We start from the raw sequence: 70,979 nt of genomic DNA on the forward strand, positions 1-70,979 counted from the left end.
GGTTCTGTTTGGTGCCATCGGATGACATCACCTAGTTGTCATGGAGACAAACACTTAGATCTGCTTTATGGAATCTGCTGGACCTTGGTCTGTCCAGCATAGCATTTCTTACCTGGGTTCCAAGCATGAATCTGTGTGAACCTAAGGAAGAGAAAAGTGAAGATTTAGGGGTGCAGTCAGATGGTCACAAAGGGGAAAGGAGGATTCTGATATTTTTTTTCCCTGTGCAGTATGAGAAAATGTAGCCCTTAGCTTCCGGGCCAAATCCAGCCCCAACCAAAGTATATATTTGAACCCTCAGAGGCTGGCGCCAAGCCCACAAAAACACCCAACATGAGACCCTCGTTTGTTTTAGGCGCCCCGTCTGGAAATCACAAAAATCAAAGCAAGCTTAAGTATCATTCTCGCGTGCAAAGCAATAGGGCAAACTCCAGAGCTCTACAGCCTGGCCACATTCTGTGCAGTCCGGTCAAGCTGTAGGAGGGGGGGGGGGGGTCACGTGACTGGATCAGCTGATCGGGTGGGGGAGGGGTGGAATCCCTCAGCCCCAGCACAAGCCGGAAGTGCAAGACGCAAGGAGAAGCCCAGGCCCAGGTAGGGCGGGGCTTGGTTTCCCGTCGAAACACCAGAGGTCCGGGGGTGACGGGAGCTGCTTGCTTGTTTAAATGCCGGAGCAGGGGAGGGATGTTTGCGCATGCGCTGCACACTGGCAGTTCGGCTTTCTCTTCCTTTTAGGGGCTGCAAAGAGCAGGAAAGCTTCAGAAATAAAGCAGAAACCCCGCTCTGTCAGCTCCAGATCTGCCCCTTTCGCTCTGCAGAAGGAAAGGGAGGGGGAGACTTCATCCGGGACCCGGCAGGATTCAGCCCTGCCTTATTCCTCTTTCTCAGCATCTGCCCAAGAAAAGGGGTAGCTCCGGGGTGAATCCCTCCCCGCAGCTTCACCATCCGGGAGGGAAATGTCCGCGCTGGTTTCTGATCCAGTAAGAAAGTCTTTCCTAACCTCTTTTTTTTAATCAGAGCACTGGGGATTAAAGGTGAATATTTTCCTGTGCAGCTCTTCCAAGCTTCCTCCTCACAGCACAGTGAGAGAACAGAGTCCCTTTCATGCAATAAGCTACTGGAGAGCTGATCTCCCTGATAGATGTCATATATCAAAGATACATGAGAGAACAGAGCTCCCTTCCTGCTATAATCTACTGGAGAGCTGATCTCCCTGATAGATGTCATATATCAAAGATACATGAGAGAACAGAGTCCCTTTCATGCAATAAGCTACTGGAGAGCTGATCTCCCTGATAGATGTCATATATCAAAGATACATGAGAGAACAGAGCTCCCTTCCTGCTATAATCTACTGGAGAGCTGATCTCCCTGATAGATGTCATATATCAAACATACATGAGAGAACAGAGCTCCCTTCATTTCATTTGCATTTCTTATTTTATTTATTTATTTATTTATTGTTTTTGTTATACCGAGTTTCATGATAGGCATCACATCAACCCGGTTTACAAATAACAAGGAGTGTAAAGCATAACGTAACGTAAAAAACAATATTTTCAATAAGAACCTTGAACTTTAAATACAGTGAATCAGAAAAAGGGAGAGGGAAAGTTACAAAAAACAAGGAAAATAAACTTGGGATGGAAGGGGAGAAATTGAACAGCACAATATTTACATTTCAGCCTATTGATACATTAGAATAGCAAGTGAAAAAATAAGACTATGAAACGGTACATAGGTAATCAAATGAATAAATATGACACAGTTGTGAATGGTAATAGTATGATAAATATTCAGCAGGAATTAGTGAGAGAGGGTTTGAGGTTGGTTGATTCGTGTTTACATTCCATTATTGCATACGAGTTAGTGCTAGTGAGAGGAGGTTTTATTCAAGGCTTGGAAATGCTTTTTTGAAAAGCCAAGTTTTTAGTCTTTTCCTAAATGTTAAAGAGCATGACTCTTGTCTCAAATCAGGTGGGATCGAGTTCCAGAGAGCTGGACCTGCTGATGAGAAGGCTCTGAGACTCAAGGATTTATGTTGGTAGGTTTTGGCCTTTGGAATTTGGAGTGACTCTTTGTAGTGTTCCCTGATAGGCCTGGCGGAGGTGAATTTTTTAAGTGGTATTTGTAGGTCAAGTTGCGTGTGTTGGTTGATAGTTTTGTATATGATGTTAATGGTTTTGTACATGATTCTATAGTGGATCGGAAGCCAATGGAGGTTTTTGAGAATAGGTGAAATGTGGTCAATTTTCCTGGAATTTGTAAGGACTCTGGCTGCAGAGTTCTGAACCATTTGTAAAGGTTTGGTGTAAGAAGCTGGGAGGCCTAATAGTAATGAGTTGCAATAATCTAGTTTGGAAAAGATTATTGCTTGCAAGATTGTTCTGAAGTCCTGAGTGTGAAACAGCGGTTTTATTCTTTTCAGGATATGTAATTTGTAGAAGCAATCTTTGGTGGTTTGGTTAATGAATGTTTTGAGGTTGAGACGATTGTCTAGGATGGCTCCTAAGTCTCTTACGTGGGTTGTTTGAAGGAGTGTGGGTGGTTTAGGAAGTGTGTTATTGTTTTCCGGTGATATGAGCAGGAATTCTGTTTTTGAAGCATTGAGTACAAGGTTTAGACTGTTGAGGAGAAGTTTAATTTCTAATAGGCAACTGTCCCAGTATTCCATTGTTTTTGAGATTGATTCTTTTATAGGGATTACGATCTGTACGTCGTCTGCAAAAAGGAAATGTTTCAGGCTTAATTTTGTTAGTAGTTGGCAGAGTGGTAGCAGGTAGACATTGAAAAGGGTGGGTGAAAGTGATGATCCTTGCGGCACTCCTCTATTAGAAGGGTGGTATTGGGATTCTTTATTATGAATTTTGACTCTGTATCCTCTGTTTCTAGAAATGTTTTGAACCAGTTTAGTGTGGCACCTGTTAAACCAATGTTTGCCAGCTGTTTTAGAAGAAGGGCGTGGTTGACGGTGTCAAAGGCCGCCGAGAAGTCAAGGAGGATTAGAAAATATGCTTGGCCTTTATCAATACCAGAGAGTAGGTAGTCCATGAGTGAAATTAGTAGCGTTTCGGTGCTTGCGGCTTTGCGAAAACCATATTGGTTTGGGGACAGAATACTGTGGTCCTCTAGGTAGTTGGATAGTTGGGTGTTTACCAGTTTTTCCATGATTTTAGCTATAAATGGTAGGTTGGAAATAGGGCGGAAGTTGTTGGGATCACATGCATTTAGATTTGGTTTTTTTAGCAGTGGCTTGATTGAGGCAGTTTTTAGGTCATCTGGGTAGATGCCATGTGATAAGGAGCAGTTTATAATATCTGCTAGGGTTTTTGCTATTGTGTCCGGGATAAGAAGAAGCATTTTGGTAGGGATTTGATCAAATGGGTGTGATGACGGTTTCATTCTTTTTAATACATTTTGTATCTCTGTGATTGTGATGGGTTCAAAGGCATTAAGCTGGATGTCTTTATTTTGGGGAAGATATGTGTTATCTGGAGACGTAGTGTTTGGAATCAGCTGATTAAGGAGATCCGATATTTTTTTGTTAAAATGAAGAGCCAATTCGTCTGCTTTAGTCTGGGCTTGTTCGGGTGGTATATCTGGAGTGATAGGTTTAGTGAGGCTGGAAACGAAGGCGAATAGAGCTTTTGAGTCAAAGCTGAGATGATGAACCTTTCGGGCATAGTAGTCTCTTTTGATTTTCAACGTGGTACTTTTGTAAAGATGGAGTGATCGTTTGTAATCAGAGAGTGAGGCTGGTGAAGGGGCTTTGCGCCATTTTCTTTCTTTTTGCCGAAGTAATTGTTTGAGTTTTCGTAGTTCATCATTATACCAGGGTTGACGTTTGGATGTATTAGCAGACCTTGTTTTGGTTGTCAGTGGGCAGAGAGTGTTTGCTATAGATTTTGTTATTTTGGACCAGGATTGGAGGGCAGCGTTAGGGGTAGATACTTCAATGAGTGGTAGATCCGAGGTTAGAGCTTTACTTAGATGTCCCGAGTTGCAAGGTTTTCTGTATAGGAAAGAGGGTCTTGAGTTGAGTTTGGAGTCTGATCGAGGTAAGGAAAAACTGGTGGAGATTAGAGAATGATCTGACCATGGGACTTTTTTGCAATTTGGTTGTTTTGTAAGAGAAATACCAGTGTTTGTAAAGAGTAGATCGAGCGTGTGGCCTGCTTTGTGGGTGGGTTTATTGATTTGTTGTCTGAATCCCATCGCTGACAGTGCGGTGAGGAGGGCTTCACAGTTTGTAGAGAGGGGAACTTTGTCAACATGTAAATTGAAGTCACCCAGGATTATAGCAGGGGAGTCAAGATTGAGATGCAGAGTTATGGTTTCGATGATAGGAGAGGAGTCTGACTCTAGTAAGCCTGGCGGGGCGTAGACTAGCAGGATTTGGAGTTGTTCTGATTTGAACAATCCTAGTTCTAGTTTAGTTACTGTACTGATGGGGTGGTGTGAGAACCTTAAGGATTTTTTTGCAGCTAGGAAGATACCCCCTCCTCTTTTTTTTTGTCTTGGGATGGAGAAGAAATCGTAAGTCTGCGTTGGTAATTGGTTAATGAGTGTGATGTCCGTGGATTTGAGCCATGTTTCTGTTATGGCGCAAACGTCTGGGGTTGTGTCCTGCAGTATGTCGTTGAGTATAAGAGTTTTGTTGGTGAGAGATTGGGCGTTGAATAGGATTATGGTGAATAGGGTGAGGCCTAGTAACTGTGTAGTGGGGGAAATCATGATTGGGATGAGTGATTTGTAGGTGCGTGGTCGGTAGTACATTATTGTTCAGGTTGGATCGGTGCTGGATGAGTGCTACCGGAGCTTGGATGTGCTGCTAGAGACTGGATGTGTGCTTCTGTAGCCTGGATGAGTGCTGCTAGAGATTGGATGCGTGCCGCAGGAGACTGGATGCGTGCTGCTGGATGAGTGCCTCTGGAGACTGGATGAGTGCTGCAGGAGACTGGATGAGTGCTGCTGGATGAGTGCCTCTGGAGACTGGATGAGTGCTGCAGGAGGCTGGATGAGTGCCTCTGGGGACTGGATGAGTGCCTCTGGGGACTGGATGAGTGCTGCAGGAGACTGGATGAGTGCTGCTGGATGAGTGCCTCTGGAGACTGGATGAGTGCTGCTGGATGAGTGCCTCTGGAGACTGGATGAGTGCTGCAGGAGACTGGATGAGTGCTGCTGGATGAGTGCCTCTGGAGACTGGATGAGTGCTGCTGGATGAGTGCCTCTGGGGACTGGATGAGTGCCTCTGGAGACTGGATGAGTGCTGCTGGATGAGTGCCTCTGGGGACTGGATGAGTGCCTCTGGAGACTGGATGAGTGCTGCAGGAGACTGGATGAGTGCTGCTGGATGAGTGCCTCTGGGGACTGGATGAGTGCTGCAGGAGACTGGATGAGTGCTGCTGGATGAGTGCCTCTGGAGACTGGATGAGTGCTGCTGGATGAGTGCCTCTGGGGACTGGATGAGTGCCTCTGGGGACTGGATGAGTGCTGCAGGAGACTGGATGAGTGCTGCAGGAGACTGGATGAGTGCTGCTGGATGAGTGCCTCTGGGGACTGGATGGGTGGATGTGTAATCGCTGGATGGATGGATGGATAAGGGTGGGTAATGGCTCTTGCTCTGGGACGCTCCAAGGAGCGCACTAAGGGGCAAGCCCCTTAGGTTGCGCTCCTTCGGGTGCGCGACGCCCCAGGGAGTGTCTGCAATTTAAGGGCCTGAAAACAGTGCTGGGCTAGACGGCTGGGTTGGGGGTGGGAGCAGTATTACTCACCACGTGGTCCTGCTGCTTCTCTTTATTTTGCAGGTTTCTGAGCCCTCTTGTCTCTTTTTTTCTCTTAATTTCCCGGTTCACTGTTCACTGCTGGCTCACAGAAGGGAGGGGTGAGCGGGCTCTTGCCCCGACTGAGCTGTGCCGACCGCATGAGCCCCTGCAGTGGAGGAGGACAGAGACTGAGAAAGGATCCTGGCAGAAAGAGGGACGCCCAGGGAAGCGTCTGTAATTTAAACGCCTGAAAACAGTGCTGGGCTGGGGGTGGGAGCAGTATCACTCACCACGTGGTCCTGCTGCTTCACTTTATTTTGCAGGTTTCTGAGCCCTCTTGTCTCTTTTTTTCTCTTAATTTCCCGGTTCACTGTTCACTGCTGGCTCACAGAAGGGAGCTCTTAATTGTTCTTTCTACACTTATACATGCTATAATGATGGCTATCCGTGATGTATATATTATATATTGGGTCCTCATTTTCTGTTATTGCAATCTTGTACCATTGCAAATTTACTAATAAAAACATGCAATAAATACATTTTTTTTTAAATTTAAATAACACTTAATGGCCTAAGCAATGTACAAAAAAAAACATTCACAATAACATATCAATAAAACAAAACATATTAAAACATATTTCCTACATGACAAAATCACAGTACTCAGAGCAGATACATTTCACGGGAGGATCGGTATTGATGTTCTCATCCAAACACTTGTTTTAGCAAAAAACGTTTCAGGAGGCGTTGGAACTTCTTTATGCATTCAGACATTCTGAGTTCCATTGGTAAAGAATTCTAAAGTATGGGTGCTGCCACCTAAAAGGTGGATTTCCTTGCTGCTGTCAGGCAAGCAATTCAGACTGAGGGCACTTTATTTGTTTGTTTGTTTATTTATTTATTTAATGGTTTTTATATACCGATTACCGTTTGCACATCGTATTGGTTTACAAGTAACATAGTGGTTGTATAGTATAGGTTTACAAAGAACATTCGGGCCGATACAATAAAAACACTCTCCTGTGCGCACGATACAGTATCTTCATTTATTTAAATTAGGCCCGGCGGTAAAGAGGCAGCAAAGTTTAGCAAAAGTTGCAGAGGATGTAATGGTTTTAACGGAAGACCCAAGTATAAACCATTACAGTAATCCAATGAGAGGAAAGATAGATGCTTGGGCAATCGTACAGAAATCATAGTTCCCTGTACGTACTCGGATCATTCCAGACTCCTGGGTTTATGCATCCATGCCAGCAGATGGAGACAGAGAAAGTTTAACTGACACTGCTTGATAAGCACTGGTGCCACCTGCTGTTCCCCAGTATTTGTCTGTCTCCAGCAGATGGTGGCTGGTGCATTCACCTGCAGTTTCTGGTGATTTAAGAACATAAGAACATGCCATATTGGATCAGACCAAGGGTCCATCAAGCCCAGCATCCTGTTTCCAACAGTGGCCAATCCAGGCCACAAGAACCTGGCAAGAACCCAAAAACTAAGTCTATTCCTTAAAAATTGCTTCACTTAAACCCTTACTTAAAAAACCCAACCTGGACCCAGCCAACCCTGCAAACTTCCGCCCCATTGCAAACCTACCTTTTATAGCCAAGCTAATGGAAAAGCTTGTCAACATCCGACTCACAGACTACCTTGACTCCCACAATATTCTCTACCCCTCTCAATTCGGATTCAGGAAACGCCTAAACACAGAATCCCTCCTTCTTTCTCTAACGGACAACATCCTGATGGGCCTTGACAAGGGACAATCTTACCTGCTAGCCCTTCTCGACATCTCTGCCTCATTCGACACGGTAAACCACACTATCCTCTTAAACTGTTTAATGGAAATAGGCATATCCGGCTCTGCACTGCTCTGGTTCACATCCTTTCTGAACAACAGACACTACAAAGTCAAAATAAATGACAAAGAATCTCACTCCATTCCATCAAACCAAGGCGTACCTCAGGGTTCGTCACTTTCCCCTACCCTGTTCAATATATATCTACTCCCTTTATGCCAGCTACTCAATAGTCTCAATCTCACCCACTTTATATACGAGGACGATGTACAAATCATAATCCCCATCTCGGACCCCATCTCTACTCTAAATTTCTGGAACAACTGCTTACAAGCCATCAACCTTCTGCTCTCTAGTCTCAACCTGGTCCTAAATACTTCCAAAACGGAACTACTGGTTATCTCCCCTAGTGACAACAACCCCCTCGCAAATAATGCTAGCATCCCATTAGCAAACCAGGTGAGAGATCTTGGGGCCACCCTTGACTCTAGAATGAATTTCAAAAAATTCATTAACGCCACAACCAAAGAATGCTTCTTCAAGCTACAGGTCCTGAAGCAACTTAGACCGCTCTTACACTTCAAGGATTTCCGTTCGGTGCTTCAAGCCATACTGTTTTCAAAGATCGACTATTGTAACGCTCTATTACTTGGTCTCCCTGCTTCGTCCACCAAACCTCTTCAGATGCTGCAAAACGCAGCGCCTAGGATCCTTACAAACACTCGTCGCAAGGACCATATCACACCAATCCTAAAAATCCTACACTGGCTGCCCATCCAATATAGAATACTTTTCAAGGCTCTCACCATCATCCACAAATCCGTCTACCAGCAATCCACTCTCCAACTCACCTTCCCACTCGAATTACATACTTCCGCAAGACCGATCAGAACTGCCTACAAAGGTTCGCTCAAGGCCCCCCCCCAACAAATCATCGGTCCACAACTCTATTCACAAGCGTGCTCTTTCAACAGCAGGTCCACTACATTGGAATTCACTTCCCCAAGACTTACGCCAAGAACAATGCCATTCAACATTCAGAAAGAAATTGAAAACCTGGCTGTTCGCAGAAGCCTACCGCTGAAGGATCTCCTCAACCATCACTGACTCTCATTCTCCCACCCCTCCCTAATCCCTACCCCCCCCCCTCTTTTCCCTCTCCCCTTCCCCCCCACCCAACCTCACCCTTTCCTTCTCCCACTGGACATACCATGCTAATAACTGCCTAGGATAAATCTATGTTTACGTATCTTATAGTTTTTGTTGATTATATATTTATCTCTCTCTAATTGTTTCTTAGTTTAAATTCTGTACTGTCTTCCATTGCCCAGGTTTTACGCTCCCTGTTTAATGTAACTTTACTTTCTACCTTGATGTTAATTGGTTTCCCCTCAGTTACATTGTAAACCGGTACGATAAGACCTAGTCTTGAGCATCGGTATAGTAAAAGAAATTAAATAAATAAAATAAATAAATTCCATGTTATCATTGCTAATGGCAGTGACTATTCTCTAGGTGAACTTAATAGCAGGTAATGGACTTCTCCTCCAAGAACTTATCCAATCCTTTTTTAAACACAGCTATACTAACTGCACTAACCACATCCTCTGGCAACAAATTCCAGAGTTTAATTGTGCGTTGAGTAAAAAAGAACTTTCTCCGATTAGTTTTAAATGTGCCCCATGCTAACTTCATGGAGTGCCCCCTAGTCTTTCTATTATCCTAAAGAGTAAATAATTTTTCGGTCTCTTTTCTTTTTCAGTCAGAATTCTTTCGGCAATGTGACAACCATGGCTTATATCAATCGACAAGGCAGTACCAAGAGCTGGATGGTAGCTTAAGAGGCTCAGGAGTTAATGATCTGGGCAGAGGCACACTTGACCCAGATAGCAGCCTCTCATATTACGGCCAACGAGAATGTCCAGGCGGATTTTCTAAGTCGCAATCTTCTAGATCCGGACAAATGGGGACTGTCAGAGTCGATGATGCAGCTTATTCGCGAGAAGTGGGGTTGTCCACATGTAGATCTCGCCACAGTGCAAAAGCCCCATGATTTTTCAGCCGCAGGTGAGACTACGGAGTCAAGCGAGTCGAAGCTCTAGTGATTCCTTGGCCTTAGGGAGTTGTATTTTACATGTTCCCTCCGTGGCCTCTGGTGGGCAAGGTTTTGCACAGAATAGAGAGACACCTGGGGGATGTCGTATTGGTGGCTCTGGAGTGGCCACGTCGCCCGTGGTTTCGGATCTCGTCAACTTGGCCATGGACGGTCCGATATGGTTCAGTCACCTCTCTCATCTGCTCCATCAAGGTCCCATATTTTTCGATCAGGCAGATCGCTTCTGTCTAGTGGCTTGGCTTTTGAGAGGCGACGTTTAAGGCGCAGAGGGGGTACCCAGAGCCAGTTATTACTACCCTTCTGCATGCGAGTCGCACGTCTACCTCGTTGTCTTATGTCCGAGTCTGGAAGGCTTTTGAGGCTTGGTGTGTGGCCAAAGGTGTTGCTGCTTTGCGGGTTTCGGTGTCCCAGATTTTATCCTTCCTGCAAGATGGCTTGGGCAAAGGCTTGGCGTTTAACTCTCTCCGAGTTCAGGTAGCGGCTCTGACCTCTTTGTGAGGGACAATTGATGGAAGATCTTTGTCCTCTCATGCTGATGTTGTATGGTTTCTTCAAGAGGTCAAGAATTTACGTCCTCTGGGACGGAAGGTCTGTCCAGCTTGGAATCTGAATCTGGTCCTTCGAGCTTTGTGCGAACCACCTTTTGAGCCTCTTCGTAGGGCGACTCTTAAGGATTTGACCTTGAACGTTGTTTTCCTGGTAGCCATTTGTTCAGTGCGGAGAATATCCGAGCTGCAGGCTTTATCTTGTAGGTTGTAGGGTTGTGTGGATTGCCTTGGAGAGTTCTTCACATTTTGGTCTAATGAGACTTTGGAATGACACAGAAGTGATGTGCAATAGGTCCTCTAATGGGATTTTGGAATGAGACATAAGTGACGTACAAAAAGTCTGTGGAAACAGATCGTTTGGGCCGTGTCTAAGTGCCCAATAAGAATTTGAGATCTGCCCGAGGCGGAAAAGGATTGAACAGCTAAAGGTAATGGTTTGTTCGATGGGGCTCATGAATGTTTTGCAGCATGCCCGAGGACTAGAAGAGCGAGTTACATGTCATAAAAATGTGGTGATTTGTCCTGGAATTCACGGAAGAACTGAAGAAGAATGTTCGAGTGATTGGGTGTGAGCTGCTTTCCACGAACGACAGTGGATGCAAACCTGTATAAGAGGACAGAGATACTGAACGTGTTCGGATGGTTACTAGAGGGGGACGCTTTATGAAACATTTAGGGAGGGTGAATGAAAGTGGTGCTGTTTTCGAGTGTAGTTAAAAGAAAGGTGAGGGCTTTGTGCTTTGTTGTGTCTGTAACTGTGAGAGGGAATGAATGTGATGATACGGTGAGTGTTTGTGAGAGAGAATTGTTATTTTTGGATGGGTGGTTGTGTGAAAAAATATTTGGTGTTGTACTATGTAAATGGAAAAAGTGTTGAATTTTAATATAGTGATGGGCGGTGGAGGCTCTACAAACAGATATTTCACTCTTTAATAGATGATGAATAAAGCATTGTTGACTTCGGGAAAATGTGAGTTGAAAATGTAGACTGTCTCCTTTGGGAGGTGGCTTTATTAATTGAGATCTACAGAAGGGTCTGGTTTGCAGTGTATAAGTCTTTCTTTTTTATCTTGTGGGGACCCGATCCTACAGATTTCGGATTCGGGGGTGTTCCATCTTTTCTTCCCAAGGTGGTCTCAGCTTTCCATGTTAGTCAGACGGTCGAACGTCCAGCTTTTCCCAGTTTGGATGCTGCTTCTCCCCGTGCGAGAGAACTCAGGCGCTTGGACGTTTGGAGGGCCTCACTGAGAGATCTGGAGGTGACCAATGCCCTTCGGAGAGCTGATCACCTGTTAGTTTTGTGGAGCGGCGCGAAGAAAGGGCTCCAGGCTTCCTGAGCTACCATTGCGAGGTGGCTCAAGGAGGCTATTGGGTCAGCCTATATTGTTAAGGGCCGCCAGCTGCCGGACGGTTTACGGGCTCATTCTACTCGATCGCAAGTGGCCTCGGGGGCAGAGGCGCAGTTGGTGTCGCCACAAGAGATTTGTTGGGCGGCTGCATGGAAGTCGCTGCATACTTTTTCGCGACGTTGTCGCCTAGACATCTGGGATCCAGAAACTCATTCTTTCGGCGAGAGTGTTTTGCAAGCGGGACTCTCCCGGTCCCACCCCAGCTAGGGGGCTTTGGAACATCTCAGGAGTCTGGACTGATCCGGGTACGTACAGGGAAAGGAAAATTGGTTCTTACCTGCTAATTTTCGTTCCTGTAGCACCACGGATCATTCTAGAGCCCGCCCGCTTGATGGAGGTGGAGCGTCGTCTGCTCAGCTGTGCCCTTTTTGCTATGCAGATTTTTCTTCAGAGCTTTAACAAGTGTTGTCAAGTGTTTTACAAGTTTTTGCAAGTGAGTTTTTGTGCTTGGGTACAGATCAAAACTGAGGAACTGGAGGTGGCACTGGGGCTTATAAGGCAGTGTCAGTGAAACTTTCTCTGTCTCCATCTGCTGGCAGGGAGGCATAAACCCAGGAGTCTGGACTGATCCGTGGTATTCTGGGAATGAAAATTAGCAGGTAAGAACCAGTTTTTCCTTTATGGAACAGATGTCTTAATCCTGTAAGCACATGTAACTTAAAAAACCCAGATTTGATTGTGGCTTTAATTTGGGGCTGAAAAGAGAGCGAAGAATCAGTCAAGACCCCTAAGCTTTTAATCGGGGCTTTAATCGGGAAACTTAGATTATCAGTCAGAATAGATTCCTGGTGAAAAGTAGAATGTGGTCTCTGAATCAGTAAAAGCTCAGGACTTATTAAGTGATAATTTCTTTTGATGTAACCATTGTTTGATTGAAGACATACAAGCTTCATGTTAGTGTAATGGCATCACACTGATAGATGCCATATAACAAAGATACGTGAGAGAACAGAACTCCCTTCATGCTGTAATCTACCGGAGAGCTGATCTCACTGATAGATGCCATATAACAAAGATACGTGAGAGAACAGAACTCCCTTCATGCTGTAATCTACCAGAGAGCTGATCTCACTGATAGATGCCATATAACAAAGATACGTGAGAGAACAGAACTCCCTTCATGCTGTAATCTACCGGAGAGCTGATCTCACTGATAGATGCCATATATCAAAGATACGTGAGAGAACAGAGCTCCCTTTATGCTATAATCTACTGGAGAGCTGATCTCACTGATAGATGCCACATATCAAAGATACATGAGAGAACAGAACTCCCTTCATGCTATAATCTACCGGAGAGCTGATCTCACTGATAGATGCCATATAACAAAGATACGTGAGAGAACAGAGCTCCCTTCATGCTGTAATCTACCGGAGAGCTGATCTCACTGATAGAGGCCATATTACAGCGTTTATTGTGTATATACATACACACACACACACAGTATAATTGACTTGGAAGGAAAAGAGTCTGAGTGCGTTCTGTTTGCTCTTTTCAGGCCTCCGTCACGTTCACCGATGTCGCTGCTTATTTCTGGGAAGCGGAGTGGGACATCCTGGGAGAACGGCAGAAGGAGCTGTACAGGAAGGTCATCGAGGAGATTCACGGTGTCCTGATGTCACGGGGTGAGGATGCCTCTTCTGTCATCTATAGGCCCGTGGCAGTGCAGGTGTTACCAGGTTATCAGGGCTGGAAAAGTCCTAAATGCCAAGTCACTTGGAAGCCTACAACTTGTGGCCCGGATACTGATGCTGTCACCAGCCTAGTGGTTGCTGCTGTGGCTGCCCATGGCTCAGAACATAAGAACATGCCATACTGGGTCAGACCAAGGGTCCATCAAGCCCAGCATCCTGTTTCCAACAGAGGCCAATCCAGGCCACAAGAACCTGACAATTACCCAAACATTAGATAGATCACAAGCTACTCTTGCTTATTCATTACTGTAAAGCAGAGTTGCTTACCTGTACCAGGTGTTCTCCCAGGACAGCAGGATGGTAGTCCTCGCATACGGGTGACACCCTCAGGATGGAGCCCAATCACGCAACACCTCCGCCAAAGCCTCTAGAACCCCGACCGGCCCACTGAGCATGCCCAGCACGCCATCACCCCTGCAGCCAGCAGGGGTCCCCCTTCAGTCTCGTTTGCAGCAAAAAGCAGGAGCGAAAAATCGAACAAGAAAGCGTAAGCGAACCCAACGCCGCGGGGTGGCGGGCAGGTTTCCGGGAGGACTGACATCCTGTCTGGCCCCAGGCCAGCTGCTGTTACTGCTGGCCTGGGGCCAGATAGGGAAATGCTAGTGAGAGGTAGGGAATGGGGAAGTGAGGCAGGAGGAAGAATAAAGCTAAACGGTGAAAAAAAGAAAACCAGAATTAGAAGTTCCACACAGAACTAATGGAACTTACTGTGGGGGAAAAATACCCATATCCAACTCTTCTTTGTTCTCCTGACCTCTGAAAATGTGGTAGGAATTGACTTGAAAATGCAAATTTTAGTGACCTAATTGTGCACATGAGGTTGCAGAATCCGTTGGTTCTGCCCTAAAAATACCCCTCTAATCATATGTTTGGCTTCCCCGATGTGCAGAATAGAGGGTGTGCGAGCCCCTTTGTGCTGCAGCATAGGTGACGCAGCCTCGAAGGTGAACCCACGCGTTCTGTGCCGGCAGCTGGCAAACGCAGCCTGCTGTGGGACAGTCTGCAGCTTCACCCTCACCAGCCTCCTCCCCCGCAGGTTAAGCCCTTGGGTTCTGGCGGCCGGCAGGACTTAGGTGGGTCCCCAGGGCGGTGACGATAACACAAGTCCAGAGGCACACCGGGGTCAGGGGCAGGCCAAGGGCGGGGGCAGACGGCTAACAAGAATGGGTCCGATCCGGGCAAGGGGAAGTCCAAGCAGCAGGCAATTGCAATCAGGTCCAGGCGGCAGGCAGTCGTGGTGAGGTCCAGGCCAGAGGTCAAGATCTGGAGAGTCAGGCCAAGGGAGGATGTAGGCATGGGAGAGACACTGGACGAGACGGGCAGGGTAGGACAAGGACAGCTGGATGAGGCAAGGCACAGGAATGCTGGCAACATGCACTGCAATGCCAGAGACCCATTGCTGAGGCAAAGAAGGGAGGTCTGAGTAGGGCACAACTGACATCATCCTAGGGTGCCATGGGGCATTTCCCGCTGCTGGCCCTTTAAGAGGTGCCATGTGCTGTGCGTGCAGCTAGGGAGACCACAGGAAGCAGCCAGGAGCGTGGCGTCGGGGAGTGGCGTCGGAGCCACTGGCAGGGCTGGGGGCCTGCCCGGTCAGAGCAGCGTTGGGGATAATTGCAGTGGCTTGCAGGGCCAACCCGCAAGCTGCAAATCTTGACAGCACCCCCCTGCCAATCTTCTGAGTCTGAGCTTCTCGGGGATTCTCTTGTGAAACTCTGATATGAGTTTGGGGGGGGGGGGGGGGGGGGGGGGGGACCATAGCTCTTCCAGGAGATCAAATACTGCAACTGGTTTCAGGCTCTTCGGGGAAGCCAAACTCTCCTGGACCTTAAATCCTGGGTCGTCTTCTGCAGCCACTTCAGTGGTCTGCCTGGCCAAGAGAGCCGTGGAACACCCCGTGAATGCACAAAGCTGCTGGCAGCGTCAGCCTGTAAGCCCCAGGGCGATGGGGAACGGACCCATGAATCACAGTGCAGACGTCAGAGAAGGCATCTTCAGTTGTCGATTTTTCCTGCTGAGCCAAATGTAAGCTTCCCAGGTGAGGTTGAGGGGGGGATATGGGGGGTGTGTGTGTGACGCGGCGTTGCGTGTCAGTGGGTTTTTAAAGCGCTCTGCCACTTGCTCCACAAGATGGTGCGTCTTCTGCCACCATTCTTGGGAGTTCCTGTCCCATCGGGTTGGCTGCTGGGCCAAGAGTCAGGTTTAGGTTCTCGGAAACGGCGTCCGAATACGACGTAGAAGGCTGCTGACCCCCGCGGACCTGCTCACGTGTTTGTTTGTGTGAGAACTCGGCCCACGGGAGGAGGGGAGAATCCGTTAATCCTGCCCTTGGTTCATGTAGGCTTGTAGAAAGGCCTTGAGACTTTGATTCACCCACTTGGCTTGTCCGTTGCGCTGGGGCTGAAAATCCAGCATAATTCCAAACGTCTGGCATAAGCTCTTCCTGTAGCAGCTGTAAACGGAATCCCCCTGGTATCAGAGGATGTGAAGAGAAAGTCCGTGCAGCCGGAAAATGTGTTGGACAAACAGTTGAGCCAGTTCTGGGGTAGACGGGAGGCCTGGAAGGGGGCGTGAAATGTGCCGCCTTAGAAAAGCTATCCACTGCCACCCATATGGTGGTGGTGGTGCCGCCAGGGAAGGGAAAGTCCGTGACGAAGTCAGTGGCCAAATGGGTCCAGGGGTTCCCTTGGGGGGGGGGGCTGACAGTGGCTGTCGTAACTCCCAAGGTCGTGCTTTTGCACCCTTTTATTCATCGCACAGGTGGGGCAAGATTCACGTCGGTCTTCATTTTGAGGCCGCCAGTGGTGTCAAACGACCGATTCCAAGCTTCGGGCTGCTATCTGGGTGTCCCGCCAGGTGGGAATCGTGGGCCTGTAAGGAGACGAGCTAGGAGTTTGAGCCCCACCTCCCTCTAGGTAGGTGCCAGTGATTTTCTGGTCCGTCTGCTTAGAGAATAACCCGAGCTGTTTGTCTGGAGAAAATCTTCTTTATTTCTGAGTTACACAGGGCTGGGCTTAATACGTCATCAGAAAACACACAAGCAATTAGGGAAACAGAAAATAAGAAAACCAATAGTTACAAAAGCCTGCTTGACACCCGGTGCTTATCAGATTACAGTTAGTGAATGCTAGCCTCACCTCTCCCTAGCAGAGACTTGTGTTTGAGCTAACTTCCTAACCCACTACATGGGGAATGGAGCCACGGTTTCTCGCCATATAGGACTTGCAGCAACCCCTGCTCTCCGTTCACAGGTCTTCAGCACGGAGAGGCAGAAAGGACGGTCACTGTCACCGAAGCAAACAGGCTGGCCCGCTCTCCAGTCCCTCATACCTTGCTCTGCTGTGCCATTGGGTCTCTGCAAGTCTCTTCTGCCCAGGGGGGGTGGGGGAAGCAGCAGCACTCGGAGGGCTCGTCTTCCTCTTTGGAGGGGAGCCACGATCCAATGACAATGGCCCCGAGCAGCCCCGCTGCTTTTAAGGGGCTTACCTATGCATAATTCAGCAGCTTCGTGGATAGTCGGGGGAAATGCAGAATTAAGGCTTTAATTAGCTGATTCTCCTGCTCTTTTACCAGTTCCTTTCTCTTTTCTTCAGGTTCTGGTGACTGCCCAGGGCACTGATAGACTCTGCTCTGGGATTGGGACTTAGAGCCATAAAAAGAGGCCCCTAATGTTTTTCTGGTACAGCTTCCTACACAGCACCATTTGTGCTCTATTTCTTTTGGCGCCAGCTCGGCTAGCAAAGGGTCCATCAATCTGTCCAGGCTAGTCGTGTGCACAGAACTGCAAAGTCTCTGCATTTGGCTGCCCATTAGCAAAATAGGCAGTGTCCATTTTTAGTGATGTCAGCGAATCCATTTTTGGCTGCTTGCATTGTTAGCAAGAACTGGGGATGTTCCCTACAGGCGCCCTGAAGAACCTCCTGTTGTAGGCACTGGGGAACCACGGTCTTCCCAGGAGGAACTGTAAATGTGGCAGCAGCCACAGTTTTTGCAGGATCGATGATGTGCCGGGGGGGGGTTCCAGAGAGCCTTCAGCATCAAAGGAACATGAGAGGGCAGCGGCTCACTGGTGGTTCTCAGCGGGACGATACCACAGAGCAAATTCAAAAGGATTAAAAAAAAAAAAGCAGACCAATGGGCTTGTTTCAGATTCAGTCTCTGCGCTTGTGCTAGGTGCTGTAGGGTCATGTGATAGTTACTGGATGCTTGACTCCTTCCAGCTGCTGTGGCTATTCTTGCAAGGCTAGCTTGATTACTTGTAACTCACGATCTCCAATGGTATAATTCTTCTTTGCTGGAAAGAATGTATTTGAAAAGGAGGAGCAGGTCACAAGGGTACCATTATGGTTATGCTGCAGGAGGATAGTGCCTTACTCAGAGGCTAGACGCATCTACCTCCAGGACGAAGGGCTCGGATGGATCAAGGGTGAACTCCTCTTTGAGATGCTTGACAGCTTGGATAGCGTCCGTGGTCCCGTTCTTGGTGTCCAAGCTTTTTTAGTTAGGGCTGTGAGTGGAGCTGCCAAGGAGGAGTAATGATGAATAAATTGTCTGTAATAATTTGTGAACCACAGGAAGTGTTGCAGGGCCCACTCCAGTATGGATTTTAATTTATCTGGGTCCATACGGAAGCCTTGGCAAGAGATAATATATCCCAAGAAAGGTTCAAAGGTACGCGTCTCTAACTTGGCGTAGAGGTGGTGCTCACGAAGTCTCTGGAGGACCTGTTTTACATGATGTCGGTGCTCTGACAATGACTTTGAGAAGAGGAGGATACCCTCCATCACATGGGCGTAGAGAAGGTCCCAAAAAATCTTGTTTAACATAAACTGGAAGATTGCGGGGCCGTTGCATAATCCGAAGGGCATCACGTCACGGATGTTAAAGGTGATCTTCCATTCGTTGCCCTCTCGGATTCTGATCAGGTTGCAGGCCCCGCGAAGGTCCAGCTTGGTAAATTATTTGTGTGCCACGAAGGCAGTCAAAGAGCTCGGAGATCAAGGGAAGAGGATAGTGGTGGTTCTTGGTAATTGAGTTAAGATCACGGTGGTCAATGCAGGGATGTAATGACCCATCTTTCTTCCTTACGATAAAGAATCCAGCCCCTGCCGGTGAGGAAGAGGGGCACATGAATCCTCAGTCCAGATTTTCCTTGATATAAGAACATAAGACTTGCCATACTGGGTCAGACCAAGGATCCATCAAGCCCAGCAAACTGTTTCCAACACTGGCCAATCCAAGTCACTAGTACCTGGCAGGATCCCAAGGGGTAAATAGATTCCAAGCTGCTTATTCCAAGAATAAGTAGTGGATTTCTGCAGCTCTACCTTAATGGTTAATGGACTTTTCCTCCAGGAACTTGTCCAATCCTTCTTAAACATAGCTATACTAATAGCTTCCACCACATCCTCTGGCAATGAATTCCAGAGCTTAATTATGCATTGAGTAAAAAAAATATTTGCTCTTATTAGTTTTAAACGTATTACCCAGTAACTTCATTGTGTGTCCCCTGGTCTTTGTACTTTTTGAAAGAGTAAACAACTGATTAATGTTTACTCGTTCCATTCCACTCATTATTTTATAGACCTCTATCATATCCCCCTCAGCCGTCTCTTCTCCAAGCTGCAGAGTCCTAACCTCTTCAGCCGTTCTTCATAGGGGAATTGTTCCATCCCCTTTATCATTTTGGTCGCCTTTCTCTAGACCTTTCCTAATTCTGCTCTATCTTTGGACATTGCCTCTGTTTCCGGCGCAGAGAGTGGGTATGGTCTGCCTCCGGGCAGAACCTTGCCGGGGACCAAGTCTCTGGCACAATTGTAGGGGTTATGAGGGGGGCAAGACCTTTGCTTCCCGTTTGGCTAAAGACATTGACGGATTCTGTGTACTGCGGTAGCAAACCAGGTTATTCCGGGGTGAATGTCCAGGCAAGGTGCAAGACCTTGGTGAGGCATTGCTCATGGCAGCGGGAGTCCCCTCTGGCAAGCTGTAGAGTACCGCACGCGATGTGAGGTTGACCCGGAATGACCCCCATTGACTGCCTTAGGGAAGCAGATGCAGGTTAATGCAGGAGGCCAGTCTGCATGGTGAGTGGAACTGTCGCCGTCGTGACCCGCGCCCCGGTAACGGTTTCCATGAGCAGAGGAGATGGTGAGCGTGGGGTGCAGGCTGATTGCTTACTTTTCTGTTTTACTGTGTTTTAATTGTTTGACTGTAATTTGTCATTGTTGCCTTTTTATGGTGTTTCTGACCTTAATTTTAACTGTTGGAAAATAAACGTTGATAGGCAATAAATATTGCTGTGCCAGCGACTCATGGACGAAGCTGCCTCCAGCGCCAGTATCGAGAAAGGCTTGTCGGGTGCCTCCGACTAAGAGGGAGGATGCAGACACATGGGAGACACTTGACAAGATGGACAGGGCAGGGCAGGACAAGGCTGGACAAGGAAGGCAGGATGAGGCAAGGCTGGAGGGCAAGGCACAGGAAGGCAGGACCGCTGGCATCATGCACTGCAATGCAGGAGACCCATTGCTGAGGTCTGGGGAAGTCCTTATATAGGGCAGAACTGCTGATGTCATCTTCGGGTGCCGTAGGGCATTTCCTGCCACGGTCCCTTTAAGAGGCACTGCACCCACGCGCCTAGGGGAGACCACAGGGAGGAGCCAGGGGCAAGGTGTCGGGGAGTGGCATCAGAGCCGCCGGCAGGGCTGGGGGGCCCGCCCGTTCCGAGCCGCGTTGCGGGTGAGTGCAGGGGCTCGCGGGGCTGACCTGCAGGCCGTGAGTCTTGACAACCCGCCATGTTCTGAAAAGTTGGTGCATTTTGTATATTATATTACTTTACATTTTCTAGACTTGCCTTCCTTGTACCAAAGTCCAACCCATGTGTTTGTGTAATGCGTGGATTTCCCTCCCCCCCCAAAACGCTCTCCTCATAGGGCCAGAGAATCTGAGAAGGGTTAACCTGTTTCTTCCCTCCAGTCCCGCCTTGCTCTTAAAGGACGATCCTCGGGTCACCCTTAGATCTGACACTCGGAGGGAGGGAGGACCCTGTCAGTAATGTTGGCTTGGAGGCTTGGCCTGGGCGGATCGAAGAAACACCCCAGCCCTTTCAGACTTGTGAGGTCGCCTCTGCTATACCCTGGTAAGTAGGTGCAGCTAGGACAATGAACAAGAAAGTTAGTAGGGGACCTTGCACAGGACACTGGCACCCGCGATGCCTTCCGCTATGAAGGTCACGAACAGACATGGTGGGCCCTGTAATTCTCTTACTGTATGGACAAGTATGGTACACGTCTAGGACAATGAATGACAGGAGGCGTGGATGAGCAGAAGAATGGGAGAAACGCACCGCTAGCCCAGTGCTGCCCCTGGTCACCTTCCGGCTCCGGGGGTCAGGGTATCTCCGGAGTAAGTGGCCGGCTGCAGTCATCTCTTCCTTCCCAAGCTTTGTCAGGCAAATGCACTGCTCCATCAGAACAGGAAACCCTTCCCGCCCTGGCATCTTTTACAAATGCAAATCTAAATGTGAGTTTGCTCTCTTGATTCACAGGTTATTCAATTGTTAACCCCGATGTTAAATTCAAGATTAAAAAGGAAGACGGGAAATATTTCACTCAACACTATGAGCGGGAGGGAAAAGAAGATCTTAGCAGCCCCACCGTTAGTAAGTAAATGTTCTGGGTTTGCATTTTCAGCTCAGAGGACATTGTAAGTGAAAAATAATTGCAGTTAGCCCTGCATGGATTCCCAGAATGAACACCAAACATTTGGAGACTTGAAATCCGTCTCCTCCTATATGAATATCTGGTCCTCGGTGAGTCCGTCTAGACCCGTGTGCTTTCTCGTAACAGGGCCTCCCATCGTAACATCCGTGTTCTCGCTGAGAGTGAAACAGGAGGAAGAGCCGCGATTAATGGATCATCCTGAAGCGGAGACGACCGAAGACGTTCACCATCCTGTAACTGGCGAGTAAACAGTTCCTCCTGGGCGTCTTTACTTTCTGTTTAAATGATAAGCTCTCTGGAGCAGGGACCATCCTTCCCCAGTGAAGTTGGTGACATAAGGGAGCAGCAGGAGAATAAATTAAAAATAACTTCCGAGGAAAAGAAGAGGAAGAGCAGAGCAGGAGGGAGAGTGACATTGACAGCCTTGCAGAAATAGAGAGGGAGAGAAGTGCATGGACAGTCTGCTTAGTGGAGAGGCTGTGGTGGGTAAGGAGAGAGGCTTAGAGAGGACAGAAGAAAACTAAAAATATAACAAAGCATGGAAAGTAAAAAAAACAAAACAAAAAAACAAAAAAAACCAACCCAAGTAAATTAAAGAATCCAAAAATGACAAGAAAAACAAGACAGCAAAAAAAGAAAATGAAAAAGGGGAAAAAAATCCCAAACATAGACAAAACCAGAAAAATAGCAAAAAAAGAGGGGGAGGTGTGGGGAAGTTTTCTGATGACTATCAGGACAGCAGCACCTTTCTTTCCTTAGTGGTTAAGAAAACAGCAGAAATCTGAGCTCATTTGTGTTACTGGAGCCTGTAAGGTAACTTTTCTAAACTTCACTAAACCTCTGGGGTAACTTTTCTAAACCATCCTTTCCCAACATAGGCTCCCCTGATGCCAAGCCTGACCTTTTGATCCGATGGAAGCAGGAGGGCATCAGCAGTGAGCCCCAGGGACGTGAGGAACGAGGAGACGGGCCCGTGCCGGGCACATGTGAGGACTGGCGGGAAGCAGGTGACGTGGCTCGGATTAAAGCTGGTGATGGGCCCAGCATCGCGTACTAGTAAGTGGCCTCCTTCCGATCAGAAGCGGCCCGGAAGGGCCGACGGAAGGCAGGCCCCTGGCTTTCCGACTCTCGCCGCGGTGGATATTGTTTACTTTCCATTATTTTTTTCTTGCCTGTTCAGCCTTGTGTTGCCTTGATGCTTATGTTTTCATTTCATGGTGCACCTTGCGTGCCTGTCGCAGTGAGGCACAAAAGAAGAGCACAACTCTTTTCCCTCCCACAGATAGATGGAGGCCATCTGCACTGCATGGCCCTCCCTTCCTCTAAACATGGCCCCAGCCCTCACTGGGTCCTAAAGCCCTCTCTGTTACCCCAGGTATTTATTCCTCCTTCTCTGCCCCCCCCCCCCCCCCCCCTTCCCTTAGGCTTCTGTCATGGCCTCCTGTCTCTCATTCCCTTTCAGGTTGTCACCCTGTCCAGCCAGCTTTGCCCTATTTCTTACCTCTCTCACTTCTGCTACAGCCCGAATCCCTAGCCCTCTTCCCAGCGGGAGGGAGGGAGAGCCCCCACTGGCAGCAGAGGCAGGATGATCCCCCCACCACCACCACCACACACACAGGCAGCAGAAGGAAAGCTCTTTTCATGGGGGGTTTCCAGCGGCAGAAGGCAGCATGACCCGTCCCTAGCGGCAGCAGAAATGTTTGGGTGCCGTAGGGCATTTCCTGCCACTGTCCCTTTAAGAGGCACTGCCCACACGGCGCCTAGGGAGACCACAGGGAGGAGCCCAGGGGCCAGGTCACTTGGTTAAATGCCTGTTTGCATCTCTCTATTCCCAGCAGGACTCTTAGATCCGGCAACAAAGGTCTCTTACCAGGTCCCTACTCTTCGTGGCGCAAATTTAAGTGAGGTCAGGCACAGAGCAATCTCAATAGCCGGCCCTAAACTTTGGAACACCTTGCCCAGTGAGTTAAGATTGGAATCCATCAGCAAGATCTCTAAAAAAAAAAAAAAAAAAAGCACTGAAAACAGCGGGAGTTACCTCCTCAGCCCCCGGGTGGGGGTGGAGGTGGAGGGAGAGACCGAGACGCAACAGGGCGGACTCGGGGGGGGGGGGGGCCAGGGGGCGGACGGGGAGTGCGCTGGGCTTCCACAGCCCAGTGCACGTTCTGGAGCGGATTTCATGGCCCTCCGATTGTGGGTGGCCGGGACCCTTACCTGTCATGGCTCCTTGTTATATCCTGTGCCCCTTCCCGCGGGGGCACGTAAACGTTCGGAGCTCACAGAAGGCCCATCGGCTCACTTTTCGTCAGATGTTACTTTTCTTAAGTCAGCACCCAAGGCTATTTAAAAAGCTGATGGCGCTTTATCATTTTTTTTGCAATAGGCAGCCAAGCTCACAATCCTGACTTCACAGTAGAGCTCCTGAAAATGGAAGAGCCTGATACCAGCGACCAGCTGGAGGCAGGAGAGGAGGCTATGGAGGCCAAGAAAGGTGAGCAAAAAAACTTCCTTTCTAAAAATGAAAACCTTGCACGTGTGCTGTGCAATATTTCCAACCTAACTCCTAGGTGAGTCTTTCCACTTGCTTTTCAGTCCAATCTTTAGCGTTCCCTTTCTTTAAGCCGGCAGGTCCGAGGTGCCAAGGACTCGGGCCCAGAATAAATTCCAGGTCTTCAGCCTGGACTTGCAAGGTCCTGATTCAGGACTGAGGCTGGGATGCACAGACCCAGCAGGTTGCCCTCAGACATGGTCTGGTTCCACCTGGTCGTGCCCTTTTGCTCTTCTGCCTCCATCGGCAAGCAAATACTAATATTATTACTTATTTATTTGTGTACCGTCAAGCTGTATGATCAATCTTGGTGGTTTACAGTACATTGAATAACATAAAATGACAGCATACACAATTCTAAATTACAATAAAATGATAAACATAGCTTTAAATGAACAAATAACTACAGCTTAAAATGCTCAAACACTGTTGTTTTTTGGATATGCGATGTTAAATAGTTATGTTTTCAGTGCTTTTTTTTTTTTTTAGAGATCTTGCTGTTGGATTCCAATCTTAACTCACTGGGCAAGGTGTTCCAAAGTTTAGGGCTGGCTATTGAGATTGCTCTGTCCCTGACCTCACTTAAATGTGTGCCACGAATAGTAGGGACCTGTAAAGAGACCTTTGTTTCCGGATCTAAGAGTTCTGTTGGGAATAGAGAGATGCAAAGGGGCATTTAAACTAAGTGACGTTATTATTGTATAATGAGTTATGAATGATTGATAATATTTTATATTGTGCTCTGTATTTGATGGGTAACCAATGTAGGGATTGTAGTGTTGGAGAGAGATGTTCAAATGTGCTAGTACCCGTTAGTCGTCCTTGTAGTGGCATTTTGCAATATCTGTAACGAGTGGATTATTGATGGAGGTAAGCCCAGTGGTAGTGAATTACAGTAGTTAAATTCGCTGAAGATTAGTGTTACATGTTTTATGGAGAGAGGGGCAAGAAAAAGCCTTCAGAGAATCCCACTGGCTTACAGTTTCCTGATAACTGTCCTCCATAGCTGGAAAACTAACAAGTAAATTCTCATTTTATTCAACAGAGGACGGGTCCAAGAACGGTGCTGAGCAGCAGATGGCAGAATGGCAAGAACAGAACCCCTCCATCGATGGCCCAGAGCCTTCTGCAGACGGTGAAGGAGGTTTCAGAAGAGTAACATCGCCCATAGCGAAAGACAGAGATCAAGTAGGAAAGAGCATCACCTCCTATACCGAGTGCGAGAGAAATCCCAAACCCTGCTCAAAGCGTGTACAAAGTCAGAGACTCGGCGAAGGAGAGGGGCTATGTACAAGTGCGGATACTTGGGAAAGCTTCACCACAAACTCAAATATCATTGAGCACCAAAAGATAATTGGATGTGGGAACAAGTTCCCCGAGAAGTCAAATCACAGATTTATCCATCAGTACCATGAAAGGGAGAAAACCTTTCCAAGTAGTGCAGTAGTAGAGAAAAGAAATCCTCTAACAGATAGGAAATTTGATATACAACACAATCTCTTAAAATGTAGTCACTGTGACAAATGCTTTGCATGCAGGACTGAGCTGGCCAATCATTTAATACTTCATTCTGGAGAAAGACTATTTCAGTGTTCGGAATGTGAGAAATGCTTTCCCTTGAGGTCAGAACTTATGTCACACACAAGTTTTCATACTGGGCAGAAACCATTTCAGTGCTGTGAATGCGATAAAAGTTTCAGTCACAAATGCTTCCTCATGGAGCATGAAAGAATTCACTCTGGGGAAAGACCATTTCAATGTACTGAATGCGAGAAATGGTTTACTAGCAAATCAAACCTCACAGCGCATACGAAACTTCACAGAGGAGACAAGCCGTTTAAATGTGATGAGTGTGAGAAATGCTTTCGATGCCGATCACAGCTTAAAATTCATCAGATTGTGCACACAGGAGAGAAACCATTTAAATGTTCTGAATGTGAGAAATGTTTTAAATGTAGATCACAGCTTAAAATTCATCAGATGGTTCACACAGGAGAGAAACCATTTAAGTGTTCTGAATGTGAGAAGTGTTTTAAATGCAGATCACAGCTTAAACTTCATCAGATAGTTCACACAGGAGAAAAGCCATTTAAATGTTCTGAATGTGATAAAAGCTTCACTCACAGTTTCTTTCTCAGAGAACATGGAAGAATTCACTCTGGGGAAAGACCATTTCAATGTACTGAATGCGAGAAACGGTTTACTAGCAAATCAAACCTCACAGCGCATACGAAACTTCACAGAGGAGACAAGCCTTTTAAATGTAATGAATGCGGGAAATGCTTTACAGGCAGATCACAGCTTAAAATTCATCAGATTGTGCACACAGGAGAGAAACCGTTTAAATGTTCTGAATGCAAGAAATGTTTTAAATGCAAATCAGGGCTTAAAATTCATCAAATTAGTCACACAGGTGAGAAACCATTTAAATGTTCTGTATGTGCTAAAGCTTTTAGTCACAAATTCTTTCTCAAAGAACATGAAAGAATTCACTCTGGAGAAAAACCATTTCAATGTAGTGAATGTGAACAAACATTTACTAAGAAATCAAACCTCACAACACATACAAAACTTCACAGAGGAGACAAGCCATTTAAGTGTAACGAATGTGAGAAATGCTTTACATGGAGATCACGGCTTAAAATTCATCAGATGGTTCATACAGGAGAGAGACCTTTTAAATGTACTAATTGTGATCAGAGTTTTCATCAAAAATGCTTCCTTACAAAACATGAAAGAATTCACTCAGGAGAAAGACCATTTAAATGTACTGAATGTGAGAAATGTTTTTGTCTATGCTCAGCCCTTAGAAAACATAAAATAATTCACATGGGTGGAAAACCCTATAAATGTAGACAATGTGATACATATTTCTATAAGATCCAGACCCTAAGACAGCATGAAATTACCCACCTGAGAGAGAAACCATATAAATGTACTCAGTGTGACAAATGCTTCTGTGAGATACAGAACCTGAGGCAGCATGAAATCACCCACCTGTGAGAGAAACCATTTCAATGTGCTGAATGTGAGAAAAGCTTCTCTCATAAATCCTACCTCAAACAACATGAAAAGATTCATAAGCGGTCTGATGAATGGAAGGAATGAGTGAGAATCTACCAGGATACCTGGGAAAAGAAGCTAAAGAATCTGTAAAAACATGAGAAAAAAACGGTTTATAGAATCAGACTAGCACACAAAGAAAAATAAGAGGCAAATGGACCCATACCATAGAATATATATAAAGAGCAACTTCGACAACTCCACATCGATCAAAACCTGAAACAGAACTGGTTAAAGAGAGAGGAGAATGTAAACCTAAAAGTGATATATTAATAATTGCAGCATGGGACAATGGACTGCAGACGACTGGGTGTGATGCGATGGTGACCCAGTTCATCCACTGGAAAAGTATGTAAATGCCGGAACATTGCTGTAACAAAAACTCACTGGGATCACGAAACTGACAACCTGCAGAGAATGAGAAAGTTGTGATCACCTGGGACATTTGCATTCCTACTGGTAAAAATCGCTATGCTAGAAAATTGGATATAGTGGTAAAGGAGAAAAACACAAGTACGGCATTGCTGATGGAAGAGTCAATACCAGGCGAGTATTGTGTACTACACTTGGAAAGACAAAAAAAAAAAATCCTCAAGTACCAAGAGATGCAATCAGAGACCAGGAAAAGAAACAGAAATAGTCCCAGCTGTATTGGGGTCTGCTCTCTTGATTATAAAGATCCCTGAGAGGTAGGCCCAAGATGGCCCAGTAGCAGAGGTGGCATGTGGCTGGCCTCTCGGTTTCAGTGGTTGGTGCAGAAAAGGAAAATCCTGGTTTGCCCATCAGAACCCAAACCCGTCTCATTCCCCGGTCTCTGTCCTCAGCGGATTGCCTTCCCAGGCCTCGGTGATGGTCTCGCTGGGAGGGACGAGGGATTTCAAGAGCCTGCCCTCTTCCCCCTGATTTTTTTGTCTCCCAAGGATCGGTCTCCTCTGGCAGCACTCAGAGAGAGAGAGAGGTGTCCATGGCCTCCCTGCATGGGATTGAGGTGTTGACATTGCTGGAGCCCTTAGCGGGAGAAGAGGGTACAGGATCTCAAACCATTGGGTATCTCGCCATATCTTGAAGGAGGTAGCCAGAGAGGGGCAAATGCAACCGTATGGAGCTGAAGTGAGCTTGCTAGCTTTGTGGGAATTCGAGTAGCTTCACTGGAGGGCTCACAAGGTTGGCGGATGGAAGGAAGCTTTTTTGAAATTCCCTGAAACCTTTAATTTTGAGGCATGGGAAACAATAGCTGCTTTGCAGCTCGCTCGCTCTCTGTCTTATCAAATCAAGCAACTGTCTAATCAGTTTGAAATGGTGGCCTCAGAGTTTGAATTACAAGAGGAAGAAACAGAGAACCTGGAAGTAAAGGACTGTTTGCTGGTTTGCACAGCCAAGTTGAAAGTCTGGAAAGTGTGCTCAGATGCAGGAATCTGCATTTGATCACATTTCCTAAAAAAATTCCCTCTGTTGCAGCATGCGATACATTCACGAAAACTTTTCTGAAAGTGTTAAGTACCGGCGACGTCATTTCCACCTTCCTCGGGGCAAGAGAAAAGCTACTGAGGGTCAGCCAGCTTGCCTCTTGATTTTGACTGGCTTCCTAGATGGCGGCCACGTCAAGCATTCAGATGGCACTTGCCTTGGCGTGAGAGCGACTGATTAAAACCTTCTTATAATTTTACAGATGTTTTGTTTATGAATTTTTCTGACTGTGGCTCATGCCAAGCAAAAGATGAGGAAAGAATTCTTATTAATGAGGTCTTAAAATAATGCAGCTAGGAGCCTCTTTTCCATTGCATTTTTTTTGCAGGTGTATTGTTCGTTATATATTTTCCTATTCCCCCCCCCCCCCCCCAAGCAGAGTCAGATCCCTAAGACCTCCACTGTCAAGATGTCCGTACCCGGATCAGTCCAGACTGCTGGGTTTTGCCTCCTTTCCGGCAGCTGGAGACAGAGAAAAACGTCGAGAGGGCCCTCTCTTAACCTGGTGTGCCACCTGCTGCTCCTCAGTATTTCTCTGTCTCCAGCAGATGGAGGTGGTGCAAGGCCTGCAGTTCTGACCCAAGCTTTTCTTAAAAAAAAAAAAAAAAAAAGCTCTATGTCTTTAACTGGACTGCCTGCCTAAAGTTTGTAAAAAAAAAAAAAAGAGAGACAGAGCGCAGGCAGTCAGAGCGGGCGGCAGCTGCTGCTAGCAGCGGGAAGGCTGCTTCTCCAGAGCCTCGGCCTGGCGTGATTCGCCAGTCTGCGGTGAGTCTTGCTTGGGCACCTTCCCCTGCTCTTCCCGGGCAGGTCCGCGTTGGGTCACGTGGCCCGCACGCAGCAGCAGCAGCATGCCCCGCTCGGGGAGCGTTTCTCGGGCCGAGATTCAGTCGATTGGTATGATCGTTGTCTTCCCCAGAGGGGGAGACGTCCCCAAGCACGTCCTCGCTGGTTTTGTCGGCAGCAGTATGGCTCTGGCAGAGCCGTTGCTGCCACTGATATGCAGGCCGATCCGTTCCCTCTCGGCGCGGGAATGGCGGCCATTTTGGACCCTTTTCACGCATCAGAGGCACGAGCATTAGGGGGAGGGGATTTTCCTCCGGCACTCTCTCCTGCTGATTTTCGCCCCAATGAGGCCTGGTGGGGGGTCACTCTGATGGAGGCAGTACTCTGGGAGGGTCTCTAAGGGGCCAGTCTGTCTTTTCCCCAGAGTTCATTCTTTTAATGCACCAGGCCTTCTTGGCAAGTGGTGCTCAGAAGAGGGGGGACATCCAGGAGATCAGGTTCCTGAGGGCCCACCCTGGGGAAGGTGGCCAGGAAGGGAGGATCTGCTGGCGGCGACGCAAATCCGCACTATTCCTACCTCCGTGGGGTGGGGCGTGGACTGCTCCGTGGCACTACAGGAATGAAAATTAGCAGGCAAGGAGCAAGTTTCATATTGCACACAGCAGTTTGTATTCCCTGTACACATCCAGATCAGTCCAGACTCCTGGATTTGGCCTCCATTCCAGCAGATGGAGACAGAGAACAACTTTGCAGGCACTGCCTCTTAACCTGGGACGCCACCTGCAGCTCCTCAGTATTTCTCTGTCTCCAGCAGATGGAGGAGGTGCAAAACTTCAGGTTCTGAACCTAAGGGGGAAAAAAAAAAAGGAAGAAGAAATAGAAGAGGCTGGATTAGGTGACATTCCCTCCCAGGGGGGGTTGGCAGGTCCTGGTGGGACCATCCCCTCCTGTTTTTTCAGAGGATGAGCAGGGGTTGGGGACCCTTCATAGCTCGCTGATCCACGCCGGGGGTCCGGTTCCCTCCCCTCAGGAGACTTGGGAGAAGCCTCTGCTACCTTCAGATAAGGCTATTAGTTGCTGCTTCTGGCTGTTTTCTGTCTGTTTTTTCTAAAGTTTATTGAAAAAAAAAAAAAAAGGGGGGGGGGGGAATAGAAAAAGGACGGGGAACGTGTTTGCTTGATTCCCATCGGTGGCAGAGGGCTCCGAGTTAGCAGTGTTTTCTCTTCGTGGCTCCCAGTGCGTCTCCTTTTTTGGCGAGAGCCCTGTGGTCGTTTTCAGGGCCGGGCCATGCCGCGTGGCTGCCACTGCGCCGTGTGCGGAGAGACTGCTGTGTGCCTTTCCAGAGCCGGGCCGCTGCTACCGCTGCCTCCCTGGCGGGGCAGGGCGTGTCAGGGCGACCGCGCTGGCTTTGACTTTGCAGCAGGGGTCCGGCGGGCCTAAAGCTGCAGTGCAGGAGGCCGTTGATCCGTTCCTGCTGAGTGTGGAAACGGCAGCCATTTTGAATTCCGTCGCGTGCAAGGCACAAGCTGCAGCAGGGGGAAGGGATCTCCCCCCTGCGCTTTCTACAGCAGGTCCCTCAATGGAGGGAGACCCGGGGACCCCCGGGGGACCTCTTGGGGGAGGAGCTAGATCCTCTGGAGGATGTGGAGGGTTTCTCCCCTTTTTCGGCAGTTTTTTTTATTGCTGCATAAAGCCTATTTAGCCCGTAAGGCCGCGGAGTGGCGCTCTTCTAAGCGGAGGATAACCGATCCTCCCCCCCCCAGGAAGAAGTCCAGATTTTCAGGGGCTTCAGGGCCCACTAGGATTTGGAGGATCCTGGGTCCTTCTGGGACAGGGGCCATCGAGGAGGGTTCCTCTGAGGAGTTGAATCGGGGGTTGCCATCTGGGGATGGCTCTCCTGACGTGGATGCTTCTCACTTGGCTCAAGGTCCGGAGGATGATGCAGGAAGGCCCCGTCAATGGAAGGCGACGATCCTAAGGTGGTTCGACTGTTTTAAAGGGAGGAACTCGAACCCCTGATCCACCGGTCCTGGCAGAGCTGGGAATATCAGTTCCACAGGAGCAGGCTGACCTGGAGGAAGTGGATCCTGTCATGTCCGGCTTGAGGGGGTCCAGCCAAGACCTTCCCTTTCCACAGGTCGGTGAAAGAGCTGGTGGTCAGGAGTGGGACACTCCAGAGACTGGCTTTAAGGTGAACAGAGCCACGGACAAGATTTATCCTTTGCCTGAGGACACTCTGGAGTTCTTGAAGGTGCTGAAAGTGGACGTCTCTGTTTCAGCAGTTATGAAGAAGACTACCATTCCTGTACCTGGGGCAGCAGCTCTGAAGGATCTGCAGGACAGGAAGCTCAAGGTGCATCTTAAAAAGATTTTCGAGGTGTCGGCACTGGGCATCCGGGTGGCTGTCTGCAGCAGCTTTATGTTCCAGGCTAGTAGGGATGTGCAGAGGGACGCCATACGTTGCATTCGGGATTCGTATTCGTCGGGGGGCAGATACGTTACATTCAGCAAGGGGGGCCCCCGATACGTTCATGCATTAATTCTTATTCGTTTCCTGGCTAAAATTGAATTAACTACAACCCCCCACCCTCCTGACCCCCCCAAGACTTACCAAAACTCCCTGGTGGTCCAGCAGGGAGTCCAGGAGCCATCTCCTGCACTCACACCCTCGGCTGCCGGTATTCAAAATGGCGCCAATAGCCTTTGACCTTACTATGTCAACAGGGGCTACCGGTGCCATTGGTCGGCCCCTGTCACATGGTAGGAGCAATGGATGGCCGGCGCCATCTTGTGCTCCTACCATGTGACAGGGGCTGACCAATGGCACCGGTAGCCCCTGTTACATAGTGAGGGTAAAGGCTATCGGCGCCATTTTGAATACTGGCAGCCGACGGCCCGAGTGCAGGAGGTCGCTCCCGGACCCCCGCTGGTCCACCAGGGACTTTTGGCAAGTCTTGTGGGGGTCAGGAGGAAATGATCTACGCATTTCCTCCATGGTCTCTGGTGGGCAAGGTTGTAAGGAGAATAGAGGTCCACCCAGGAAAGGTGATTCTAGTGGCTCCAGAGTGGCCATGAAGGCCTTGGTTTGCGGACCTGGTCAAGCTAGCAGTGGACGCCCCCCTGAGGCTGGGGCCATCTTCCAAGTCTTCTGCGGCAGGGGCCCTATATTTTCAGATCAAGCAGATCGTTTTGTCTAGTGGGCTTAGCTTTTGAAAGGGGCAATTAAGAAAGAAAGGATATCTGGAGGATTTATTTCTACTCTCTTGCAAGCTCACAAGGCCTACAGGAACTTCCTTTGCATATGTCTGGGTTTGGAGAGTCTTCAAGTCTTGGTGTATGGAGCAGGGGGTTGATCCTTGCCGAACATCGGTTGCACAGATTTTAGCCTTTTTGCAGAGAGGCCTAACGAAAGATTTGTCCTTTAGTTCCCTGAGGGTGCAGGTGTTGGCCTTGGAATAACTCTGGCTGCGCATCCGGATGTGGTACGTTTCCTCCGAGGGGGCGAAGCATTTGCCCCCCCCCCAGTTCGTAAGATGTGTCTTTCTTGGAGCCTTAATCCTCAAGAGTATGCGTGAAGCACCGTTTTGAGCCTCTTAAGAGGGCCACCATAAAAGATCTGACTTTGAAGGTGGTTTTCTTGATGGTGATTTGTTCAGCCAGAAGGGTTCTAAACTTCAAGCCCTATCATGTAGGGAACCACTAAATCATGTTGGTTGAAGGAGGCTATTGGTTCTGCATATATCTGTCGCGGTTGGCCCGTCCCAAAGGGGTTAAGGGCTCATTCTACTCGTTACCAGGCAGCTTCCTGGGCAGAATGTCAGCTAGTGTTGCTGCAAGAGATTTGCAGGGCGGCTACTTGGAAGTCTTTACATACGTTTTCCAGACACTACCAATTGGACATCCAGGCCTCAGACATTGGCAGTTTCAGTGAAGATGTACTTCGAGCGGGACTCGCACAGTCTCACCCGGATAGGGAAGCTTTGGTACATCCCAGGAGTCTGGACTGATCCGGGTACGTATAGGGAAAGGAAAATTGGTTCTTACCTGCTAATTTTCGTTCCTGTAGTACCACAGATCAGGCCAGACGCCCGCCCGGTGGTGGAGGGAAGGTTTGGAGAGTCTGCTCGGTTTACCATAATGATTCTGGAGAATTTGAAGAATGGCATAGGTTTCTCATTAGTCTTTCAAGAAAAGTTCCAAATTTGGTTTTCAATTTATGAATTTTCATCTTTTCCTCTGCTCGATTTATTAGTTTTGTTAGATATTTTAGGCTTGGGTACTGAGTAATACCGAGTAGCTGCAGGTGGCAACACCGGGTTAAGAGGCAGTGCCAGCGAAGTTTTTCTCTGTCTCCATCTGCTGGAGGGGAGGCCAAACCCAGGAGTCTGGACTGATCTGTGGTACTACAGGAACGAAAATTAGCAGGTAAGAACCAATTTTCCTATCTCACCACTCCCATATTTCAGATTTTTTTTTTGTTGATTCTTCTTTATTTCTCTCCTCTTAAGGACTCCCCGCACCCCCATTATTGTGGAAAAACTAGATCGCCTTTTCTTAACTCCGTTTTTTTAAATGGAGATGGTTAATACCATATTTGGTTTGGTTTTTTAAATTTTTTTCTTTATCATTTAATTTCATATTACATATTAACAGAGTTTATATCATAAACTTACATGAATCCTTATCTATCTTATTAACAGAAATCATTTTATAAACACTCTTTTATAAATCAGTATGCATAAAGCAATTTAGAACCTCCGGAGCTGAACAGAGAGCATACCAACAAGGAAATTTAATCTTTAAAAAAGAAAAATGCAGTTTCTATCTTTTATAATCCTCAAATGAGTTTAAACATTACCCGTGTCCTTCTTACATTTATCCAAATATGTTCTTAACTGGATTGGCTCATAAAAGATGTATTTGTTGTCTTTGTATGTGAACATACATTTACATGGATATCTAATAGCTAATTGGATACCCAAAACTTTAGCTTCCTGCGTCATAGCCACAAATTGCTTTCTTCTAATCTGGGTATCCTTCATGACATCTGGATAAAACCATATTTTATGTCCTAAGTATTCTTTATCACAATTACGAAGGAACAACTTCAGAATTAAATTCCTATCTATTTCATAAACAAAAGACACTAACAGAGTTCCCCTGTATTCAATTTGATCTTCATACGGAGTCTCTAAAAATGCGGTCAAATCTGATTCTAAATTTACCTCTGGGCCTCTAGTGCCCATCTTATTATCTTTATTAGGGGCATAATAAATCTTTGAGAAGGAGGGGATTTTCTCAGGTGAAATTAGAAGTATATCTATCAAGTATTTCTTGAATTGTTCCCTTGGCAAAATTAATTTCACACAAGGAAAATTCAAAATTCTCAAATTAAGATATCGCAATTTATTTTCAGTCTTTTCATAATTTCTTTTCATTAGCTCATCTGATCTTATTAGATTTACCTGAACTTCCTTAACTGATGCCAGTTGGTCTGTGATCTCATTTAATTTTTTCTCAGGTGAATTTGCCAGGGAATCAATGCTGTGTACCTTGTTTTGAGATAGATTAATAGCTTTTGTTAAAGATGTTATTGATTTTTCCATAGTCATTAGGGCTTTCCATATAGAATCTAATGTTATCACATCTGGTTGAGCAATTTTTTCTACAGTAATATCTGGTAATGACACTCCTTCTTGGCAAATCTCTGAAATCTTTTGGATTTCCTTTGCTAAGTTACCTTCAGACCCATCTGATGTTACCCCTAATCCCATGGAAGTCTTTGCAGGTTCTCCTTCTGCGTTCAGAGACCCACTAGCATTTAGCTGTTTCCCCTGAACAGTTCCTTGAAAGTATCCCATGGTGGGGTGTTTGAGGAGCTCCGGGGGTTTGGTTTTCTTACAGTATTTCTTCTGCGTGTTATCCCTTATGTGTCAGTATTTTTGAAATGTATAAAAATAAAAAGAATTTGAAGCACACCTTAATCTGTTGCCTCTCCAACATATGAGCTACTCGGGGAAGCTCTCTTTGGCACGATGCAAGTATGAAGTAGAAGAACCCAATTTATAAAATAAAATTGAGCACCTTTAGTATGGGCCCTAGAGTGACTGACTGGGTTAGAAACTGGCTGAGTGGGAAGCGGTAAATGGAGTTCACTCCGAGGCGAGAGGCCCTTACTAGCAGGGCACCACAGGGATGGGTCCTTGGACCAGTTCTTTTCACCATTTTCATAAGCCATAACGGGTTAAGGGCTATCGGGTACCATTTGTCTTTTTGCCGATTAATACCAAATTCTGCAACAGGGTAGACAGCCAGAAAGATGTGGAAAACAATAGGGGGGGGATCTAACAAAGCTTGAGGTATGGTCTAGAGCCTGGCAACTACAATTTAATGTTAAAAAATGCAGAGCTATGCATTTGAGCTGCAAAAAAACCAAGGGAGCAATGCAGTCTGTGTATTTTTGTATTTATTTATGTATCTTGGCTAGGGGATGAAATTCTTCAATGCACGAAACAAGAATGGGATCGGGCAACGATTGTACCTAACCACGTGCTAATTTCAATTCTGCACTGTGTAATTTACCTGTAATACATTTTTATCACTATATCAAGAAATAAGCATTCACAACCTACTCCAAATTGCTTGTTACGCAAGTGAAGCGCCCTCATATTGCCCATGCATGCGGTACATGTTTAAATGGGTCCCATACAATCATCAGTCCCAAGTGTAATGTGCTCAACTGTTTTTCGGATTCTTTTCTCATATTATGCAATTAAAACAACTTCTTTTCCAGTCATCAAGGTTACTTCCCTTCAGGCAGCTTCAATATGTTTGTAGGGCATCCAAAAGCAAGGCCCGACTTAGTACTATGTTTTGGAGGGCTGGGGCAGGAGAGCAGCACTTGATGGCATTTCTCCGGTTTACTCGCGCTGAAAATAAAGCAACATGGTCAGAAACCCAGAGTCACAGCGACCACACAACAATGCGCATTGACACTTACAAGCATCTGTATTTTCATGCGCTGTCGAGAAACTAAACATCCATTCTTTTCAAGATATTCCTCGCAGGCCGGTAGTTGGAGCATTTTAAAGTCCTGGGTAAGACGATCATTCAGAAGAAGAACGTGTAAGCAGGTAGGGATGTGAATCGTTTTAGGACGATTAAAATTATCGTCCGATAATTTTAATATCGTCTTAAACCGTTATGGAACACAATACAATACAGATTCTAACGATTTATCGTTATAAATCGTTAGAATCGTGAGCCGGCACACTAAAACCCCCTAAAACCCACCCCCGACCCTTTAAATTAAATCCCCCACCCTCCCGAACCCCCCCCAAATAACTTAAATAACCTGCGGGTCCAGCGGCGGTCCGGAACGGCAGCGGTCCGGAACGGGCTCCTGCTCCTGCATCTTGTCGTCTTCGGCCGGCGCCATTTTCCAAAATGGCGCCGAAAATGGCGGCGGCCATAGACGAAAAAGATTGGACGGCAGGAGGTCCTTCCGGACCCCCGCTGGACTTTTGGCAAGTCTCGTAGGGGTCAGGAGGCCCCCCACAAGCTGGCCAAAAGTTCCTGGAGGTCCAGCGGGGGTCAGGGAGCGATTTCCCGCCGCGAATCGTTTTCGTACGGAAAATGGCGCCGGCAGGAGATCGACTGCAGGAGGTCGTTCAGCGAGGGTTCCGGCGCCTCGCTGAACAACCTCCTGCAGTCGATCTCCTGCCGGCGCCATTTTCCGTACGAAAACGATTCGCGGCGGGAAATCGCTCCCTGACCCCCGCTGGACCTCCAGGAACTTTTGGCCAGCTTGTGGGGGGCCTCCTGACCCCCACGAGACTTGCCAAAAGTCCAGCGGGGGTCCGGAAGGACCTCCTGCCGTCCAATCTTTTTCGTCTATGGCCGCCGCCATTTTTCGGCGCCATTTTGGAAAATGGCGCCGGCCGAAGACGACAAGATGCAGGAGCAGGAGCCCGTTCCGGACCGCTGCCGTTCCGGACCGCCGCTGGACCCGCAGGTTATTTAAGTTATTTGGGGGTGGGGGATTTAATTTAAAGGGTCGGGGGTGGGTTTTAGGGGGTTTTAATGTGCCGGTTTTTCGATTTTTCGATTTTTCGATTTTTTAACGATTTTCACGATATTTTACCCCCCCAAACGGCAACAATACGATTCCCTCCCCCTCCCAGCCGAAATCGATCGTTAAGACGATCGAGGACACGATTCACATCCCTATAAGCAGGTGCTCTAAAACCATGACAGCTGCAAGTAAACTGGAGCAGTGCCATAATAAGTGAAAAGAATAAAAAAAAAATAGTTGAGCATATTACACTTGGGACCTGTTTAAACATGTATAAGTGTAAGTTTTGCATTACACACATGAGTGGTATGATGATCCTTCACTTGCGTAGAAAGCAATTTTAAGTAGTTTGTGAATGCTTTTTTTTTTAATATATTTACAGAAGGTGCATTTGCTAGTAGACTCGTGTTCATTATGGTATACATTTTTATCAACCACCAAAAAATCTATAGAAACAGAAAAATGACAGCAGAAAAAGACTATATGGTCTATCTTGTCTACCCATCCAGAATCAGCTTTATCGTCCCTTCCCCTCCCTCAGTGATCTGCTGTGCTTGCTCCATGCTTTCTTAAAGTCAGATACTGTCCTTGTGTCCACCACCTCCACTGGGAGGCTGATGCATGTGTCCATTATTATTTGGAAAAAAAAAAACCAATTCCTTAGATTATGCCCTCTTTCATCCTGATCCCATGTTCCCCCTGTTCCACTGAGAGCTTGGAGTAATTTTCTGCTTTTCTGTACTACTTTTAGCAGCGCTCAGCAATTAATGCCTGCTCCAGGCAGCCCTTAATTTCTGAGCACAAAAATGTGTGTCTTAGACGCACATTTTTTTTTTTTTGTTGCATTCGGAGTGAATAGCTAATAGCCTCATTCACATGCATTTCCATGTGATGACCGCTATTAGTTTCACTCCATGTTGGACATGCTAATCCCCTTATTGCATAAGGGGGATGAGGTAGCACCTATACAACCCGCGTCTGACTGCGGGTTAAACAGTGCACTAGGCTGTGCACACTGTATTGCATCCGCCCCTTAGTGAATGAGACCCTTCGATTGTGTGCCCACTATGGAACCTGAATGCAATCCACTTGAAGTGCCGAAATCAAATATAAGAGGGTAATCACGCACTGGTACTTACTCTTCTTAATAAAAGGCATGGGCAGCTGGGGGCAGTCTGGCTCTTTTTTTCCCCCAAGGGTCAGTTATTCTTTAAACGGCATAGGACTGGATGTATTCTTTTTGCTGAAAGAGGACCGGGTGAGTAAATGTTCTCTTCCATTGTACTATATGGCCAGCTGGCCACATTTTCAAAAGGAACTGAACATGCATTACAGATGTTTAGGGGAAGTGCGCTCTCATTTGCAAGGGCTCCCCCTGCCTTCCCCCCATGCAGAGTCTTTATTATTTTTAAGCACTTCCCTAGCAAGGCTCTGAATTTGTTTTTTTCTTAAGGTGCAAAACTAGTGAGAACTACTAAAATGGCTGCCGGTGTCACGTGGTACATGGCTGCCATGGAAACGGCTACACAAGCGGTGGAGGATTGGTCATGTGGTTGGATCAGGTGATCTGATGGCGTCAGGGGAAGGGCTCAATCCCCAGTCCGAGCAGGAAGTGGGAGAGCCCCAGAACATGGGGGAAGGTAGAGAAGGATTTGCTTTCAGGTTCAGCTTTTGGTGGGAGTACGGGATTATCTGTTTTCTCTTCCTTTAGGGTCTGTGGGCTCCAAAGAGAAAGAAAAGCTTCAGAAACAAAGTAGAAACCTCCTGCCAACCTTCCCCTCCCCCCCCCCCCCCCATTTTGGATCTGCCCCTTTATCTCTGCAGAGGGGCGGGGAGACTTTATCTGGGACCCAGCAGGATTCAGCCCAGCCTGCTCCTGCCTTATTCATCTCCAACTTGAATCCATCCTCGCGGCTTCACCATCCGCGCTGGTTTCTAATCCAGTAACAAACTGTTTCCTAAACGATTCAGAGTTTAAAGAAAACCTGTTACCAGTTCAGCTCTCCAGCATAGAGAACAGAGCTCCCTTCATGCTGTAATCTACTAGAGAGCTGATCGATGACAGAGCACACATAAAATGTATTATATACATAGTATAATGGAACTGAAGGGCCGAGCTTGTCCTGTTTCAGGCCTCCGTCACATTCAGGGACGTCGCTGCTTATTTCTGGGAAGCGGAGTGGGACGTCCTGGGAGAATGGCAGAAGGAGCTGTACAGGAAGGTCATCGAGGAGATTCATGGTGTCCTGGTGTCACTGGGTCAGGATACCTTTTCTGCCATCTACCACCCATAGACCCATTTCAGTGCAGGTGTCACCAGATTCCAGGGAGCCTAAAATGTGATGCCTTAGACTGTCCCAAAACCAACAGAAGGTGCTGTGGCTGCCTAGGGCCTGGTGAAAGATGCCATTGTTAGCCCAGGCCCAGGAAGAGAGTCCACTGGTGAGAGGTAGAGAAGAGGGGGGAAACATGGCCAAAAAATGAAACAGAAGCAAAACAAAAAATGTTTAGAGAAAAAGAGTAAAAGCAAAAAGAAATTACTGGGGAAAAGAGATTTCCTGGGCTCCTAAAAATGTTGGCTGGTGCTCAGGTTTTCAGAGAATTTTTAAACTTCCTGCATGTTATATTCTATCATCTAAAATTACCACTGGCTCATGCACTCGGTACAGAACTGGTTTCATTTCACCCACTCAGAGACCTTCAGTGAGTCTCTTAAGCTTCCAGTACTGAGCCCAGCCGGCAGATAAAACGTTCTTATGCTAAACCAGATGCGTCATCCGTGTCTCTTTCACCATGAAAAAGCTGATGCAGGGATCCAGGAGGGAGGATTCAATAATAATTTTTTTAGTTATGTTCCACCTTTGGCAACTGGTCAGCTGCTTCAAAGCGGATTGCAATCCGGTACTGTAGGTATTTCCATTCCCCCAGTGGGCTGGCCATCTAACAGGCCGATGTAAAAAGCTGAGTGACAGAATCATACCAGTTCACTAATGCACCAGCTCATTTTTGAAAACTCCCAGTGCAGTAAACTAATGGTATGCTTGTAAGGCACTGGGAGTTGAAAAAATGTGCACAAACCAGAAAATGTGCACATAGGAAAGGCTTAGCACACAGCAAATCATGTTTTCTGCACATCAAATATGAGTTATGCGCTGTGTACATTAGTCATATTTTAAAGAAACCTTTGCTGGATGCCACCAATTTTCGATCAGTATTGCAAGCCCTAATTTTCTCGTCACTAGATTACTGTAATTCCCTCCTTTTGGCCCTTCCACAGACTACGTCCATTGCAGGTACTCCAAAACTCGGCGGCGAGAGTATTAACAAATTGCAAAAAACGCGATCAGATAACACCTGTCTTGATAAACTTACACTGGTTGCCAATAACGCAAAGAATATACTACAAAACTTGTTGCATTCTCCACAAAGCTATTCATGGGCAAAAAACTGACTGGTTGAATTTCTCAATCCGCTTACACACTCCACATAGAACATTAAGATCAGCAAATACAGGAGTACTGCAAATAAAGGATTACTGCAAATTCCCTCAGTAAACACAGCCCACCTCACTTCAGTACGTGAGAGGATCATTTCCATTGCAGGACACAGTGTCTGGAATACGATGCCTGTTGAGTTGAGACTTGAAACAGAGTTCCAAAAATTTTAAAAAAGCCTTAAAGACCTGGCTTTTTGAGCAAGCTTATGCAGATCACCTTGAGAAAAGCTAAAAACAGCTAGAATCCAAGATTGGCTCTTTTATGCCGTTTGTTTTATTTTCTTTTATTATTAATTGTATTTTATTTCACATGGAAAACGTCTCTGTAAAATTCTTCTTTTGATGTATACCCTTTGTCTTTAATGATGTTTTTATGTAAACTGTTGTGATGTTTTTTTTCGAACGATGGTATGCAAAACCTTTTAAATAAATAAAGATGGAAAACATGCTTTTTAGGCACAAAGCATGATTGCTATAAAATGACCACAGGAACTCCAGCTTTGGTTTGTAGATTCATATTAGCCCTGGAAACTTTACTCCACTTCAGACTAGGAGTTGAGTTTCCAGCTCTAAGAAAACAGGAGGCATGCCAGGGTGCCTCTTTGCATTGGCAGGCAATAGCTAATGCTGTCAGTATGGGATTTCCTCTAACTTCTCTGCACATATTTTTGTGTGCAAAATTCCTGTATCTGCAGGAAGGTTTGCACACAACTGTAGGTGAAACTGTATGCGCTGCAGAGCGCTAAATCAGCCTCAAAGTTTACCTGTGGCAATGAAGAGACTTGCCCAAGGTCACAAGGAGCAGTGGGATTTGAACCCTGGCTTCCCAGCTCCCAGGCAAATTCCTTGGAAAATTCATCCACACTTTGCCTCCGCTCTGCCTCCATGCTTTCAGAGGCACCAAGAATGCCAATCCCCCCCCCCCCCCCAGGTCATATGCTCCAACTCTCACACTTCTCTTGTCCTCTCCCCCAATCATGCCTGCCCACTGTAACCTTTTTCAGGAGGGCCCAATCATCATGGGGCCATAGGCTGAGCCAGTGCATGTGCCTCCCGCAACTCCACCTCCCTATGGAAGGTGGAACAGAGGAAGGGCCACCACAGGACCTAATAGTAGAGTTGCTTAATGTTCATTTCTGTTTGGAAGCAGTTTACTACTGCAGGTCGGTAAGCCTCTTTTGCCCACGCTGAAAAACGTCAGTTAGACGTCATCTGGGCATATTTTTTTGGGATTCCAGACTAAATCTGGAATCCCAGATTACCAAGGGATGCAAAGGGCGGACCACCTCAAAAAGACAGATTTTTCAGGGCCAGGCTTTGCAAATTTATTTATTTATTTATTATTTTTGTTATACTGAGTTTCATGATTGGCATCACATCAACCCGGTTTACAGTTAACAAAGTGAATAGAGCAGAGCGTAACGTAATAAACAATATTTCCAATTAAACTTTAAATGAAAGGAACTTTAAACTTTAAATGAAAGGAACAACACAGAACAATATTTAGCTATCCTAATCTCAGTACCTAGGGATATTTGCTTTGGATAAATTTTTTTTGCTAAGAGACCTGAGTGAGTTAGCATTCACTCCTATTGTACTGTATGGCACCAGCGACAGATATAGGCCTCCCCCCCCCCCCATGTAAAGTTGGCGCTATTGCCCCTCCTGTGTACCCCAAAGATGTCAGACCCCAGGGAGTAGAAGAACTAAGACACTGCCCCCCTCCAGTTTCCAGCAGCAGGAATTAGAAAATTCTGAAGCACATTGGCAAATAATTTCTATCTTTTATGTTACATTATTAAAATATTTTTCCATCCTTGCTTGTGTCTAGAATTTATTTGGTTTTATTGCCTGAGGAAAAAGGATCTCAGGAAGATGAGAAGGAGCGGGTGAGAGGATAAGGCATGGGGAAGAGAGAGAGAACTGGGGTTGGAGGAGAGAAGTGTGAGAAGAAGAGAGGGTGGAGGAACAGGAGAATTGAGAATCTGGGATGGGAGGAGATGAGAGGAGGGGAATGCGAGGATGGAGGATCAGGAGTTCCAGATTGTGGGAGGAAGGGGCAGTTACGTAGGAAGGGAGGTTCCAGGATCGAGGGGGATAGAATCCGAGATCATGGGAGGGAGGGAGGTTCACTGCTATGCTCTGGTCCTGTTCTCCAGTTGCATCCACTCTCTAACCTCCCACCCAATCTAGTCTATATAGGTAGATATAAATACATCCAGCATCAATCCTTTCTTTCTTATACACACAACTGCTCTCCCCTTTCACCCCATCCCCCTGTCTCACACTCAGATACCTGCACTCCAGCCAATCCTCTCTCATGTGAATCCCCCCCCCCCCTCGACACACACAGGCCTTCCTAACCTCCCCAAAACGATCCCGCTTTGCTGTCTGCTCCAGGCTAACCTCCCCTCCTGTACTCTCTAGCTGGATAAGGAAGCAGAGATCTGTTCTCTACTGGGTGGAGAATCAGTAGAGCAGGTAGGCAGTAATTCTTCAGCCAAGCTCCTGCTGCCGCCCCAGATTTTTGCCACCCTAGGTACAGGTCTAGTACGCCTATTGACAAATGCAGGCCTGTATGGCGCGTTTTCCAAAGCGACTGTTGAAACCATTTGAAATGCTTTCAGGTAAGCGCCCTGATATTTGAAAGGGCTCCTTTTGCCCTCCTTAAATTCAGAGGTTTTATTATTTTTAATTTCTCACCTATCAAGTCTCTAAACTTTTTATTTTTCTCAATTTTCTAAATCTCAAAAGCTCAGCATAAATGTATTGAAGTTAGTTCGATAGAAAGCGCTCAACTTATTTCCACGTGGCCTAATGCAGACACCATAACTCTTTGCTCAAAACTACGGAGAACTACCAAAATGGCCGTCGCTGACACATGGTACACGGCTGCCATGGAAACCGGGCGAAACTACCGGTGGCGGACTAGTCACGTGGATGGATCAGGTACCCTGATGATGTCAAGGGGCGGGCTCAACCCCGGCACAAACAGGAAGTGAACGACACATGGAGCTCCTTAGAGCTGGGGTGAACGTGTGGAGTGCTTTGTTTTTCTGTTCGAATGCTTGGTGGGGAAGAGGAAGGGAAGTTTTGTCTGTGTTCCCCTCTGGTGCTCATCTGTATTGTTTTCTATAAAGTCTGCAGGGCTGCAAGTACCAGAAAAGCTTCAGAAAGCAAAGCAAAAACTTCCTGCCTCCCCCACTACTGGAAATCCCTGCCAATCCCAGATCTGCCCCTTCTAATCTGCAGAAGGGAGGAGGGGGAGACTTTATCTGGGACCCCGCGGGAATCAGCCCAGCCGGTTCCTGCCTTATTCATCTGTCTCAGCATCTGCCCAGGAGAAGGGACATCTCCAGCCTGATTCTTTTCCCGCAGCTTCACCATCCAGGAGGGAAATGGCTGTGCTGGTTTCTAACCCAGTAAGAAATTATTTTCTAAACTCTTCCATTCAGAGCTCTAGGGTTTAAAGGAAACCTGTTTCCATAGCAGCTCTTTTCAAGCTTCCTCCTCACAATACAGTGTAAAGGTTTGTGAGAGAACAGAGCTCACTTCATGCTATAATCTATGGGAGAGCTGATCTCACTGACAGAGGCCATATAACAAAGATAAGTGAGAGAAGCAGGCTCTCTTTCTGTTATAATCTACTGGAGAGCCAATCTCATAGATAAGAGACCATAAACAAATGTTATTATGCACACACCATATATTGGAGGTAGAGAGGAGCTGAGTGTGTCCTATTTGCTGTTTCAGGCCTCCATCACGTTCAGTGATGTTGCTGCTTATTTTTGGGAAACGGAGTGGGACGTCCTGGGAGAATGGCAGAAGGAGCTGTACAGAAAGGTCATCAAGGAGGTTCATGGTGTCTTGATGTCGCTGGGTAAGGATGCCTTTTCTATTATCTACCATCCATAGATTCATTATAGTGCAGGTGCTAACCCGTTTATGAGAGCTGGAAAAATCCCAGATGTCAGGACACCAAGAAACCTAAAATTTGATTCCTGCAACTCTCCCAAACCCAACGGGAGCTACTGTGGCTGCCTAGGGCATGGTGAAAGATGCCACTGCTGACCCAGTCCCGGGAAGGGGACAAGAGCCAGTCTGGATTTATCAAAGGAAAATTTTGTCTTACAAATCTGTTTTTGAACAGGATAACATACCTATCAACATGGGTGAGTGGGTTGATACAGTGTATCTGGATTTTCAAAAGGCATTTGACAAAGTCCCTCATAAGAGAGATAGGAAATTAAAAAGCCATGGGATAGGCAGCAGTTTCAAATCAGCGTGCACCATTTCAATTTAGAGCACAATAATCGAAATGGAAAAAAAAAAAAAGAAAGGCGCATCCCTACCACTTAGACGCCCAGTCCTCCAGTCTCTCAAGATGCTCTTGCAGTTCATCACTATCGACTCCTGATCTAACAGCCTTGGATCATTTTGTGTCATTGATCCCCCACGCTCATCGCTCTCTTTTCCAGCTCCTTTATAAATATATTTAAAGGTCCCAGTACAGATCCTGGTGCCACTCCACTATTTACCTTTCTCCATTGAATCCTCTCTATTTCCTCTCTTTTAGCCAGCTACCAATCCACAATAGGACATTAGTGCACACTAAAAAGAAACACAACATTTTTTGGTTGCACATTCCTACTAAATGGCAGATGAAATTTAATGTGGAGACGTGCAAAGTGATACATATAGGGTAGAATAATCCAAGGAATCCATGATGCTGGAGTCCGTGTTTAACGTCATCACCCAGGAAAAGGATCTTGGAGTCATTGTAGGCAGTATTTTGAAATCCTTTGCCCAGTGGCGGTCAAAAAAGCAAATAGGATGTTAGATATTATTAGGAAAGGAATGGACACTAAACAGAGGATATCATGAGACTTCTGTATCAATCCACGATGCAACTGTACCTTGAGTACTGTGTGCAGTTGCGGTTGCCTCCATCTGAAAAATGAGACGGTGGAAGTAGAAAAGGTGCAGAGAACAGAGACCAGCATGATAAAGGGGATGGAATGGCTCCTCTGATACCTCAGCGATATTTAAATGTTTCTATCACATCCACCTTATCTTGTCTTTCCTCTAGGGTATCCATGTTTAAATCTTTGGCTGTCCCCACATGCTTTATTACGAAGATCACTGACCTTTGGAAGATGTGGTCTCCAGAATTGCACACAGTATTCTAAATGAGGCTTCGCTAGGGACCTATACAGGGGCAATATCACCTCTTTTTTTTTTCTGCTGACCATTCCTCTCCCTAAGCACCCAAGCATCTTTCTGGCTTTTTCCATTGCCTTATCCACCTGTTTGGCCACTTTGAGATCGTCAGATACAGTCACCCCCAGATTTCCGCTCTTATTTCATGCATAGAAAAATTTCACCCCTATTCTGTACTGCTCCCTCGGGTTTCTGCAGCCCAAATGCAGGACTCGACATATTGGTTTTAGCATTAAATCTTAGCTGCCAGACTCTAGACCATTCCTCAAGCTTCACTAGATCCCTCTTCATATTTTCCACATCTTCCTGGCTGTCTACTCTGTGGCAGATTTTGGTATTGTCCATAAAAGGATAAACCTTTCCAGATAGTCCTTCCGCAATATTATTTATTTATTTATTTAAGGCTTTTTAAATACCGACGTTCGTTTTCACATCACATCGGTTTACAAGGAACATATAGATAAACACAAATATGAAACAGAAATTACATAATAAGCAATATAGGTAAAGATACAATTTAAGGGGGGATGTTACTTATGAAAGTGTTGAAAAGAACCAGCCCTGCAGCCCAACGCTAGAAACATCCCTCTCCTCAGAGTGAATTCCATTTACCACTCCACTCAACCAGTTTCTACCCAGTCAGTCACTTTACAGCCCAAATGAAGGGCGCTCAGTTTATTTATAAGTCGCCTATGTGGCACCATGTCAAAGGCCTTACTGAAATCCAAGTATTGATCAAATTTATCTGACAAGACCTACCTCTGATGAGACCATGCTGTCTCAGATCTTGTAATCCATTGGATTCCAGAAATTGCACTGTCCTCTGTTATAGCAGCAATTCCATTAAAACTTACTTGCCATGGAGATCAGGCTAACTGGTCTGTAGTTCTGAGTCTTACTACCACATCCACCCGTCTCCAGTCCTCCGGAACTACTCCTGACTCTAAAGAAGCATTGAAAGGCAGCAGAGCTGCCAGGACATCTCTAAGTTCCCTTAGTATTCTTGAATGTATCCCATCCAACCCCATCAGTTTATCTACTTTAGGTTTAGCTTGTTCCGCACGAATATACTTTTCTGAAAGTTGAGGTTTACATCACTTCCAATCTTTAATTTGTAAAGCAATTCTCAATTTCCTGATCAGCCTCTGCATATTCCTTCTCTTCACCTCTGCGTCTCACAAGGCCGTTCCTGTTCCATACCCAGATCAGTCCAGACTTCTGGCATTATGCCTCCCTTCCAGCAGATGGAGACAGAGAAAGTTGCACTGGTATATAGCCCAGAGTGCCACCTGGAGTCCCTCAGTATTTCTCTATCTCCAGCAGATGGCAGAGGTGCAATCCCTGCAGTCTGGGAATAAAAAAGGGGTGATAGAGAAGTTCAAATTTGTAGATTTATCCTCCCAGGAGGTTGCTAGGCCCTGGTGGGGCTATCCCTCCTGGTATTGAGGAGTACGAGCAGGGGATCGGGGTCCCTGGTTTACTTTTTCTGTCGCCGCCCAGGGGGTGTATAGCTGGTGGGTTCGTACAGCGATGCTCGCGTGCAATTGTTGTGTGCCGGTTTGTGCTCCCGCTGTCTCTCCGGGGGAGAGGATGGGTTGGAACTGCCAGAGGCCGCGTCGGAGCGGCAGTCTAGAGAAAAATCAGGTGCGGGAGCACCTGTAAAGTTGGCACCCCCTCCCGGGCACCGGAAAGGCAGCCATGTTGTCTGGGGCTGAAGGCCCGTCAGGACTGTTTCGGGGGTGTGACGATTCTCCCCTCCCGCTATCGGAAGTGGGCCAGGGTGTTACCCATCATAGAGACCCTGATTCTGACGAGGAGGGGGATCCCTCCGGAATCAGGTTGGAGGATCCCGCTCCTTTCTCCTCAGAGTTTGTCTGGCTTTTACATGAGGCATATTGGAACAAAAGGTGGCTTGGAAGCAGGCAGACTGCGCTCAGAAGCCTGGTGCTCCGCGGCCGGCTAAGAGACCTGTTAGTTCTGAGGGTCCAGTTCTGTGAAGGGCACCTAGGGTCCTCTGGATGAAGACAGTGGTGGGCGGTCCAGATATCGACTGATGAGTCGCACAGAACTTCGCGGGTTTCTGACCTTCCAGACCCTCCTGGGCGCTCGGCAATGATCTGGCTGTATCCGACAATAATTCGGATGCTCCGGATCTGGATGGAGGGTTGGATCAGGTGCCGGTGGCTGAAGGGGACAATCCTAAGGTGGTACGATTATTCTGGAAAGAAGAGTTGTGGCCCTTAATTCCTCATGTTCTGGAGGAGCTTGGGATCAAAGTCCCTCAAGAGGAATCTGATCAAGAAGGAGTGGACCCGTTCATGAATGGTTTGAGGGGTCCAGCAAAAGCCTTCCCTTTTTCACAAGTCTGTGAAGAAACTCATGGTCGGGGAGTGAGACACCCCCGAGGCGGGCCTCAAGGTAGGCCGGGTGATGGCGAAGTTATATCCGTTGCTGGAGGACATGCTTGAGTTGGCGATTCCTAAGGTGGATGCATTGGTGTCTGCGGTCACTAAGACCACCACCGTATCTGTGGCTGATTCAGCAGCGCTGAAGGACATGCAGGATAGAAAGTTGGAGATTCATCTCAAGAAGATATTTGAGGTGTCCGCACTTGGCATTCGAGCTGCTGTATGCAATAGCTTCATGCAGAGGGCCAGTTTGCACTGGGTTCAGCAATTACAGGCTACGACGCCGCTATCTCCATCCAAGACCAAGCAGGCGGACTGCCTGAAGGCAGCCACAGCTTATGTAGCGGATGATCTATATGACCTCGTGAGAACATCCTCCAGAGTTATGATGTTTGCAGTTTCGGCCAGAAGGCTCCTTTGGTTGAGGAACTGATCGGTAGATGTTTGGTCTAAGTCTTAGAGTTTGTGAAGCGTCTCAGGGAGACCAAAGGGCATAGGCTGCCAGAAGACAAGCCCAGAGGAAACGAGTTCCTTTATAGGGTGGTCCCGGTTTCGGTCGAACCGGTGGTTTTGTCTGAGTAGGCCTTCAGTGGGAGCTCAGAGGCGAGGCAGCAGTCCTAGAACTAGCCCTTTCGAGGGGGCAGAAAATAAGTCCTCCCAATGAAGCGAGGCCAGTCCACTCCTCTCTTCCTCTGATTGGAGAGTGACTGGCTCTATTTTATGGACGAAGATCACGTCGGACCGGTGGGTTCTCAGCGTAATAAAAGACTCTGTTATGCATTAGAATTTTCTTGTCCATTGTGGGACTTGTTTATGGTTTCCCCTTGCGTTCCGTTTGGTAAGAGAAAGGTGGTTCAGGAAAATGTGAGCCAGTTGCAAACTCTAGGAGCCGTAGTTCCCGTTCCGTTGGGGGAGCAAGGGACCAGGAGGGTATTCCATATATTTCATGGTTCCGAAAAAGGAGGGATGCTTCCTTCCATTTTTAGATCTAAACAAAGTGAATGTGGCTCTCAAGGTTCCTCATTTTCAAATGGAAACTCTGCGTTCGGTGATTGCAGTCGTGCACAAGGGAGAGTTCCTGGCTTCTCTGGACTTGTCTGAAGCATACTTGCACATTCCAATCCGTCCGGATCACCAGCGGATTCTGAGCTTTATGATTCTTAGGAAACATTTTCAGTTTCGTGCCCTTTCATTCGGATTGGTGACAGCACCATGAACTTCACCAAAGTGATGGTGGTTGTGGCGACAGCGCTCAGAAACAGGGGCATCTTGGTTCATCCATATCTGGACGACTGGCTCATTCGGGCGAAGTCGGAGGTCCTTGGTACTCAGGTCCTCTAGCAATTGAGGTCCCTGGGATGGGTGGTGAACCTACCAAAGAGTCATCTCTCCCCATTTCAGGTTCTGGGGTTCTTGGGCGCGTGCTTTGACACCAGGGTAGAAAAGGTTTTCCTTTCGGAGGAGCGTATTTTCAAACTGCAGAAGCAGGTGCGCAGGCTGTTGGAAGACGCAGTTCCCAGGGTCTGGGATTACCTTCAGGTATTGGGCTTTATGGCCTCAACGTTGGAATTGATCCCTTCGGCATTCGGACATATGAGGCCTCTGCTTTCCTGATGGGTCCCTTTGTCAGCAGTTTCATCTGTCACTCGAACCTGCCAGGTCCAGTCTCTCATGGTGGCTTGGTCAAGAACAGTTGAGACGCAGAGTAGACTTGGAGGTTCTGGACTGGGTGGTAGTTACCACCGATGCCAGTCTTTCTGGCTGGGGGGGGGTGGTATGCCAGAATCAGTCGGCCCAGGGGCAATGGTCTGAAGAAGAGAAGTCCTGGTCTGACAATCGTTTGGAAACGAGGGCAGTGAGTTGCGCCTTGGTGGCATTTCTGCCTCTGTTGAGCAGCCGCTCGGTGTACATCCTGTCAGACAACACGACCACAGTGGCTTATTTCAACCGTCAAGGGGGAACCAAGGGTTGAGCAGTGGCCCTGGAAGCTCAGGAGCCATTTCTTTGGGCAGAACGGCATCTAGCTATGCTAGCAGCGTCTCACGTTGCCGGGGTGGACAGTGTGCAAGCTGATTTTCTTAGTCGCCAGAAGCTGGATCTCGGGGAGTGGGAGCTGTCAGACGAGGTGATGGCTTTGATATGTCGCCGGTGGGGTACCCCTGCCTGGACTTGATGGCGTCGTGGAAGAACGCCAAGGCGCCCCAATTCTTCAGTCCCAGAAGAGAGCCCGGAGCAGAGGGTGTAGATGCTCTAGTTCTATCCTGGCCCCGAGGGATTCTTCTTTACGTGTTTCCCCCGTGGCCCCTGGTGGGAAAACTGATACGGCAAATAGAAAATCATCCCGGAGAAGTGATTCTTGTGATGCCAGAGTGGCCATGGTGCCCGTGGTTCGCGGACCTGGTCCACTGTGGCTTGCACATTTGCTGAGGCTGCTTCGGCAAGGTCCAGTATTTTCAGATCGGGCGGATCGCTTCTGTCTTGCAGCTTTTGAGAGGAAGCATTTGAGAGAAAAGGGATATCCGGAGGATGTCACTTCCACCTTGTGGCAGGCTAGGAAGACTTCCACTTCACTGTCATATGTAAGGGTCTGGAAGGTCTTTGAGTCCTGGTGCACAGATTGAGGAATAGTCGCAATGCAGGCTTTGCTAGCTAACATCTTGGCTTTTTTTACAGAAAGGTTTGGTTAAATGTTTGGCCTTTAAGTCTCTTAAGGTTCAGGTTGCGGCCTTGGGCTTTTTACAGGGTAAGATGCATAGTATGTCCTAGGTTGCGCACCCGGATGTGGTTCGCTTCCTCCAAGGGGCAAAGCTTTGGCGTCCTCCGGTGCGGAAAGTATGTCCCTCATGGAACCTTAATCTTGATCTTCGAGGGTTGTGTGTAGCTCCTTTTGAGCCTTTGAGAAGGGCAGCAGTAAAGGATCTCACTTTGAAGGTGGAGTTTCTGGTAGCCATTTGTTCCGCCCGGAGAATTTCAGAACTGCAAGCGTTATCGTGTAGGGAGCCTTTTCTGTAAATCTCGGATTCCGGGATATCTTTAAGGACGGTGCCCTCTTCTCCCAAAGCTGGTGTCCGCGTTCCATTTCAGTCAGACCGCGGAACTTCCGGCCTTTCCGGATTTGGACGTGATGACTCCGCGTGCTAGAGAGTTTATTTATTTATTTATTTATTTATTTATTTGCAATTTTTGTATACCGACATTCGTTAGGCAAACATCACATCGGTTTCCATGTAACATAAAACTGGCCAACATGGCTTTACAATGAAACTGATAATGGAACTGGGTGGAGGTAAGGTGGGGGAAAACAAAAGGGAATTACTGAACGAAAAGAATATAAGCTATAAATATGATGATATATAAGCAATAAAAATTATATACAAGAAAGAGTTACGCTGTTTGGATGTGAAGAGGGCTTTGTTGTGTTACCTCAAAGTCACCAATAGTTTCAGGGTGTCGGACCATTTCTTTGTGCTGTGGAGAGGATCTAGGAGGGGACAGAAGGCTTCAAAGCCCACGATAGCAAGATGGGTTGACAGAGGCAATAAGCTCGGCTTACATTTGTAAAGGGTGTCCGGTCCTGGAGGGATTGAGGGCGCGTTTGGTTCGATCTTAGGCGACTTCGTGGGCCAATTGTCAACTGGTGGCACTGCAAGAAATTTGTCGGGCAGCTACTTGGAAGTCATTGCACACTTTTGCTAGACATTATCGTTTGGATGTCCAAGCCCCGGAGACTGCGGGTTTTGGCGAGAGTGTGCTTCGAGCAGGACTCTCCCAGTCCCACCCTGATTAGGGAAGCTTAGATACATCCCAGAAGTCTGGACTGATCTGGGTATGGAAAGGAAAATTGGTTCTTACCTGCTAATGTTTGTTCCTGGAGTACCTCGGATCAGTCCAGAGTCCCACCCTGGTGTGGGGGAGAGTCCGTTCATACTTCTGTCATGCTGATGTATATAGGCTGCAGAGCTGGTGAAGGTTTCAAGTTTGTTCTCCTGGTTTGGAGTTATGTAATGAGGAGTTTTCTTTCAAAGCGGGGTTTTACCTTTTCCCCTCCCTGCTTGTTTGTGGGATATTGTTAGCATTTCATTAGAATTGTTGTGTGGCGAATCTTGGCATGGGTATAGGTCAGTACTGAGGGACTGCACATGGCACTCTGGGTTGTATGCCAGTGCCAGTGAACATTTCTCTGTCTCCATCTGCTGGAATGGAGGAATAATCCCAGGCGGCTGGCCTGATCCGTGGTATTCCAGGAACGAAAATTAGCAGGTAAGAACCAGTTTTCCTTTTTTGCACTTCCTTCTATCACTAACATACCTTTAAAAACAAAGTTTTATCTCCCCTTATTACTGTATTTGCTGTTTTTTATTCCATTCGCATCTTCGCTTTTCTGACTACTTTCCCAGCTTCTCTTACCCTTTCCAGATATCGTTGCTGACCTTCCTCCTTCTGCAATATTTTGTAGTTTATGAACACTAACCTTTTCTCCCTTACCTTTTCAGCTGCCTCTTTAGAATACCGTAGCAGCCTTTTTTTTTCCTCTTTCCTTTATTTACATTCCTAACAAACAGGCCGATACAGTACAGTGCGCTCCGGTGGAGCGCACTGTTAACCCACGATTGGACGCGCGTTTTGGACACACATTTTGGACGCGCTAGCTTTACCCCTTATTCAGTAAGGGGTAATAGCGCGTCGAAAATGTGCGTCCAACCCCCCCCCCCCCCCCGAACCTAATAGCGCCCGCAACATGCAAATGCATGTTGATGGCCCTATTAGTTATTCCCGCGTGATCCAGAAAGTAAAAGGTGCAGCCAAGCCGCACATTTTACTTTCAGAAATTAGCGCCTACCCAAAGGTAGGCGCTAATTTCTGCTGGCGCCGGGGAAGTGCACAGAAAAGCAGTAAAAACTGCTTTTCTGTGCACCCTCTGACTTAATATCATGGCGATATTAAGTCGGAGGTCCCGAAAGTTTAAAAAAGTAAAAAAGATAGAAAAAAAAATTTGAAATAGGCCCGCGACTTGCGGGTCGAAAACCAGACGCTCAATTTTGCCGGCGTCCGGTTTCTGAACCCGTGGCTGTCAGCGGGCTCGAGAACAGACACCGGCAAAATTGAGTGTCGGCTGTCAAACCCGCTGACAGCCGCCGCTCCTGACAAAAAAGAGGCGCTAGGGACACGCTAGTGTCCCTAGCGCCTCTTTTTACCGCAGGCCCTAATTTTAATAAATTAAAGTACTGTATCTCGAGCACAGGAGAGCTGGTGCTCGCCTGCTCTCCCGCGATTTTACTGTATCGGCCCGATAAATGTTAGCTGCCTTTAAAATGTCTGCTTTTAGTTTTGTCCACTGCTCCTTTTCTCCCCCCCCCTCAATGTCCCTAGCCAGTTAACGACTCCTTGAGGTCCTCCCCTATTTTAACAAAGTTAGTTTTCCTGACGTCTAGCACTCTTGCCTTAGAATGATCCATCGTTGCCCGTGCTCTCATACTGAACCCCACCGTCCGGTGATCCCTGGATCCCAGACGATCATCCACTGTGACAGTCAGAAACATCGTCCCCATAGTCAGGGACTGGTCATTTACTCTTTCAGATACTACTAGGACTAGGGGACACTCCAGCGCATTTCAAATAAATCAAGAGTATTTCTTTTTTTCACTCTGCACCCCTCCTGTGTGGGTCCCTTACAAGGACAAATTTAAAATGGGATTTTGCTTTCTTTATTGCCAGGTTATTCAATTGTTAATACCGATGTCGTATTCAAAATTAAAAAGAAAGAAGAGAAATATTTCACTCAACACTATGAGCGGGAGGGAAAAGAAGACCTTAGCAGCCCCATCGTTAGTAAGTACATTTTCTGGATCAGAGGACGTGCTTCGTTAACATCGAGCATTTGGAGACTTGAAGTCCATCTCCTAGTATCTGGTCCTTGGTGAGTCCGTCTAGACCCGTGTGCTTTCTCGTAACAGGTCATCCGATTTTAACGTCCATGCTGTCGTTGAGCGTTAAACAGGAGGAAGAGCCGCATTTCATGGATCATCCTGAATCGGAGATGACAGAACAGATTCACCATCCTGTAACAAGCAAGTATAAAACTGCTCCGGACATAATTGTCATGTTTAGGTCATAAGCTCTCTGGAGAAGGGACCAACCCTCCCCAGTGAACTTGATGAAGTAAGTGAGCAAAAGGAGAATAAAAAAAATGTAAATTAAAATAAGATGAGCTGTGGTTTTGGGGAAAAAGAATAGCAGAGGGAGAATGAAATGGACTTTCAGAAATCCAGAGATCGCAAGGTGCTTACCTGTAACAGGTGTTCTCTCTGGACAACAGGACAAATCAGCCTCACCAGTGGGTGACATCATTCGACAGCACCAGCTCCGGACACGCTCTCTCCGAGCTCCGAGAGAAAAGTCTTTCTGAGCGTGCGCTAGTTCCTGCGCGCTGGCCCCCCGCGGGAGTCTCGGCTGCCTTTTCACTAGCACGAATGGCGTGGCTTATTTGTCCTGCTGTTACAGGAAAGCGACAAGCGGGACAATGATCAGCCACACAAGCGGCGCCGCCCGAGCTGAGGGTTGCAGAAATCCTCTTTCTTTGGGGCGGGGGATATGCAGCCTGGTGGCGAGTGCTAAGGTGGGTGAAAATCTGCTTGAAAAGATTTCTGTTTGACCTTTCAAGGTTCTTCTTCTGGACGGTGGTGCTTGGCCAATACACGCCCAGATGACAGAGGTTGAGCAGGGAAAAAAAAACCTCCTTAAGCGGCAGCTGCGCTTGAAGGCTTGAGCCCGCATCTTTGCGACAGAAAGCAATGCAGCCAGGAAGAGAGAGTTTTTGGATGTCCTTCTTAATTTGGATAAGAGAGAAACAACTGGGACGATTTTCATAGAGGCTTGGCTCTATCTAAATTCTTCACTCCAGTGTGTGAAGAATTAGCACTGAGTGAGCCCCTTCTACTGATCTGTGTCGGGAAGAGTTATGGAGACTGTTTAATTAGCAGTGTTGTAGTGATTTGAGAGGATATACTGTAATATTTAACTACTGCCATGGTTCAGTTTTTAGCTGAGGTTTTCACCCTGCTTGCTTGAAGTGCCTTTTAAAAATATTAACCACTGTCCTCTATCATCATTCTGTTTTTGGGCTCTCAGCTCCTCCTGATAATTTTTTTCCATGTTCTTTCACTTTTATATTTTTCCTTAGATATTAAAGTGCTTCTCTTGTATTCTCCAGGCTAGGACCTTTGGTGGCTGTTTAGTGCAGGAGTTGTTCACTCCTGTGTTAAAAGTGGTCAGGGTGTTGCTGTAATGGATTTCTGATGACAATCAGCACAGCAGCGCACCTCTTTTCATCGTTCTGCGGTGGCTACGAAAACAGCATAATCCTGAGCTCATGTGCACTGATAATATAGTCTGCAGGGTAACTTTTCTAAACCTATTGTGACCATCTTTTCCCATTAACAGGCTTCCCCAAAGTCAAGCCGGACATTTTAATCCGATTTAAGCAAGAGGAATTCAGCATTGAGGCTCAGGCATGTGAGGAACGAGGAGACGGGCCCATGACGGGTGCATGTGAGGACTGGTATGAAGCAGGTAATGGCAGCTCGGATTAAACTGAGGAGGCGCCAGCTAACTCCGTGCCCGCTTGGCAACAGTAGGAGAGATGGGGAAACAAAGCGTGCCCCCCCCATACCCATTAGCAGTTGGAAGGTGGGACTCCACAGGATAGGGCATATTTTGCGGTGGTCCTGGTAGTGTGGGTGACTGGGCACCTTGCCTGCCGTGGCTCCTTTTTCTGTCAGCGCTACAGAAGATGCAGGACACGTAAACTTTCCAGAGCTCGTGGAATTCCGATCTCGCTTTTAGCCAAGTCTTACTTACCTTAAATCACTCTCCAGGTGCTTTCCCATTTCTCTGACAGGCAGCCGAGGCTACAGTCCTGACCCCACCATAGAGATCCTGAAAATGGAAGCGCCTGATACCAGCGACCAGCTGCATGGAGGAGAGGAGGTTTTTGATATCAAGAAAGGTGAGCAAAGAGTTCCTTTATAATACAGTCCTTGCTGCGTGCTGTGGGGGAATCTTGCCACATGCTTTGAGTTACATTTTTATTACTTAAACCTTTAGGATTTGTGTTTTCTTAAGCTGGCAGGTCTGAGGTTAGGGACTCTGATCTAGAACACATCCCGTATCCCTGGCAAGGACTTCCAGAGTTTCTGGTTAGTGAATGATCTATGCACAGGGAAGCACCGCAGGGAGTGGAAGTGAGGATAGGATACACAGACTCGGCAGGGTGACCTCGGACATGGTCTGTTTCTTTCTAGTCACACTCCAGTGCCCTCCTGCCTCCGACTACAAAAAAAGTACCTCTTTATGTTATGTGCCCTATAGAGCTTGAGTCAAGAGCTTTAAAGATTCCTGTGGGGGTTAAAGTTTCCTGATGAAACTTTAAACTAATGAGCAAACTCTCATTTTATCCAACAGAGGATGGGTCTGGGAACAGCTGTGAGATGCAGAGAGTGTGCGATGGACCGCAGAGGGAGAAATGGAATCACCCAGACCCCTCTGGAAACAGCCCAGATCCTCCTCCTGACTGTGAAGGCGATGTTATAAGAGCAAGGGTAGAAGACAGAGACCAAAAAGGAGAGAGATCAGCCACGTATACCGAACGTGAGAGAAATTCCAAACCTTGCTCAAAGTTTGTCCAAACTCAGAGACCATCTAAAAGCACGGATACTTGGGAAAGCTTCACCACAAACTCATATTTTATTGAGCACCAAGAAATGACTGAATGTGGGATCAAGTTCACTAAGAAATCGAGTCACAGGCTTATCCAACACTACCATGGAAGGGAGAAAAACTTTAATTGTAGTATGGGAGAGAAAAAACCCTCTAGAAAAACAAACCTTACAATAGATAGAAAATATCACATTCATAAAAACCAGTTAAAATGTACTCTGTGCGAAAAACGCTTTGCATGCAGGGCTGAGCTGGATGAACATCTAAGAATGAACTCTGCAGAAAGACCATTTCAGTGCATTGAATATCAGAAATGTTTTCCTTTGAGGTCAAACCTTAGGATACACAAAAGGCTTCATACAGGACAGAAAACTCTGAAGTGTTCTGAATGTGATAAGAGTTTAAGTACAGCAAGCAGCCTGAAACGACATAAAAGGATCCACACAGGAGAGAAACCATTTACATGTTCTGAGTGTCATAAAAGCTTCCGACAGATGTGCATCCTCAGAGATCATGAAAGGCTCCACACGGGCGAGAAGCCATTTAAGTGTTCCAAATGTGATAAACGGTTCAGTCATAGAGGCAATGTAAGACAACATGAAATGACACACGCAAGAAAATGTGGCAGAAAAATACGGAAATAGCCCCCATTATGTCGGGTGCCACTGGCCTGATTAAGAAAAATTTTCAAGCACATCTTATGTTGCCTGTAAAAATTACACCTAGGAACTCCAGAAGGAGGCTGTCTTTGACACAATGCAAGTACTAAGAAGGGCATTAGCAGTACATTTGAGAGCTTGAGATCATTCCCAACGGACTTGGCTTAACGAATGAGGTGCATGTCTGTTAATGTATGTGCAAAACAAATCCAGTTTAGAGAAACTTCCCCGAGAGCTAGGGGAGAGAGAATAATTAGATGGAGTAAGTATCTTTCACCAAGTCTTGCTGAGTTACCTTCACATGGTCATCCTGTTGCATAATATCTAGCCTAATTCTCAGCCCAGGTGACTACTGCTACTGAAATGTGGAAGAAAGTTAAAAGAACAATTCAAACTTGGCCGCATGTCAGCCAGGATAAATGGTGCCCACCCTTAGCCTAAGCACTAGGGCTAATGATGGTGGTAGCAATAGTGCTGAATCTTCAGGTGAAGACAAGACCCCTGCTGCAGCGATAGGCCACGGTGAACCTGTTGGTAGATCCATTGCAGCAATAGATAGACCACGGTAGCTAATGAAAGAAAATTAAGAGGATTATCTTACAAGTAGGTGGACCCCTGAAGATAAAAAGGAGATTATGTACTGTTACTTTAAACCTGTTATTTAGACCTCTGGGATACACAAAGACGGTAATTTTAAAACGAGTGCGTGTGCGCCCTACCCTGTATGTACCCGGATCAGTCCAGACTGCTGGGTTTTGCCTTCCTTCCAGCAGATGGGAGGTGGTGCAAAACCTGTGGTTCTGAACCTGTGGGGGTTCTTTAAAAAAAAAGAAAAGAAGTTGTTTTTGTTTTTCTCTCAGTCTTTTAGGCTGTCAAGGCAGGACCAGAAGTACTGTGGACCTCCCAGAGAGCTGGCAGGTCCTAAGGGGACCATCCTCTCTGGAGCAGGCAAAGGTAGCTCGGGTTGGTGACCCCATGGGCTCCTTTATTTGACTGCCGGGGGTGATAGCCGGTGGTCCGGTCCCCCCCCCCCCCCCTCCCCGGGGACCCGGAGCCTCTTAGCCCTCCTTGCCAAATGAATCAAAAAAAAGTGTCCTTTTTTTCGGCAATCAGCAGTGCTTGGAGTGGCAGAACGGTGAGGTTGGCCTTGAGGGGGTCGGGTCACATTTCGGGGCCGCCTAGCTTTCGGGTTGGTTCTGCTCTGGAGCGTGTTGGGGAATTGGCGGAGCCGTCCGCACGGATTTTCGCTCATTGATATGCCGCGTGGTGCTGTGTGTGAGGCCTGCAGGGAGCCGACTCAGCGTCTCCCTGCAGGCCTCGGTCAGGTCTCTGTACGCACTGCTTCCCCGGTGGGGAGGGATCGTCCAGCGAGGCAGCAGGTCCGACGGCTAGAACCCATGTGCGGGTCGAAGGGTCTTTGGGAGGGAGAGCAGGGCAGCCCCGTTCCCGCTGAGTGTGGGAACGGTGACCATTTTGGATGCTGTGCTGGTTGCGTTTGAAACATCGAGCGGGGAAGGGGAGTTCCCCCCCCGCCCTATCATCGGCGGTGTTGAGCCCAGGAGATCCTGAGGACTGCTCTTTTGATCTCCCGCTGCCCCCCCCCCCCCCCATGTCCCTGGTGGGGGATTTCCAGGGCCTGCCTGGTTTCTCAGCAGATATATTCTGCTCAAGCATCAGGTGTATTTGGCCAGCCAAGGCAACCAGGCCCAGACTGGCGGCCCAGGAGGGCCTAGGCTTCCAGATGGACCACCCAACAAGTGGCCCAGGCGGCTGGAGCCACAAGGGGCAGTCCGGATTCGGAGGGTTCATAGCCCCTCCGCTGGTCTCACTGTGACGGAACCCATGGGTGAGGACCCTTTATCAGCGTCCGCACCTCCGGCAGGGATGGACCTGGGAGATGAGCCAGAGAAGGTGTTGCCCCTGGCCGGCGAAGATCTCAGGGTCATTCGCCTTTTCCAGAGGGAGGAACTTAGTCCTCTCATTCCACATGTCCTGGCGGAGCTGGGAATTGCGGCACCTCCAGAGGACCCTAGTCTGGATACAGTGGAGCCCGTCCTGGCAGGATTGCGGGGTCCAGCTGAGACCTTCTTGTTCCCTTAGTTGATCCAGAAGCTCATGACTCGGGAGTGGGATACTCCGGAAGCAGGTCTCCAAGTGGGAAGAGCTATGGATAAGCTGTGCCCCTTGCTGGAGGACATCTTGAGCTCCTGAAGGTTGGGAAGGTGTATGCTTCAGTCTCCGCGGTCACCAAAAGGTCCACCATTCCAGTGACCGGGGCAGTGGCCCTCAAGGACGTACAGGACAGGAAGCTCAAGGTTCAGCTTAAACGCATATTTGAGGTTTCGGCTCTGGGATCCGAGTGGCTGTCTGCAGCAGCCTTGCGCTTAGAGCGGGCCTGAGATGGGTGCAACAGCTCTTGAGTACCAGAGACCTTCCTCCTTGGGAGTCAGTTCAGGCGGAGCGTCTAGAGGCGGCAGTGGCCTACGGGGCAGATACCTTATATGATCTCCTTCGGACCTCTTCCAGAACTATGGTTTCAGCTATATCGGCCAGACTGCTCTTATGGTTGCGCAATTGGTTGGCGGACGTTTCCTCAGAGGCGCAGCTTAGTGCGCTCCCTTTTAAGGGAAAGTTCTTCTTTGGTGAGGACTTGGAGCATCTGATCAAATCTTTGGGAGAGAACAACGTGCACAAGTTGCCAGAGGATAGGCCGAAGGGGTCTCAGGAGTTTCCCCCAACCCGTTCTCGCTTTAGGAGCCAGTGGTGCTTTCGCCAGAATAGAGCAGGGGGCACGGGCTAGCGACAGTCCTCGGGGAGGTCTCAGTCCTGGTCACAGTCCTTTTGCGGTCACCGCGCCGGCTGAGATAACCCCGTCCAAGGAGCCTTCACTGCCAAATCTTCGCAATGAGTGGCGGCTGACCCGTTCCTCAATGCCAGTCATCGGGGGGATGACTTCCTTTTCTTCGAGGAATGGGGCAAGATGACATCAGACCAGTAGGTACTTTGTAACATCGATCATGGCTACGCTTTAGAATTTGCACATCTTCTCCAAGACCTCTTCCTGATCTCTCCATGCGGCTCTCTGGCAAAATGGCGAATAGTCCATCAGACCATCCAGCGGCTGGAGTCTCTGGGAGCTATTGTTCCCGTTCCACCAGTGGAATTGAAGAAGGGGCGTTATTCCATTTACTTTGTGGTGCCAAAGAAGGAAGGGTTCTTCCGCCCCATTCTGGATTTGAAAAAGGTGAACAGGGCCCTCAAGGTTCCGCATTTCCGGATGGAGACCTTGCGCTCTATTATTGTGGCAGCGTGCAGGGGGGAGTTCCTGGCATCTCTCGATCTGACGGAAGCATACCTGCATATAGGAATCCATCAAGATCATCAGAAATTTCTCAGATTCATGACCCTTGGCCTGCATTTCCAGTTCTGCGCTCTTCCTTTCAGTAGGGCGACGGCTCCGCATACTTTCACCAAGGTCATGGTGGTGATCGCAGCGGCTCTTCGCAAGGAAGGGATTCTAGTCCCACCCATACTTGGATGACTGGCTCATCCGGGAAAGTGGGAAGCTCTCTGCAAGCAGGCAGTGGCAGCAGTCGTGCATCGCTTGCAGTCCCTGGGATGGGTGGTCAACCAGGCCAAGAGTCACCTCCATCCGTCTTAGGTCCTGGACTTCTTAGGGGCCCAGTTCGATATCTGGCTCGGCAAAGTCTTTCTTCCGGACGAGAGGGCCACCAAGCTATGGTCCCAATTTCAGCGCCTTCTGGGGACCGGTTCCCAAAGTCTGGGATTACTTGCAGGTCCTGGGGTCCATGGCATCCACCCTGGAGTTGGTACCGTGGGCATTTGCTCATATGAGAGATCCTTGCAGAGAATGTTGTTGTCCCGGTGGGATCCTATGTTGGAGGATTTTCAAGTTCCCTTACCACTCACAGAGTCCGCCAGATCCAGTCTCAGTTGGTGGCTGGTGGCGGATCACTTAGCATGCGGAGTGGATCTCGAGGTACCTCAATGGATGATTGTGATGACTGATGCCAGTCTCGCCGGATGGGGGCTGTATGTCAGTCTCATTCGGTTCAGGGTCAGTGGTCTCTGGAGGAGACAGCAGTGCGCCTAGCGCTACAGAGTTTCCTACCGCTCCTGCACAACCGGGCAATGCGAGTACTATTGGACAATGCAACAGCAGTGGCCTATATCAACTGTCAAGGCGGGACCTGGAGTCACCCAGGGCCATAGAGGCAGCTCAGTTGATGGACTGGGTGGAGCAAAATCTGTCGGTGCTGGCCGCATCTCACAGAGCAGGAATCAACAACATACAGGTGGATTTTCTGAGCCATCAGAGGCTAGACCCCGGAGAATGGGAGCTATCAGACGAGGCCATGTGGCTCATATCTTGCAAGTGGGGGGTTCCCCATCTGGACTTGATGATGACGTTCAAAAACGCCAAGGCCCCACGCTTCTTCAATCACCGAAGGGAACACGGAGTGGAAGGGGTTGATGCCCTGGTCCTTCTGTGACCAAAAACAGTCCTGCTTTATATGTTTCCTCCGTGGCCTCTGATCGGAAAGATTCTTCGGAGAATAGAGATTCATCCTGGCCCGGTGATTTTGTTGGCCCCAGAGTGGCCCCGGAGACCTTGTTTTGCGGACCTGGTCAATCTAGCAGTGGACGGTCCCCTGTGCCTGGTTCATCTTCCGAACGTCCTGTGGCAAGGCCCTATATTTTTTGACCAGGCGGATCGCTTCTGTCTAGCAGCCTGGCTTTTGAAAGGAAGCGTATATGGAGTAAAGCTACCAGGAGGATGTCATTACTACTCTGCTTCGGGCTCGCAAAACATCTACATCCTTACCTTATGTCAAGGTCTGGAAAGGTTTTGAATCCTGGTGTGAGGAGCAGAGAGTTCTTCCTTGTCAGGCCTCAGTGGTGCAAATCCTGGCCTTTTTGCAGAAGGGCCTAACTAAGGGCTTGTCTTTTAATTCCATTAGGGTTCGGGTGGTGGCCCTGGGGTGCCTCAGAGGCAAGGTTCAAGATGTGACCCTGACAGCTCACCCTGACGTGGTATATTTCCTTCATGGAGTGAAACATTTAAATCCTCCAGTTCGTTGGGTATGTCCTTCATGGAGTCTTAATTTAGTCCTTAAAATCTTGTGTGAAGCTCCTTTTGAGCCCCTTAGGAAGGCGTCGTTAAAGGATTTGACCCTGAAAACAGTGTTTTTTATGGCGATCTGTTCCACTAGGAGAGTATCAGTTACAAGCTCTATCTTGCCGGGAGCCCTTTTTGTGGATTTCGGATTTGGAAGTTTCTATCAGAATGGTTCCCTTTTTTCTTCCGAAGGTGGTTTCGGCTTTTCATCTGAATCAGTTGATAGAATTACCGGCCTTCCCTGATGCTGAAATGGAGCCTACGCATGCCCAGGAATTGAGGTCCTTGGATGCCAGAAGGGTCCTTTTGCGGTACTTGGAGGTCACTAACTCTCTTCAGCTTTCGTATTATCTTTGTTTTGTGGAGCGGCCCTAAGAAGGGACAGAAGGCATCTAAAACGTCTATTGCCTGCTGGCTGAAAGAGGCCATTGCTTCCGCTTACATTTGCCGCGGGCGTGTGGTTCTGGAAGGTTTGAAGGCACATTCCACTCAGTCGCAGGCGGCTTCCTGGGCGGAGACTCAGTTGGTTTCACCGCAAGAAATTTGCAGGGTGGCGATCTGGAAGTTTCTGCATACCTTTTCCAGACACTACCATTTGGAGGTCCAGGGTTCGGACATATCTAATTTCAGAGGTAGTGTCATCCGAGCTGGACTCTCCAATTCCCACCCCAGATAGGGCAGCTTGGTTACATCCCAGCAGTCTGGACTGATCCGGGTACGTACAGGGAAAGAAAAATTGGTTCTTACATGCTAATTTTCGTTCCTGTAGTACCACGGATCAGTCCAGACGCCCACCCATTGTGGGGTCTTTCAATTTCTAGGAGAGTCCGCTCACACTGCACTATTCTTTTTGGAAGTTATTTTTGTGTTCGGAAGGAGGGTATAGGGGTATCCTCATCCTACGCAGACAACTCCAATGTCACAGATCTGATGTATATAGTTGGCGTTAATACTTGGTCCTTCACTTGACATGCCTTTGTTCCATAAAGTTTAATATTTGCTTGGATACTGTTCGTGCTGCATTGCTGCAGGTGGCACACTGACTTAAGAGGGGGCACTCTTGACGTTTTTCTCTGTCTCCATCTGCTGGAGGGGAGGCAAAAGCTAGCAGTCTGGACTAATCCGTGGTACTACAGGAACGAAAATTAGCAGGTAAGAACCATTTTTCCTAAACATGCGTGTATCACTGCATGAACGAAGATAATGCTGGAATTCTTAATCTTGCGTGCATATTTTTTGAAAATATACCAAGCGCGTGTAAGTATGCTCCTAACTTGAAGAGGTTACTCGAGCACAGCTAGTGTGTGTCTTCCATGCACACATCACATAAAATAGCAATGTAAAACCACATGGCTTTTACGTGCATATGTCAGATTTTGAAACATGCTTGCGTGAGGTACACCTCCACTTTTCCAATTAGTTCACCAGTTTGACCAATTAATATCTTGATAGACCCCCTCACTGGTTCTTCATCCTGAACACTGCCCAGTTGACCCGAACCTCTCACCCTGGCCTATAAGCCCTAAAACCCGAGATCCCAAGACTTGCTTCTCCTCAGGAGCTGCAGTAAAATTTTTCTTTTGTAATTTAATCTTTATTGAACAAAGTAAAGCATGACTTACATAACTGTTATTTCAAATTGTACAACATTAAGCTAGAAATGACAATAATAACAATCAACAATTCCCTGTCTCACGTTAGGCCTCCCACATATTCCCTAATCCACCTCTTCCCCACCTTCCCTTCCCCTTTAACCCTATCCTTCCCCATTGTTTTCCATCTAGTGTATGGATCCCAGATCTTGCCAAATCGATCCAACTTGTCATCTTTTATTGCTGTGAGCTTATCCATATAATACACCCTATCAGTCCTAGCACAAAAATTATCCAGTGTCGGTATATACTTCTTCCGCCACCACAGTGCCAACTCTCATCTTGCCGCTGTTACTATATATGTCAGTAATCATTTTGTGTATACTCGTTCCCCTCCTCTGCCGGGACTTGCTCACTGTCATCCCAGATATAACATCAAATAAGCCCACAAATTACTAACTCTTGGGCATTCCCACCAGAAGTGGAAGAAAGTTCCCCCTCCACCACAACCTTTCCAACACCCAACATTCTCCGCTGGTTTCCTTTTCTGGATACGAGCCTGGGACAAGTAGCACCTCTGTAGCGTACGTTTTAGCCATCTTCTTGTATGTCTGAAGAAAGTGAGCACTTACCCAGGGATAAGAAGCATCTGTCCCACTCAGCTTCATCCAAGCACTCATGCAAATCACTTTCCCAAGCTTTCTGATGCGTTTTAAGTCCGTGTTCCTTGAATTTGGTCTCTGCAAATTATCAGCCTGGTCACAAAAATGTTTAATAAAGTTTGATCCTTTTTGAACTCAAGATCTATCTTTTTCCTAATAAAAAAAAAGTGAGCTAATTGATTATGGAAAAATCTATGCTTTCCCAATAAACCATATTGATGCTGCAACTCGTCAAAGGAAATCAGGCCTTGCCCATCCCGTATCTGCCGTAACTTAATAATATCCTTTTCCTGCCAATTCATAGTCCTAGATAGCTCGGTACCTGGTTAAAGCTCCTTATTATGCAAAAAGGATGTGCAATGATAAAATAATCTCTCTCCCACCAAATGTGATTTCCATTTATGCCAAATAGCCAACGTCAGTCTAGAGAAGGGCACGATGGTCCCTGTGGCCCTTGCTGCCATGGCTTCCTACCCTCCCATCCACACCCTCATTCCTAAAGGAGGGTCCGCCCATACCCATCTGAGTATTACTAGCCCATGGTTGGAGCTCTCCTTTTTTTTTTGCCAGTACACCAATACCTATAAGTGAGAATCAAAATAATACCATCATAAATTGGGAACACCCACACCCCCTCTTAATTTTGTTTGATATATCACTTGACCCGCCATTCTCCGTGGCCTTCGTTTCCAAATGAACCTAAATAACTTGCGTTGCCATAGTTTCATTTTGATTGTTGCCACTCTACCCAACCAGGAGAAATCAAGTCCTCTATCCAGATCTTCTTGTACTTTTATTGTATTCAAGGTTCATAATTAAGCTTAAAGACCTGATCTTGCCTAGAGCTCAGTTTAACCCCCAAATATTTCACCCATTCTTTGGCAACTTTAAATGGAAATTGCCTTCTCATCGAATCAAACTGCCCCTCTGGCAGGGCTAGGTTGAGAATCTCTGATTTATCCTCATTCACCTTAAAACCTGTCACCTTCCCGTAACTTCTCATATCTTCCAACAGTGCATGGAGAGAAACCTCAGGTTCCAAGAGTGTAAACAAGATCATCGGCAAATAATAACATCTTGAAATCACTTTCCCCCAACTCTAATCCCCTGAGCCGAAGGATTATTCCTAACCTTCCAAGCAAATGGTTCTAAGGACAAAGCAAATAACAAAGAAGATAGAGGTCATCCCTGCCTTGTCCCCTTCCTTACTTCAAAAGTATCAGAATGACCCCCCTATTCATTTTTACACAAGCCTTAGGCCCCTGGTATAACCTTCTTATCCAGTTAATAAACTCTTCTCCCAATTGCATTCTCTCCAAAACCCTGAAAAGAAAAGGCCAGTGCACCCTGTCAGATGCCTTTTCTGCATCAACCCTGAACAATACTGACGAAAGATTTTCCTGTTTCACTCCAGTTTACCTCTAATACACAGCGGACATTGTCTGAAGCCAGCTGTCCTGGTACAAAGCTGCACTGGTCATTATGAATCAGCCTCCCAACCTTAACTGCCTGCACTTTGGCAAGTATTTTCAAGGCAATGTTAATCAATGATATAGGTCTATAAGACCCACATAGGGTGGAGTCACGACCTCCTTTGGCCAGAACCATAATCCCAGCCACATTGGCAAGTGGGGAAATAGAGCCTCCAGATCTCAGGGCATTAAATATATCTACTAGAGGTGTTACAATATCTGATAAGAATGTTTTGTAAAACTTGGCCATATAACCATCTAGCCCAGGAGACTTCCCTTTTTTTTTTTTTTTTATTTTCTATTTATGCAATTTTACATATTTAAACAAGATACATTTCTTGATTGGAAATACAAGAAAACAAATAAGTAATAAGTTCACAAAAAGAAAATCATTAAAGAATTAAACATTATTGTTTCTTTAACTTAAGTCCTCAAATCGAGAGGGCTAGATATACACAACCTTAGGAAATATTTGTGAAATACTTGAAGAAATTAAAGCCGATCAGTATAGGATTCTAAACCAATTTCTTTTCAAAGGGAACTGGGAACATTATCACAGGGTTCTATGGAGCCCACAGGAGTTTTCCCTGCTAAAAACTGAGACAGCTGAGGGGGGTCATAAAATACATATGAATTACCATTATGCTTTACTAAGCATTTACACGGAAACTTAAGGAAAAAAACTCCCCCAATCTGAATCACTTGTGGCCTCATTAGGAGAAAGGCCTTTCTCCTCTTTTGGGTTTCTCGGGCAACATCCGGGAAAACTCTTACATTACATCCTAGAAACTGATCATTTCTATGTCTAAGACAACATTTCAATAACCAATCTCTGTCTGGTTCCAATACCAAATTCACTATTAAAGTAGCCGGTGTAGCAAGTTCAGTGTCCGAAGTCTCTAAGAAGGTGGAAATATTCAAGGGCTGGTCAGCAGTGGGCACTAGAGACGTTAATCCTCCATTCTGTTCTGTTGATCTTTTTGCTTTTGGAAGATAGAAAATCTTTGAAATTGGTGGCATTTCATTTTCCCCAACCTGTAACACTTCCTGTAGGTACCTTTTAAAGATATCTCTCGGGGGTATTAAAGATATCTGTGGAAAGTTTATAAAGCTTAAATTTTTACTTCTGATTACATTTTCCATCTGTTCCAGTTTCATTGATATGTTGTTCCTTTCTTTTATCATTGCAGTTTGGGTTAACTCTATATTTTTGATTTTATCTCGATTAGTCATAATCTGCTGTTCCATGTCCACTTGTGCATTACTCACAATTTTAACTTTTTCCTCCATTTCTTTTCCTGTGTCATTTAAGATTTTAATTTGTGACAAAATAGAAACTTTCAGGTCCACTAAAGTCTCCCAGATAGTTTCTAGCGTAAATGTAGCTGGTCTTACCACAGCAATTGTAGATCTTTCAGGGATACCTCCTTCAGCTCCAGCAGTCTCCCTCAGCAATGTCCCGTTCACTTCCCCGATCTGCCCCGATGTTAGTATTGGGCTCATGGTCGCGGGTTCTCCTTTATCAGACCCTATGGAGCTCTGACGATGGACTCTCTGGTCCGACGGCGGTACTCCCGACTCCGGAGAACTCCATACTGCGGCCGGATTCTCGAGGGGGGGGGGGAGGGTTCCCTGTGCAGGGCTCAATGGTGATAATGAGCCAGGGAGAGAGGGTAGCTCATCTTCCCCTCCCCCTCTCTCCAGCGGCTGAGCTTCTGCTGTTTGGTTTATCCTCACGACGTGCGCATCCATCGGACCAGGGACCGAGACGTTCGAGGGGGCTATAGGGTATGGCTCACCTCTCGGCTTACGTTTTCGTCCCATATTCAAGAAAATTGCAGCAAGAAAAAGTTTTTTATCTCTGTTCGAGGAGCGCTGAACGCCGTGCACTGCTACCGGTCGGCCATCTTCGACTTCCCTTTTTTAAGGTCTTTAATAACCAGTGAGATTTCAACAGTGATTTCTTTATGTAGAGCCTCTCTATATTGGTCTGGTAAAACAGGGAAGTCTATATCACTCAAATATTGTTCAATCTGATGGTATGTGACTAATTTATCTGAATCATACAGCTCTTTGTAAAACTGAACTGCATTATATAAACATTTTCCAGACCTGGCCTTAACTTTCGTAATGTGATTGTGGGTTTGTCTCTCTTTTAAACGTCTAGCCAACATTTTACCAGCTGTATTACTGAATTTGTAGCAGGTCTGTTTCACCTGATCCATTTGAAAAGCTACCCTTGCCAAATCAAAAGCTTGCAATTCCATCCTTGCTGATTGCCGATTCCAGCCTGCTTAGTACCTGAGGATCCGGGGACCTCTTATGACTCAGTTCTAACTTTGCTATTTTCTGTGCAATCTGCAGGCATGTTCCTCTGCTCTTTTAAGGTATGATGCTCAAGAAATTAACTTGCCCTCCCACAATATGACGGGTGACACTTCTTCCCTAGTATTAATGCTAAGATATTCCCGAATATCTGCCATCAATCCCGTGTTCCCTGTATGTACCTGTTCAGTTTGGAGATAAGTCTGCTTAGGAGTTAGCAATCTGTTCCGTTCGGAGTTAAGTCTTCTTGGGATTAGCAATCTGTTATTTAGGAGAGTTGTGGGTGGATCCTTGGACAGGTGGCAGATGACCACGCCCCTGGGGGAAGATCCCGAGAGGGACCACCGGTCAGGCTCAGAGTATGGAGACAGACACACACTAGTTCTTTTATTAGACAGTATACTGAACCACCAGAGATGGCAATAGTGAGCTGGAATGCCCGGCTGGGCTGTAGTCCCTCAGATACTGGAACAGCGATCCCTGGAGGCTGAGCTGTAGAGAAACTGAAATATAGTGAGTAGGCAGGGTATGCAGAGTTCATGTACTGAACCAGATGGTAACACTCACACACTGTCTCATTGAAGCCCAGGAGCTGGAATGTATAGGCCCTCGAGGAGCGAGTACCTGGTTCCAGGGAAAACTCTGAGAGAGCAATGGTAACTCACTGATGTAGTTGGCAGTGATGACTTCCAGGCAGAAGAGAGTACCGAAAAAGTCTGGGAACGAGGGCCCTTGAGCGAGTACCGGTTCCAGACTGTCATCTGAAAAACAAAGGAGAGAGCGAGGCCCCCGAGGAGCGGGTACCCCTTGTAAGTCCGAGGAGGCAGAGTAGCTTAGGTAGAGTAACCTGAACCCTTGCTAACTCGATGTGTTAGCAAATTCTAAGACCTTATATATCCGTCGCGGGTGACATCATCTTCGGAGGACGCCCCCGAGGTTCGCACCATCGCCAGTATTTCAGTCGGGGCTGCACCGCACGCGCACCCCTAGGCCTCCAGGAAACATGGCGGTTTGCAGCGTCTAGCCGGTCCTGGGACGCCGGAGGACTTCGGCAAAACAACGCCGCGGCAGCCAATCTTCCTGCAGATGAAGAGGGAGTCGCCAAAGAGGTAAGGAGGGCGGAGAGAGGGCGTCGGGTACCGATGGACACAACAGTACCCAGATCAGTCCAGACCATGGGTTGAGCCTCCTGTCCAGCAGATGGAGACAGACCAAAACTGAAAGGGGATCCTATATCAGGACAGAGCCTACCCTGCATCCCTTCAGTATTTGTCTATCTCCAGCAGATGCCAGGCAGCTCACCTTGCGGTTCCCTTACTTCATTCCTTATCTTTGCCCTGCGGGGTTTTTTTTCTACCTATTTCTCAAGCTCAAGCAAATATTATTGGTCTGTGTTTTAATTATATATAAAAAAAAAAAAAAAGTAAAGGTTGGAATAATTTTTACCTCAACTCTGTCATAGGGGACAGCGCTGTCTCCTCGCTCTTGGGGGGCCTAGAGGGGCTTGCCCCTTGAGTTCTCTCAGTCTAGGCCCCCTTCCCAGTGACTTGTATATTGGGGCGATACTGGTGGTCCAGTCACTCCCCCTCAGAATCTGCCTTGAGTCTCGGGATGCTGTAATTCCCCGGCAGCACTTACAGGGAGGCTAAGTCCCCTGTCAAAAAAAAGAGGACTGACAAAGGAGGAATTTTACAATTATTTTTACATTTCCTCAGAAGGCAGTTTACTTTCCTCTGCGCAGTTTACTTTCTTCAGCTCACAGCGATTTCCTCAGTCATGCCGCGATCTCACTGCTGCTTAGCCCGCGGGGAGTCTGCTTTCCCGCGATGGCCGGTGTTCGGGGTGCTTTCCGGGTAGGGAGGGTCCCTCAGCGGGGCTGACCCCACCAAAGACCCGGGGATGTTTCTCCAGTCGCATGGCCAGGCCGTTCCCGACTTGGCAAACCGCGGGAACAGCGGCCATTTTGGGTATTAGTGCAGCTCTCGAGTCGGAGCTGCACGAGAGAGAGGTGTCTGATTTTCATGTCCCCCCCCCCCCCGATTTGAGATCCGTACCCCCCCGGATGGGGATTCCGACTGCCCCTCCGAAAAAAAAAAAAAAATCCAGGCCACGTTTTCTCTTCAGGATTGGTGCCCCTGATGCACAAATCCTACCTGGCTAGCCTGCTGGAGGTGGAGGAGGGGGACCTCTAAGCCCTCTGCCCGCCAAAATCCTACTGATGCCCACTCCGCCTGCTCCTGCGGCACCGGATCTGTGCGGTTCAGTCAGAATCCGAGTGGTACCGGGGGTACCCCCCCTGGATCCGC

The 70,979-nt window shown here is 47.3% G+C and overlaps 2 protein-coding genes across 2 annotated transcripts; both read left to right on the plus strand.

Moving 5' to 3' along the window:
• The first annotated feature begins 662 nt into the window (after positions 1 to 662).
• LOC115080437 (oocyte zinc finger protein XlCOF6-like) lies at positions 663 to 28,639 on the plus strand. The gene is made up of 7 exons (XM_029584597.1): positions 663 to 980; positions 13,133 to 13,259; positions 20,875 to 20,988; positions 21,176 to 21,289; positions 21,928 to 22,056; positions 23,433 to 23,540; positions 24,643 to 28,639. The coding sequence occupies exons 1-7, from the start codon at positions 957 to 959 to the stop codon at positions 26,598 to 26,600; spliced, it is 2,574 nt and encodes an 857-aa protein (XP_029440457.1). The 5' UTR covers positions 663 to 956; the 3' UTR covers positions 26,601 to 28,639.
• A 14,850-nt stretch (positions 28,640 to 43,489) lies between these two features.
• Positions 43,490 to 68,470, plus strand: LOC115080831 (zinc finger protein 544-like). Its single transcript, XM_029585273.1, has 7 exons — positions 43,490 to 43,902; positions 44,234 to 44,360; positions 53,824 to 53,937; positions 54,063 to 54,176; positions 55,549 to 55,677; positions 56,006 to 56,113; positions 56,569 to 68,470. The coding sequence occupies exons 1-7, from the start codon at positions 43,879 to 43,881 to the stop codon at positions 57,465 to 57,467; spliced, it is 1,515 nt and encodes a 504-aa protein (XP_029441133.1). The 5' UTR covers positions 43,490 to 43,878; the 3' UTR covers positions 57,468 to 68,470.
• The last annotated feature ends 2,509 nt before the right edge of the window (positions 68,471 to 70,979 follow it).

The sequence above is a fragment of the Rhinatrema bivittatum genome, chromosome 19 (assembly GCF_901001135.1).
Source record: "Rhinatrema bivittatum chromosome 19, aRhiBiv1.1, whole genome shotgun sequence".
In the NCBI taxonomy this organism is placed as follows: domain Eukaryota; kingdom Metazoa; phylum Chordata; class Amphibia; order Gymnophiona; family Rhinatrematidae; genus Rhinatrema; species Rhinatrema bivittatum.

Coding starts and splice junctions, on each gene's coding strand:
- LOC115080831 (XM_029585273.1), top strand. CDS start 43,879: ATGGCTGTGCTGGTTTCTAACCCA. Junction 55,678..56,005: donor TGAGGACTGGTATGAAGCAG/GTAATGGCAGCT, acceptor TTTCTCTGACAG/GCAGCCGAGGCTACAGTCCT. Junction 56,114..56,568: donor GGTTTTTGATATCAAGAAAG/GTGAGCAAAGAG, acceptor TTTATCCAACAG/AGGATGGGTCTGGGAACAGC.
- LOC115080437 (XM_029584597.1), top strand. CDS start 957: ATGTCCGCGCTGGTTTCTGATCCA. Junction 21,290..21,927: donor CGTTCACCATCCTGTAACTG/GCGAGTAAACAG, acceptor TTCCCAACATAG/GCTCCCCTGATGCCAAGCCT. Junction 23,541..24,642: donor GGCTATGGAGGCCAAGAAAG/GTGAGCAAAAAA, acceptor TTTATTCAACAG/AGGACGGGTCCAAGAACGGT.